Genomic DNA, 72089 nt, shown 5'->3' with positions numbered 1-72089 from the left:
ACACTATCATGTTGAGAAACCCAAGGTGATCAGTACCTCTGAGGTAACTATTAAGAGAGGACCCAGAAAGTGGGTACCTAAGGATAAGATTATCTATGTTGCAGATATCCTTGATAGCTCCACTGAAACACCAATCATGGTATGTGGACAGTGGATGCTCGCGTCACATGACGGGAGAAAGGCGTATGTTCCAAGAGCTAAAACTTAAGCCTGGAGGCGAAGTTGGCTTTGGTGGAAATGAGAAGGGTAAAATTGTTGGTACTGGTACTATTTGTGTAGATAGTAGTCCATGCATTGATACTGTTTTGTTGGTAGATGGCTTAACTCACAACCTATTGTCTATAAGTCAATTAGCTGACAAGGGTTATGATATTATTTTCAATCAAAAGTCTTGCAGGACTGTAAGTCAGATCGATGGCTCTGTTCTGTTTAACAGCAAGAGGAAAAACAACATTTATAAGATCAGATTATCTGAGTTGGAATCTCAGAATGTGAAGTGCCTTCTTTCTGTTAATGAGGAGCAATGAGTATGGCATAGACGGTTAGGGCATGCCAGTATGAGAAAGATTTCTCAACTGAGTAAGCTCAACCTTGTCAGGGGCTTACCCGCTCTGAAGTTCTCTTCAGATGCTCTTTGTGAAGCATGTCAGAAAGGCAAATTCACAAAAGTCCCATTTAAGGCAAAGAATGTTGTCTCAACCTCAAGGCCGTTGGAACTTCTGCATATCGACCTGTTTGGACTAGTGAAAACTGAGTCTATAGGTGGCAAAAGATATGGGATGGTCATTGTTGACGACTATAGCCGCTGGACATGGGTAAAATTTCTATCCCGCAAGGATGAGTCTTATTCTGTGTTCTCTACCTTCATTGCCCAAGTGCAAAACGAGAAGGCTTGTAGGATTGTGCGTGTCAGAAGTGACCATGGTGGAGAGTTTGAGATTGACAAGTTTGAGAGTCTGTTTGATTCCTATGGAATTGCACATGATTTCTCTTGTCCCAGAACTCCTCAACAAAATGGTGTTGTTGAGTGGAAGAACATAACTCTTCAAGAGATGGCTAGAACCATGCTCCAAGAAACTGGCATGGCTAAGCACTTTTGGGCAGAGGCAGTAAACACAGCATGTTACATTCAGAACAGAATCTCTGTGAGACCAATTCTGAATAAGACTCCTTATGAATTGTGAAAGAAAATAAAACCCAACATTTCTTACTTTTATCCTTTTGGTTGTGTTTGTTATGTTCTTAACACTAAGGATAAATTGCATAAGTTTGATGCTAAGTCTTCTAAATGTCTATTACTGGGCTACTCTGATCAATCTAAAGGTTTCAGATTTTATAATACTGCTGCTAAAACAATTGAAGAATCTATTCATGTTAGATTTGATGATAAGCTTGACTCTGATCAGTCAAAGCTAGTTGAGAAGTTTGCAGATTTAAGTATAAATGTTCCTGACAAAGGCAAAGCTCCAGAGGAAGATGAGCCAGAGGAAGATGAACCAGAAGAAGCTGGTCCCTCTGATTCACAATCTCAGAAGAAGAGCAGAATCACTGCGTCTCATCCTAAGGAATTGATTCTGGGTAACAAAGATGAACCAGTCAGAACCAGATCAGCCTTCAGACCCTCTGAAGAGACATTGCTCAGTCTGAAAGGATTGGTGTCCTTAATTGAACCCAAGTCAATTGATGAAGCTCTACAAGACAAGGACTGGATTCTGGCTATGGAAGAAGAACTGAATCAATTTTCCAAGAAGGATGTTTGGAGCCTAGTGAATAAACCTCAAAGCGTTCATGTGATTGGAACCAAATGGGTTTTCAGAAACAAGCTGAATGAGAAAGGAGATGTAGTCAGAAACAAGGCAAGGCTAGTTGCTCAAGGCTACAGTCAGCAGGAAGGAATGGACTATACTGAAACGTTTGCTCCGGTAGCAAGACTGGAAGCAATCAGACTGCTGATATCTTTCTCAGTGAATCACAACATAATTCTTCATTAGATGGATGTTAAGAGTGCCTTCCTAAATGGTTACATCTCAGAGGAAGTCTATGTTCATCAACCCCCAGACTTTGAAGATGAGAAGAACCCTGACCATGTTTTCAAATTGAAGAAATCTCTCTATTGTCTGAAGCAAGCTCCCAGAGCATGGTATGAGAGACTCAGCTCATTCCTTCTGGAGAATGAGTTTGTAAAGGGTAAAGTAGATACAACTCTCTTCTGCAAAACTTACAAAGATGATATCTTAATTGTGCAAATTTATGTTGATGATATTATATTTGGATCTGCTAATCAATCTCTATGCAAAGAATTTTCTGAGATGATGCAGACTGAATTTGAAATGAGCATGATGGGAGAACTCAAGTACTTTCTGGGTATACAAGTTGATCAAACACCAGAAGGAACATACATCTATCAGAGCAAGTACACTAAAGAACTTCTGAAGAAGTTCAACATGACAGAATCTACAATTTCTAAGACTCCAATGCATCCTACATGCATCATGGAGAAAGAAGATGCAAGTGGTAAAGTGTGTCAGAAGCTCTATCGTGGTATGATAGGATCACTTATATACTTAACTGCATCTAGCCCAGATATTCTGTTTAGTGTTCATCTATGTGCTCGTTTCCAATCAGATCCTAGGGAAACTCACTTAACTGCTGTTAAGAGGATCCTGAGATATCTGAAAGGTACCACTAACCTTGGCTTGATGTATAAGAAAACATCAGAGTATAAGCTTTCAGGTTACTGTGATGCTGATTATGCTGTAGATAGAACAGAGAGAAAAAGCACTTCTGGAAATTGTCAATTTTTGAGAAGTAACTTAGTCTCATGGGCAAGTAAGAGGCAATCAACCATTGCATTATCCACTGCAGAGGCAGAATATATCTCAGCAGCCATTTGCAGCACTCAGATGCTCTGGATGAAACATCAGCTGGAGGATTATCAAATCCTTGAGAGCAACATCCCAATCTATTGTGATAACACTGCTGCAATCTCACTGAGTAAGAATCCTATCTTACACTCAAGGGCAAAACACATTGAGGTAAAGTATCATTTTATTAGAGATTATGTTCAGAAGGGCGTACTTCTTCTGAAGTTTGTTGATACTGACCATCAATGGGCAGATATCTTTACAAAGCCCTTAGCAGATGATAGATTTAATTTCATTCTGAAAAATCTGAATATGGACTTCTGTCCAGCATGAAGATGGATCAGAACCTCTGACTATGATGCTTCTTTATCAGAAGATGTCTAGTTCAGAAGGTAACTCCATCAAAAGTTAAGTACCCATTGGTGCTTACTTTGAAGCTGAGACAATAAATGTGTGTCAGTAGCTATGATACATCGTTCCTTGTGCCCGTGCTGACAATCAGTCGTAATGAGTGTAGATGTGCTGCTCTCCACCATGTGATATGTGTATTAACTGTTTGTAATTATGTTTTTAATTTTTAACCGTTGATTTTACTTTGCTTTTTAATCAACAACGGTTATTTTCAAAAACCACTACGCACACACGTTCTCCAGCACTTATTGTTTTACTCTCTCTCTCTCTCTCTCTCCTGTTTGCAAAACCCTTTATCCCCACGATCTCTCTCTCTCTCTCTCTCTCTCTCTCCTTTCATCCTCTCCTTCTACCCAAACCTTCAACCGCTTCAGAAATGGTGAAATCCACCAAAGGTGAAACTGTTGAAGGAAGGAGATTTCCTGTCATGGTGGTGGGTCAGGCTACCGGTCAATCGAGCTCTGCCACTCAGCGAAATCAACCAGAAATTCAAGCTGCAGGTCAGATGATTCCTCTCGCACAAAGGGGTTGTGCTGTAACTTGTGTCTACTCTCCTGATGAACTCCAGGTTCTTGCTGAATGGAGATTTGATCTTGACAACATTGCTGCCAACGGGTTTGATCTTCGTCCTAAAGTAAAAGCTCAAGGCTGGGAAGAATACTTCAACAGGCTTCGTGGTCCAGTCTACATCAAATTGGTAAAGGAATTCTGGAAGCATGCCGACTGTGATGACAATCAAGTAGTCTCCTACATTGCTGGCAGAAGAATTATCATCACGGAGAAATCAATCGTTGATCTTCTGGGTGAAAATACCGGTACATGCTACAGATTCCAACTGATGGAATCAAAGGTGAAACCCAAGACCAAAGAAGCTGTTAACCAAGCTCTCTACACAAACTGGAAGCCAGGCAAGACTGACTGCAAAGTGGTAGAACTTCATCCTAAGTGGCACAAGATACTTCTACATTGCATCAATCAAAGGCCAAAGGGAAGCTCTCCAGACTACATCAATTTCTGTCAGAAAGTTATGCTTTTCTTCATTCAGGACCGCAAGAAAATCTGTCTTCCCTTCTTCTTGTTCTCTTATCTCAAAAGAGTGCATCAAGAAGTCCAGAACAAATGCTTCTCCAAAGTCTGCAATCAGATACATTCCTTTTGGAAGATTGCTCTCAGACCTCTTTCTGGAAAACAAATTGATAGAAGATCTGACTAAAGCAGGCTGCACAGAGGATCTGACGACTGTTGTTGGTGATGTCTTCACTTCCACATCCATGAAGAAGATGGGATTGATTAAAACAAAGGTTGCACCTGCTCATGAAGACACCTCTGATGAAATCCGACAGAGAAGAGTCCATCTGAACGATTACCCTCTATGGTCCAAAGTTGATGACCCAGTTGTAAGATCAAGATTTGGTCATGTGGTACAACTCTATGTTTTGATGATAACAAGTATTTATTTGTGGATGAACAACTATGATACTCTAATGTTTGTCTTGAGTGTTTTGACAAACAGGTTCTGATTCTGACACCAGAAGATATATTCGTCAGAAGTTCTGAAGATCAGAAGATCTGAAGATCAGAGGATCTGAGGATCAGAGGTTCTGAAGATCAGAAGATCTGAAGATCAGAGGATCTGAGGATCAGAGGATCTGAAGATCAGAAGATCTGAAGATCAGAGGATCTGAGGATCAGAGGATCAGAAGCTCTGAGGGACCAGAGGCTCTGAAGGTCCAGAAGCTCTGAAGGTCCAGAAGCAGAAGTTACGAAAGTCAGAGGATCCAAGCATCCCTCTGACTCTGATCACCAAGCTTCACAAGTTCCAACACGAAGCATTCCTCTGATCAGAAGTCATTGGTTAAAGGCAAATGTCTCTATCAAGAAGTACAAGAGCAGTGTACTATTCTGAAATGCCTACCTACCAAGGTTCAGCCACAGCAGGTTCTGGAAGTTCCAGAAATGCCCTCCAACGGTCATATTCTCTCAACAGAAATATCCTTTGCACCTTGGACTATAAAAGGCTGAAGAAAAGAAGAAAGCAATAGAGAGAAATCAAGAGCTGCAATACAAGAAAAGATTCAAGCCTCTACTTTCTTCATCTATTCTTATGTAGTTTACACTCAGCTTATTTAGAAGCAAACCTTTGTAAACACCAACCTCAAACAGTTGTTTGATTTTCCTTAAGGGACCGGGTAGGTCAGTATCCTTAAGAAGACTAAGAGAGTGAATCTTAGTGGTGATTCCTTTAGGAGATCAAGGTTGATCGGATCCTAGAGAAGACTAAGAGAGTGAATCTTAGTGTGAGCTAAGTCGGTGTATTGTTAGTCACTTGTAGGTTTCAAGTGCAGTTGTAACAATTATCTGATTAGTGGATTGCCTTCATTCTAAGAAGGAAGAAATCACCTTAACGGGTGGACTGGATTAGCTTGAGGGATTTATCAAGTGAACCAGGATAAAATACTTGTGTGCTTCTCTCTTCTCTCTATCTTTATCCGCTGCACCATCTATCTTAGAGAAACCGAAAAGATTTACTTTAAATCTTAAGGGGAAAGTTTTTATATTGAAAACGCTATTCAACCCCCCCCCTTCTAGTCGTTTTTCACACCTTCAATTGGTATCAGAGCGCAAGTTCTGATTACCACACTTAACAGTGTTCAGTAGATCCGGGCCAGTGTGAAAAACTCATGGATTCCACCACTACTACAAGCAAATATCAATACAGTGCAAGACCACCTATCTTTGATGGTCAGAGATTTGATTTCTGGAAAGACAGAATCAAAAGCTTCTTTCTTGGCTTTGATCCTGATCTTTGGGATTTTGTTGTTGATGGCTACACCCCTCCTGTTGATGTACATGGTGTAAAGATCCCAAGGAAGAAGATGAGTAAAGATCAAAAGAAGGAATTCAGAGATCATCACCGATCAAGAGCTATTCTGCAAAGTGCCATTTCATATGAAGAATATGAGAAAATTACTGATCGTGATTCCGCCAAGGGCATCTTTGAATCCTTGAAGATGTCTCATGAAGGAAACAAGAAAGTGAAAGAATCAAAGGCACTGTCTTTGATCCAGAAATATGAATCCTTCCAAATGGAACCTGACGAATCCATTGAGGATATGTTTTCCAGATTCCAGTTGATTATTGCTGGAATAAGACCCCTCAGCAATAGCTACACCACTGTGGATCATGTCATGAGGATCCTTAGAGGTCTTCCTGAAAGCTGGATGCCTTTGATAACTTCCTTGGAGCTAACTAGAGATGTTGAGCAGATGAGTTTGGAAGAACTCATAAGCATACTGAAGTGTCATGAACTAAAGCGTGCTGAACATCAGGATCAGAAGAAGAAGTCTATAGCCTTGAAATCCAAATCTGAAAAGGCTAAGGCTCTCCAAGCAGAAGCAGAAGAATCCGAAGAAGCCTCTGAAGATTCTGATGAAGATGAGCTGACTCTTATATCCAGAAAGCTCAACTGCATCTGGAAGCACAGGCAGAGCAAGTTCAAAGGCTCATCAAAGGACAAAAAGTCAAAGAATCATTTCAAGACCAAGAAGAGTCTGATGGTGACTTTTGATGAATCAGAGTCAGAGGATGTTGACTCTGATGGTGAAGTCCAAGGACTCATGGCTATTGTCAAAGACAAAGAAGCAGAGTCAAAGGATGTTGTTGACTCTGACTCAGAATCAGAAGGAGATCCAGACTCCAGACTCTGATGATGAAAATGAGGTATTTGATTCCTTCTCTGCTGCCTCTGGAACCTCTGTTGAACATGAGAAAATTATTTCTGATTTGAAAAATGATAATCATGCTTTGGTAAATTCTAACTCTGTGCTTAAGAACCAGATTGCTAAGTTAGAAGAAATAGTTGCTTGTGATGCCTCTGATTATAGAAATGAATCTATGTATGAAAAGTCTTTTCAAAGATTCCTGGCTAAAAGCGTAGACAGAAGCTTAATGGTTTCAATGATCTATGGCGTAAGCAGAAATGGAATATATGGCATTGGTCATTCTAAACCTTCTGCAGTTGCTCCATCATCTCTTAAGAAAGGAACTTTCTCAATGTCAAAATATCATGCTCAAATTCCTTTATATTATCCTGTTGAAAGACCCAAAGTTGTCAGAACTTCTGGGCTAACTAACAAGAAAGGACCCAGAAAGTGGGTACCTAGGGATAAGATTATATATGTTGCAGATATCTTCAATAGGTCCATCGAAACTCCAACCATGGAACCTGGACAGTGGATGCAGGCAACACATGACGGGAGAAAGGCATATGTCCCAAGATCCAAAACTTGAACCTGAAGGTGAAGTTGATCTTGGAGGCATCAGTAGAGTAAGATTTGGTCAAGTCAAAGCTAGCTGAAAAAGCTTGCAGAGATGAGCATGACTGTTTCAGAAAGAAACAAAGACTCAGAACTTGACGAACCAGAAGCAACAACATCAGAAGATGCTACTACAACTTCTGACTTGCGTCATCAGAAGAAGAGTTGGTTTCTAGCTTCTCATTCTGAAGTATCTGAAGATGAAATTTTGTCCAGAACGGAGATGTCACCAGAACCACACTTCTGCTCTCATCAGAAGATACACTAATCAGCAGCCAAGTATCCCTTGGTGTTCCTTCTGAGGGGGAGTATTTCGTCTTATGCTCTTACTATTTTTTCCCACCTTCATTCTTTTTGCTTATGACAAAAAGGGGGAGAACTTATAGTATCTTGACAACTCCTATATTATTTAGCTCAGAATCTAGATATTACTAACGTTGATATTAAGTATTAGATTCAGGGGGAGCTTAGCTCAGAATCAAGCACGAGTCTTGGATTCAGAAGGAGCAAGAAAAACTATACACATCAGGATAAGTTTTAACTCTGATACCTTATACTCTGAGTGTATTCAGTTTATTTGTTTAGAGTTGTTCATCACAATACATGGTTTTGTCATCATCAAAAAGGGGGAGATTGTAAGATCAAGATTTGGTCATGTGGTACAACTCTATGTTTTGATGATAACAAGTATTTATTTGTGGATGAACAACTATGATACTCTAATGTTTGTCTTGAGTGTTTTGACAAACAGGTTCTGATTCTGACACCAGAAGATATATTCGTCAGAAGTTCTGAAGATCAGAAGATCTGAAGATCAGAGGATCTGAGGATCAGAGGTTCTGAAGATCAGAAGATCTGAAGATCAGAGGATCTGAGGATCAGAGGATCTGAAGATCAGAAGATCTGAAGATCAGAGGATCTGAGGATCAGAGGATCAGAAGCTCTGAGGGACCAGAGGCTCTGAAGGTCCAGAAGCTCTGAAGGTCCAGAAGCAGAAGTTACGAAAGTCAGAGGATCCAAGCATCCCTCTGACTCTGATCACCAAGCTTCACAAGTTCCAACACGAAGCATTCCTCTGATCAGAAGTCATTGGTTAAAGGCAAATGTCTCTATCAAGAAGTACAAGAGCAGTGTACTATTCTGAAATGCCTACCTACCAAGGTTCAGCCACAGCAGGTTCTGGAAGTTCCAGAAATGCCCTCCAACGGTCATATTCTCTGAACAGAAATATCCTTTGCACCTTGGACTATAAAAGGCTGAAGAAAAGAAGAAAGAAATAGAGAGAAATCAAGAGCTGCAATACAAGAAAAGATTCAAGCCTCTACTTTCTTCATCTATTCTTATGTAGTTTACACTCAGCTTATTTAGAAGCAAACCTTTGTAAACACCAACCTCAAACAGTTGTTTGATTTTCCTTAAGGGACCGGGTAGGTCAGTATCCTTAAGAAGACTAAGAGAGTGAATCTTAGTGGTGATTCCTTTAGGAGATCAAGGTTGATCGGATCCTAGAGAAGACTAAGAGAGTGAATCTTAGTGTGAGCTAAGTCGGTGTATTGTTAGTCACTTGTAGGTTTCAAGTGCAGTTGTAACAATTATCTGATTAGTGGATTTCCTTCATTCTAAGAAGGAAGAAATCACCTTAACGGGTGGACTGGATTAGCTTGAGGGATTTATCAAGTGAACCAGGATAAAATACTTGTGTGCTTCTCTCTTCTCTCTATCTTTATCCGCTGCACCATCTATCTTAGAGAAACCGAAAAGATTTACTTTAAATCTTATGGGGAAAGTTTTTATATTGAAAACGCTATTCAACCCCCCCCTTCTAGTCGTTTTTCACACCTTCACCAGTTGCTATCTTGCACTATCTAGCTGATATGAGGGAACAAGGTTATGAAATAGATGTGGATGAGTTTTTCAGAACCCTGCCACCAGCTCCAGAATTTGATTCTCCTCCAAAGAAGAAGAAGAAGAGAAGAATAATTGTAGAGGAATCCTCTGAAGAGACTGATCCCTATGATGGTGTTGATCAGAAGAAGAAGAATGAAAAGCCTAAGAGGAAGCATGAGGAACCCTCTAAGCCAGATGCTCCATCTGATGGTGATGATGATGATGCTCCTCCACCAAAGAAGTTGAAGAACCAAGTGAGAATTGTGGTGAAGCCAACTCGTATGGAACCAGCTGTTGAGGTAACCAGAACTAAGGCTCTTGCCAGGGTTACTCGGTCTGCAGTGAAATCATCAAGTAAGTTTTCTATTTCATTTAATGATGATGATTTAAACTCATTTGATGCACTACCTATTTCTGCCCTTCTAAATCGCACTGCTACCCCACTCTCTCCCATTCAAGAGTCTCAACCAGCTGACCAAAACACCTCTCCAACTACCTCACCCAGATCTTCATTCGTTCAACCCTCTGATGAAGAAGCACCTCTTTAGAATATGCTTCAAACTCTCAAACCCTCTAAACCTACCTCACCTATAACCATTCAATATAATCCACAAGCCTCTGAACCCATTATTTCTGACCAGTCTCACCATGAACTCAGAACCTCTGATCACTCTGTCCGCAGAGTATCTGATATTCATGCTCGCAGAACAACTGATACAGACAATACTGCTCCTTGTCCCTCTGTATCCTTTCCCACAAATGTTGCCGACTCCTCACCCTCAAATAATTCTGAGTCCATTCGCCAATTTGATCAAATTGCGAAACAGAAAGAGTCTGCTATCCCTGACCACTATAAGACCATTCCTAGCCCAAGGAAATATCCTGGACCTAGACCAGAACGTCTAGTTGACCCAGATCATCCTATTCCAGTGGTCCCTCTGAATGCAGCATCTCCTTTATCTCTTCCTGTACAACCAACACTTGCTTCATGTAAGGCCCTAGACCTTATTTTTGTAATGCTTTGATGATGGATTGAATAAAATGAGATTTTGGTTAAGTTTGAGTTTTGACAGATTTTAACTGTCAACTTGTGTGAATTTTTGGAGGGTCTTAACGACCTCATTTGGGAAAACTTCCTTCAGGAGAGTTGTAGCCCTTTAAGTGTAGAAAATTCTCGAAGTGGAATCCGGTCATTCCGACCTCTATAACTCGAGATATTCAAATTTTACCAAGCATGGTTCTGGCTGTTAAGAACATGTGTTTAGGAGATGCTGTGAGTTATATGCTGTTAAGCTTGATTTCATGAGCCTTGATGCTTGCCTTGTGGTGCTGCTGTGACATAATATGCATGTTTTTATGTATATGGCTATTGTTAAATGATTTCACACTGTTTAATTGGTTATTTGTACAAAAGGGTCGCTCACCTAGCCGTAATTCCCTTTTGTGCACTGTGAATGTTGTGTTGCTATCTTTAGTGTTGTGAAGAGAATAAAAGACTTTAGGAAGACTTGACTTAGAGCCTCAATATAAGAGAAAGCGAAATAACTCGCTTGCAAGTAAAAAGTGAAAATGTGATTAACGGAACATAGGCCGGTGTAGACTATGGTCCATGAGAACGATGGGCTTGCACGCGAGGGAGAATTTTGTGGATCATGTCCACGTGATTTGGTTGACTGCGGTCACCATGAGATTTTGTGAAGTATTGTAGCTTCACGTGATTGTACATCTGCGGATGTATGTAATTGGCCAAGGAAGGTTTGGTGGGTTGTGTGATGTGAGATTTCGTTAGTAACTGACTAACTGACTTTATTCCCATAAAAGACATATAACGTACTTATATTGTGTACTGTCGATTTTGTTATAATTATTTCTGTCGACCTGACCCTTGCGCTACTTGTTTATTTGTTATATGTTGTGGGGGGGGGGGTAGATGATCGTGAAGATCACGACGACGACCCATTCTTGGGAGCCGATACTCTGTGACGAGCCACTACCAGATGACGACTACACTTCAGATAAAGAGGAAGAAGATAAAGAGAAAGAGGCCAAGGATTTGGGTTGGGTTGGGAGACATCCATTTTCTTTTGGGATTGAGAGTACCGAGTTTTGGAAGCATTGAACTATTACTTTATTTTTAGTTGGGATAGTTTAACTTGATGTAATTTACTTTGAAGTTTTCTTTCGGATATTTATTTCATACTCTTTTCAATGATTAAATAAAGTTTGGGGTTTACGTTGATGATTATTTCCGCGAGTTTGAAATGGTTAAGTTTCAAGAATATCGTAAAATTGAACTTTTGTCACTAATTGAAGATTAATTAATTAAACGACGAAAATTCACGACGTTTTGGTTACTGTGTGACACTCGAGAAATCGGGGCGTTACACTTCACAACCAGAAAATGTCCAACCAGAAAACTCGGTCTCAAATCATTCCTCGGTTAAATCTCCAAACCCTGAGGTTGAGACCTCTCAGCCTAACCTTGAGATCAACACTTCAAACATCCAAACTCTAGATGTTGGTTCACCTCAAGGTGCCTCTGAAGCAAATAGCAGTAATCATCCCACTTCTCCTGAAACTAATCTCTCCATTGTTCCCTATACATATCTCAAACCCAACTCCCTTCTTGAGTGCATCAGTGTGTTTAATTATGAAGCATCATTAAGAGTTCGCAATGTGCAAGGTCACACTGACCTTCATGAGAACCCTGACTCTGTTGCTGAAGAATGGAATCATCTGTGTGATTGGATGATTGCTCAAGTTCCTATCTTGATGAGTCATCTCACACCTGAAAGGGATCAGAGGATTGAAGCTGCTAGGCAGCGTTTCAACAGAAGAGTGGCTATGCATGAACAACAACTAAGGGTTGAGTTACTTGATGCTATTGAGGAAGCTAGAAAGAAGAAAGAACAAGAAGATGAGGCTGCACGTCTAGAAGCTGAACTACTTGAGAATGCAAGGTTAGAAGCTCTGAAAGAAGCTGAGAGGCTACAGGCTGAAAATGAAGCTCTCCGAGGTCAAGTTCTTGCTCCAGTGCCTTTCACAAGTGCTGCTTCACACACCACTCAAGCTCCTCACTCTGCTCAAGACAATCTTCAGGATATTCCATCCAGTTCTACTCAGCCAAGACCTTCCAGACTTGCTATTTTGGAACAACGTCTCAATTCTCGTGAGACTCTTTTATTCACCATGAATGAAGCTATTCAAGAACTCCTTCGTCGCACTGAAAAACCTTAGTTTTAGGATCTCTCTCGTTTTCTTCTTTGTTTGATAAACCTTTAGTTATTTGCTTCTATGTTTTAAGTCTCATTATTGCGTTATGTGATTACTTACTCAGTTTTTTTTTCTTCTTGCATTTAACTCAACATATATCTGAAAAATAATTTATAAATAACTCAACATTACACATTACATATTACATCATCACTCATCTGCATTACTCTAGAATGGAGGATCCTTCCTCATTCTTCTACACTCCTGGCGCTGCTCTACTCTTTCCTTCTCCAGATGATCGAGTATGTACTATATGTTGCAGAGCCTGTTGCTCAGCTCATTCCTCTCCAGACTCTCCTCCATCGTCTCCAGATCCTTCTCCGCTACTTCCTTCTCTTCCAGCAGATTCAGCTCCAGCTTGCAAAGCTCCTGAATCTCCTCCACGAAGCAGAGCAACTTCTTCAGATCTTTCTCCAATTCTGGACTAAGATCCTTCTCAAGCAGCTTTGTAGTCAGCTCATGTATGGTTATCGAACCCTCTGGGTGCCTAACATTGATGAAAAGATCTTCATCAAAAGCCTTCCTTCTGAGCTCCTCTAATGCAACGATGTATGATGCCATTTGTTATTCGGAAGTAGTCTTGTTGTGAAGCCTACTTTGTTCCTAATCGCTTTATATAAGCATCCCTCTCTCTCCAGAAGTTATTGCTCTTGCAGTTTCTCGAGGATAAGTTATTGGTAACTGAAGATTCTCTTTACTCCCGTGGCCGGTGGTAAACGTTCTGCATATGCATTAACTCCATTCATTAATTCGCTAATTTCTTTTTCATCATTAATTCCTTCTCCATCTTTTTGAAACTTAGACCTTCTATAAGGGGGAATACCTCTTACTTCAAGCTAAGTTTTTCACACCCCAAGCTTTTTGCTTATGACAAAAAAGGGGAGTATAACCCAGTTTTTGATGTGTAAGCTGTGTTAGTGTGATTTCTTTTTCTTTTGGAGAAATTAAGAGTTCCACTTTTATGACCATAGATGTGTCACTGGGAAAATACAAGGAATACATTTCACTTCTTCTGAAGTGATATTGGTTGACTCTGATACCTTACTCTACTAATGACTCTGAATACTTATGCGCTCTGATTATTTCATTTCATCTATGTCATGCGTTTTCACTCTGAACTCTTCTATTATTTAGCTCAGAATCTAGATATCACTAATGTTTTCATTAAGTCTTAGATTCAGGGGGAGCTAAGCTCAGAATCAAGCTGTGACTTGGATTCAGAATGAGCAAAATAAACCATTCACATCAGGATAAGTCTAATTCTATTTCTCTAAACTCTGAGTGAATTCAGTTTATTGTTTAAGAATTGTTCATCAAAATACTTGGTTTTGTCATCATCAAAAAGGGGGAGATTGTAAGATCAAGTTTTGATCGTGTAGTACAACTCTATGTTTTGATGATAACAAGTTAACGTTTTAGTATGAACAATTATGGTACTCTAACGTATTTTCTGAGTGTGCTCTTAACAGGCTCTGACCTTGACATAATCTCACACAAATCAGAAGCACTTTGCTTAAAGAGTAACCCTAGAACCGCTTTCGCTATCTCTATGTTCAATCTGAACAGTAGAAAAGCTTCAGAAGATCTGAAGTTAATCAAGCTCTGATGTGGACTCAACTCACTTGAAGTTCTGAAGATCCAGACGTTCTGATAACCCAGACACTCTAAAGGTTCAGAAGCTCTGATGGTTTAGAAGACTCTGAAGATTCAGAAGCTGAAAAGTGGAGACTCTGAAGTCCAGAAGCAAACTGGCTATGAAGACCAAGTACTTCTCCTCTGAGTTCAGAATCAGAAGGTACAACGGTCAGAGGATCCATGCTTCCCTCTGATTCTGATCAACAAGCTTCACAAGTTCCAACACGAAGCATTCCTCTGATCAGAAGTCAACAAGGTTAAAGGTCACGTCACTATCCAAAGTACAAAAGCAAGTGTACTATCCTGACGACCTAACCTAACATTCTCAGCCACAGAAGAAGCTGGAAATCCCAGATCTGCCCTCCAACGGTAGCATTCCCATGCAATGTTCAAACCCTAATCCTTGGAGTATATATAGAGGCTGAAGACTGAAAGATGCGGTGGGAAGAAACTTATACGCGCAAGCAATATTCAAATCTTCAAAGCAATCTTTCTTCATCGAATTCATTGTGTTTACTATAAGCTTTTCAGAAGCAATCTCTTTGTAAACAATATCTTTTAAACAGTTGTTTAGTTTACCTTTAGGAGATCAAGGTTGATCGGATCCTAGAGAAGACTAAGAGAGTGAATCTTAGTGTGAGTTAAGTCAGTGTATTGTTAGTCACTTGTAGGTTTCAAGTGCAGTTGTAACAAATCTCGGATTAGTGAATTGCCTTCATTCTAAGAAGGAAGAAATCACCTTCACGGGTGGACTGGACTAGCTTGAGTGATACATCAAGAGAACCAGGATAAAATCCTTGTGTGCTTTTCTCATCTCTTATCTTAAGCACTTTACTTGTGTTTCGAAAGATTTGTTAAAATCTTAAGTGGGAAGTTTTTATTCTGAAAACGCTATTCAAACCCCCCCTTTCTATCGTTTTTCATACCTTCACGGTTGATCGAGGAGGAGGAGGAAGTGGAGCCTTCACCACCAGAGGCCAAGCCGGGAGTCTGTGCACAGCGTATCCCAGAGCGTCCAAAGTGCTTTAGAGTGGGACCTCGGAAGAGCGTGATAAAGCTGGAGCAGGCTAAGAAGAGAGCGCGTGGAGCGGGATCTGGTTTAGCGTATTTCTTTCTGTGGGGCTGAGAGTTCGTGTCGAACTATTTATTTTTCTTATTTCATTTTCCTTCGATGTACTTTGATGTAGGGCTTAAGCCCAAGGGTTATTTATGTACTTTGAGATTATGATTTCTTTGATTACGAGTATTGTATTCGGAATTGCACGTCTTTTATTCTGCAAATTCGTTCATAAGTTTCAAGAGTTTTCGATAAAATGAATATCTGTCATTAATGTTGGTTAATAATTGAACGACGAAAATTCCCAGTGAAAATACACGTGTTTGGTTTACTGTGTGACACTCGAGAAATCGGGGCGTTACATAGCTCCCCCTGAATCTAGGACTTAATGAAAATATTAGTAATATCTAGATTCTGAGCTAAATAGTAAAAGAGTTCAGAGTGAGAATATATGACATAGACAAAGTGAAATAATCAGAGCGCATAAGTATTTAGAGTCATGAGCAGAGTAAAGGTATCAGAGTCAACTAATATCACTTCTGAGGAAGTGAAAATGTATTCCTTGTATTTGCCCAGTGACACATCTATGGTCATAAAAGTGGAACTCTTAAATTCTCCAAAAGAAAAAAAGAATACACTAGCACAGCTTACACATAAAAAACTGGGTTATACTCCCCCTTTTTGTCATAAGCAAAAAGCATGGGGTGTGAAAAACTTAGCTTGAAGTACAAGGTACTCCCCCTTAGAGAAGGTCTAAGTTTAAAAAGATGGAGAAAATAAAAATTAAGGAAAACGTATTTAGTTAATGAATATGTAGAAGATTAAGTGAAAGAGTTGAACGTTTACCACCGGCCATGGAGTTAAGGTCAACTTATGTTACCAATAAATAATCTCGAGAAACTGCTTCAACATTAACTTCAGTAGTCTGAATTGAGCTTATAAATAACGGTTAAACCATATCAGTCTTCACATCTCATTTCCTCTTGATCTTAAAATTGCAATGGCATCCTTCATAGCATGCATCGAGCAGTTGAGGAAGAGAGCCTTTGATGAAGATCTCTTCGTCAATGTACGTCATCCAGAGGAACCGAGCGTTTATACCCAGACAAACCGCCTCTTAGGCATGAGCCTTAGTCCAGAAATGGACAACATCCTCAGACGCTTCCTCAGATTCATGGAAGAAATGCAATTTTGCTTCCAGAAGGAGCTAGAACTATATGAGGAAATCAGAGCAACAGAGGCGGCTCTAGAGACGGTGGCGGAGGGTCATGAGAGGCAGGAGCTGCGCCAGAGCTTAGTTCTTTTAGAGCAAAGGTAGCATCGTCAGGAGCTTGAGAAGGCAGCGATGCGTAGGCAGTGTAGAGAAATGAGGAAAAATCCTCCCTTTTAATGTAGCAGTGCTTTGTATGAAATGTCTTATTAATAAAAAAAATGGTTTGTTGGTTAATGAGCATGCGTGAAGATAACTTTATGATGAACAAGTATTATGCACCATATAATGAACATGATAGTAGAATAACACAAAAATAGATAAAGAAACATAGTTCAAAACAAATAAACGAGGAAAAGAAAAACATAAGTCAAGAAGAAAGTAAATCAACACAGATAAAAACAGAAGAGAAGAGAGTTCCTAAAACTAGGGTTTAGGTGTCCTCCGAAGCAGCTCTGTGCATATTTCTTTCAAACTCTGAAGAAGAGCTTCATGAGAGTCAAGCCTTTGTTCAATGATATCAATACTTGAATCTGACTGAGGTTGAGCAGACGCTGAAGCTTGATCAGAGTGAGGAACTTGAGCAGATGTGGAGGCAACATCAGTAACTGGAACAATTCTAAGTGTTTGATTCCTTAGTGCCTCAGCTTCAGCTTGTAACTTAGCAGCTTGTTCCAAAGCTTGCAACCGTGCAGCTTCACATTGTTCTGCTTCAATTCTTGTAGCTTCTTCTTCTTGTTCTTTCTTCTTTCTGGCCTCTTCAATAGCAGCATGCAGTTGATTTCTCATCTTTTGTTCATTTATTGCTTCTCTTCTTCTGAGTCGTTGACTGGCAGCTTCAGCACACTTATTCTTTTCACATTAAGAAACCCCACCATCACTGGAACTTGGTCAACCATCCTAACACACAGATGATCCCATTCCTCAACAACCATGTCTGGATTCTCACTGAGATCAGTGCGACCATGCACATTGCGAACCCTTAAATATGCTTCATGATTAAATGAGTTGATGCAATCAAGGAGGGTGTTTGGTCCAGAGTAGGTGTAGGGAACAATAGAGAGGTTTGGTTCAGGTGATGAAGACTGATTGCTACTTGCAACCTCAGAGGGAGAACCAATCTGCAGAGTCTGATGTGCAGATATGTTGGTCTCAGGGTTTGGTGATTTGTCTGAAGAATGGTTTGAGACTGACTCATTATTCTCTGGAAGAGGAGAATGAGGAGGTGGAGGTGGAGGAGGCATTGAAGCCAGAGGGACCGCTTGGATTGGGAAATCCGGAGCACCTGGGCAATGCTCGCCTCGCCCTAGTGAGTAGGTTTAGAAGGGTCGCCCGCACCAATTCGGGCGGGAGTGCCAGAGGCGGTGCCCTCCTCGCCAGGGACGGTTGACGAAGCGAGAGGTGACTTCATCTCTTCAAGTTTTCTCTTCTTAGAAGCACCGTCGCCCGATGACGAGCTTTGTTTTTTCTCCCCGGCATGAGCAGAGGGAGGGGTTTTAACGCCCCCAGAGAGGAAAGCCTTCAACAGTTTGTCGGAAGAGAAATTCATTTTTCCTGAAAAGAAAAAGAGAAAGCAGCCGTTAGAAATAAAAGACGTATAAAACGAAGGGTGCGACAAAGGAACAAGAAAAAGGACCTAGTCGGGGAAGCAATTTAGATCCTGGGGGGACATCAAGCAGTTCAATGCAACTAAAAAGTGAAAGTCGGGATAAGACCTCAACGGCGAAGTTTTCTCTGGGGGGAAAAAGATATTTTTGGGAGGCTGGATAAGGATCTGGGGGACAATGTCCAGTAAAGAGGGAAAAAGGACCTTCCCGTCCTTCTGTGTAAATGAGGAAGGGTAAGCAGGGTGGACGATGACCTTGAAGTACCGGCGAGCCAAGTAAGATTCCGGGCCCACTTGATAAGGGGGAAATCGTTCTCGTCCTGGCCGGGGCACCAGAGAGACCCAGCCGCGAGATCCTCGGGTTTGAGAATCTGTTTCAAAGAAGAAGGAAAAAAGGGCATCAGAGGGCGTTACGTCAACGCTATGGCAAAGAATCTCAAAACACCGCAGATAGGCCCAGGAGTGGGGATGGAGTTGACAAGGCAAAACGTTCTTATTGCGCAACATTTGAGTAAGAAAGGGGGAGAAAGGAAGCTTAATGCTCAGATCAAGAAATAGGTATTCGTAAACGAAGAAAAAGTGGGAATATTTAGGGTCATTAAGTCCACGATGCTGCCAGGGGCGGTCTTGTCCCCGACATCCGGTGGTTCGGAGAAGGCCCTCTAATAATGGAGAATGGCAGAGCCCACCGACCTTGCGAGCAAGGTCAGAGATAGATTCGCTAGTTGACAGTTCTGATGGTTGATCAAGAACTCCTTGATCAGGGACTTCTGAAGTAGGGGAAGGCAGAGTGGCGAAGGTCGTCAAGCGATGGGCTTTGATCTCCTCAACAGAAGACAAGGCCCCTGTTGACGACATCAAAGAAAGTAAAGAGAGAAAGGGGAGAAGGAAAGGATGAAGACTTACCAGGAGGGGAACCGTGAGGAGAAGAGCAAGAGTCGGAGTGGGGATTCGTGAGATCAGCAAAGGAGACTGGAGCGAGAGTCGGGGTCGAATATGGGAGCAGTTAATAGAAGATGATGGATGATGTGAGGGAAGAGAACTCAGATGTTGGGTGTGATAAAGACTAGAAAATCGTGCCTCATTGCGGTAAATCATCATGGTAAAGGGGGGCCCACACACAAAAGTGTGACGTGGGTTCCGGAGAGTAGGGGCAGCGCATTAAGTGGAAAGCCGTGACGGTTGAAGCTGGTTGGTTCAAGTTTAAAAGTGACAAGATGTTGACATAATTTGAAAAAGCGTTTTAAAGGTGGCGGTTGAGGTTCTGTGGATTTACTAATCCGAACATTGTTTCAAGGCGCGACATGTGGAAAGGATGCAACATGTGACAAAACGTCGCGATTTGGGGCATGTGCATGGCTATGCCGAGTCAGGCGGACCAGAAGACGTCGCCACAAGCCTGCTTGTGGACTTGGGTCGCCCAGAAGAAGAGGACGTGGCTGGAGATCCAAAGTGTTGATTACAAAGGCTTATTTATCATGCCATGTTGGCCATTGTTTTTTCACTTTTAGATTTTAAGTTTTTAGGTCTTGATCAGTATCCTTGGGGATCTCGCCTTATTTATTACTTAAAGACACACTTAGCTCTCATCCTTCGAGCTCGGTGTCTTGTGGACTTGTGGATTGGGCGAGACTCTTGGGTCCCTCGCCTAGGAAACTTGACCTTGGGCGGAGGACACACCATGACCTTGGGCCTCCCTTCCCGAGGCCCAACTAGCCCATCTGAATAGGAAGGAGGCGCCAAAGTCCAACTCCACCTCTATAAATAGGAGGGAAATACCAATTGTAAAGGACTCTTAACTCATTTGAATAATAATAGCATGGAAATTCAGTTACATTCTCTCTCTCTAAGTGGTTAGAACTTCTCTCTCTAAGCATTCTCATCACCTTCCTCATACTTTGGGTACTACCTTCCCTCTCTATGTTCTAGCACGGAACACTGTGTGACCTACTATTATATATATATACCTATATTCTGGAAGTTGACCATTGCGCGCCATTGTATATATTGTTTGTGTTTGGGCAACTGGCGACTACCAGGTGATGGGCGACGACTTGATCAAGTACCATGCTTTCGGGGAAGACACTGTGATGTTGCCGATGAGGAGGACCTATGATGACAAGATGAAGTGTCATGCCTTTGTATCAGTTCGGTGAAGTGCACCGTTAGTTGTTTGTGGGATTGACTACATGTCTGCTGATGCTAGAACCCTGTTGTAGATCTTATCAGAAATCGATGGTTCGACCGTCTAGAAGAATCCCTCAGAGGAGGAGTATAGTCTTTTGTAAGGCTAGAGCCTTTTCGGTAGAGAGCTCACTGTTGTTGGTGGAAGCTTGCAGACTGATCATATGAGTTTGTATTCTTTTGGTTTTTAGATGAAGGTTAGGTTTCGATATTTTCCTATTTTGTGTTCTACCCGGTGTGGAGATCACAAGGAGCTTTTCGGGCATAAGAAGTCTTTTGAAGACTTATTTGTTAGCATATTTATGGATATAAAGTTATCTATTATTGGGTAATTATATGCATTTGCTAGAGCATGTTTTGGAAAAATATATACGCGCATTTTTGGTCTCTGAAAGTTTAGTCAGCATATTTAATTCGTGTAAAGGTTACTAAAGTGACCCTCGAGAAATTGGGGTGTTACAGATTATATGGCTAAGCTTGGGAGAGACAGTTCTGTGGAGGTATGCAGTGTTGTCGATGGTGGGGTTTAAGCCTTAAGGGAAGGGCGTGTGCGTAGTGGAATGCGGGGTGTTTCTAGGGGGTTGCGGTGGATAGGGATGGCTGAAGTGTGAATTGAGGAAACGGGGTTTCAAATGGTTTGACTTTCAATTAGTTTTGTCAAAACAGATGGATGTTGATATGTGATGCGTTGCTAGATGTTGTTTGTTTTGCGATATTTTTCTTGAGTTGGTCACATGAAGTCTGGCTTTTCTATGGTTGTGTTGGGTTTTGCAGGTTTATTTTTAGTTTTTCTAGCTTTCAATTTGAATCCTATGGAATATGATATAAGGGTATGTGTTATTTGTCGAACTGTGATGTTCTGGCAGGGTTGATCTGGTTTGGTGGTTATTTGGCCTTCATGATTTTTTGGTTGATTGTGTGTAATGTTTGGTGGAAGATTTTGCTGGTGTGTGGAGTTATGAGGCCATGGATTTGTGCTATGGGCAACTTTGTTGTGAGGATAGGCTTAATTTTGCTGTGTGGGAATGTGCTGTTGGCAGAAATTTGGCCTGGTTCATTTGATGTGGTCTGATTTGTTTTTAGGTTCGGCTATTTAGGATTTGGTATGTTTGTTATGTGCAGGCTGATAAATGTGCTTGTTGGCAGAAATGATGCTCTGGCTTGTATTGTGTGTGTGGTATCATGGTGCTTAGTAATTTAGATTTAGACTTGGTGGATGGTTTTATATGATGGCATTGTGGATTATGTAGGGGTGAAAGTCATGATGTCTTGTGGTACAAGTAGAATGATTGAAATATGCATACTGGTTGATGCTAGCGTGGGGTTTTTTCTTTTTATTTTTGTACAGGGTGGTTTTGGGAGGTGCTGGATCATGGGCCCTCTTAGGAAATGATGTAATATTTTTTCCTTCTCTAGGATTTTATCCCATATAGGTTTTTCTTATGAATGTGTTAATGAGGCACATCTCGTAATTCTATTTGGGTCTATGGGTTGTGGTGTTTTTTCTTATCTTCTATTTCATGAGACTATTGTTCTCATGTACCTTTATCAATCAATAAATCATTTTGCGGTCAAAAATTGAAATAATTTAATTTGGGGTTAAGAAACAGAAAAATTATAAAAAACTGTTATCATATCCTGTTTGTTTATCCTTACCACCAATTTGGCCCTAAAAACATAGCAAGAGCTGCAAATGTATTTTCATGGAATACAAATCAATACGTCTATCACAAGATGTGTTTTTACCTACTTTATTTCAAAGAAAAACAACAGTAACAAAACCAATGGATGGCTACAATTGATTCTCAATTCAATAAATAACACAATTACATAAATAACCATGGAAAAGTATTCATCTATGTATACTGATTAATTGAATTGGGGTTTTACCCTCCTTGCGGCAAAAAATTCTTTATTTTATATATAGATATATTTTGATAGAAAATATAGATAAATAAATTATAACTAGTGCATATTTTGACCACCCATTATAGATGTGTATGCTACAATTACATAAAATTCTTATTTAAATCTTAATTTCTCTGTATGATTTATGTATTTAAATCCTTAGGGCCATGACAGCAACATTCACTAATTGGTTCAAAGGAGCCATCACAATCTCCCCCATACTTGTAACCCTTGGCCACACATTGTGAGTAGCATTGGTTACGATCTCCACAAGCCCCAAGACATTCTGCTATCCATGGTGGTTTATAATCAATCTCTGCACAAATCGCAAGTCCTACAACAAGCACAAAGTTAATTAAAAATTTTTGCACTTCAAATTCATTGCATATCTTCTAAAAAATTTAAATATTAGTTATTTAGATATATATATATATATATAAACCATCCAATATTACATCTAAAAGGAAGAAATTATTTTTTACTTTGGGATCTGCATGCTGGTATATGTGTTAAGATTTATCAACATAAAAAATCCTTTTTGGATCAAGATCATCTAAGAACACAAAGTTTAATTTTTTTTAATCAATAGATTAGAACATCAATACACTATATCAAATTCTACTTTGAATTTGTAAATTGGTTATTTGAAAGCTACAATGAATAAAACAAACCTTACCTGAAGCCAAAATTAAAGTAAGGCATAAAATCATGAGATGAGATGAATAGTTTTGCAAAACCATTCCGAAGGATTTCAACTTTTATTGATTTCTCGCAAGATAGAATTGAATAAGTTTTTCTTATTGTATATAATGGGTCATATATAAGATGGCTTCTAGTTATAAGAGATGAAATGAGTAAAATAAAATAAAATAATATTATTTTATATTATATTATATTATATTGGGTAAATAAAGATATTATCATCTAATATATTACTATATGATTAAAATATATTAAGATATTTAGAATACTATAATGTATTTTTATACTGAATCTAATATATTTCTATATTAGAAAACTATAATAATATTAATAATATAAAAGTATTTTTTCATATTTAGTATTATTTTTATTAAATTTCTCATTTTATTTTTAAAAAGTTGTTGATATTTTAGCTTATTCTTCTCCTTATCTGGGTGGATTTTCTTTTTATGAATAAATTTTTCTCTTTTGTTGTCAAAAGAAAAAATGAGAAGGTAGGAATTATTATTTTTGGTAATGGTACTGTTTTTGGTAATAAATTCTTCTCTGGGTGGGAGCTCGACCCACGGTGGTTCCGTCAACGGCAGCAGTCGGAGTTGAATGCGAGGAATGAAGCGAATTACCGGGGGAACCATCATCATTGGCAACGTCTCAGCAGGGCTTAAGGAGGGATTATCGAATCTATGGCCAAGGTGGAGCTGTTCCTTCACGCCATTTTCAAAGATCCAGCTTGCGGTACACCGGCGAGAGTTCAACTTCTCGCGGCCAGGGGGAGGTTTTCGCCAACAGAGCTAGAAACAACATCACAGAACAAAGTTGTCAAATTTTGTACAACAAAAACAAGGTCAGGCGCATCATGATCAGAGGTATGCGGATCAACATTCCAAGGTGCAGGTGGAGTCTTTCTCAGTTTTTGTTGATGGTTTGGGTGATCGGATCACCTTGATGAAATTAAGGGCAATTTTTGGGAAAGCAGGACGGGTGCGTGACGACTTCATTCAGTTTAAACAGAAATTTCAATGGTTATGGTCCCTTTCAGAACGACGAGGAGGCTTGGAAAGCGATACGAATGTTCGATGAGATGCGTTTATTTGGAAATTACCTAGTTGTGAAAAAAGCAAACAACAAGCAAGCTTTTGGGACTTCGACAGTAGCGAAAACAGTACGTCAAAAAACCCAGGAAAATAAAACTAAGATATGGAGTCCAAAAGCACAGCAAAATCAACAAATCAAGTCAAAAAATAATGGCGTGCAATCAAAAAACTCTCCCGCTCAGGCTTAGGAGGAGATACAAAATTCTACAGTTTGTGAATTGCATCTTTCTGTTTCTGATTTGGATGAGCATTGGTTTCAACGATGTGCTCCTGCTCGAACACTTGAAGCAAAGCCCGTGGAGGATTTACAGGAGGAGTTCGCTCAAATTGGCTTGTTTAATTTCCGACTCATTCCGCTTGGAGCGAATGAGGTCGCTCTAGAGTTTGAAAACAAGGAAGATATGGAGGAAACAATTTCAGAGTGCAGATTTTTTCTGGATCAGAAGTTTGCAGAAATTCGACCGTGTACTTTGCTCACCTATGGCGTTGCACATTTTGTTTGGGTCTGTTTGTGGCAAGTCGCGATGGGGATTTGGTCGGAATCTTTCATTACTGCTGAGGGGAATAGACTGGGGGGCTTTGTTAAGATGGACAGTGCAATTGAACTGTGTCATCGGGTTGATTTTACCCGTATATTAATTCGCATGAACCATCCTCTACTCCATTGCTTTACTATGGCAGTTGATGTGAATGGAACCTCCTGCATAATTTTGGTGGAGAAGGATAACTCAACATACGACTACGGTAAGGTCGAAGCCATGTCGTCTACGCCGGTAAAGATTTATAATTCTGAGAACGATCTCCAGTCAGAGGATGATTTTGATAATAAGGACGATATAGCTAGAGCAGAAACTTTCGAGAAGGATCATGAATCTGCTATTGACGTTGAATTCGAGGAAGAGGATGAGGTTTACATGGATGGTAATTTAGAAGGGCTTCAAGTGATACAATTGGAGAATCTGCCCACGGTGGAAGTTAGCGCTGCAAAACCCTTACATGACGGAGGTTTAGCTCCAGGCAAGGTTTCGGCGAATTCGGTGGCGGTGGCTGGTTGTCCGGTGCAGGCGGAGAAGATCATTTCAAATTCAAATGTCATCCTGAAGGACATTAACGCAGGAGAGGAACTAAAGGAGCAGTTACAATATTTGCTTGAGTCAGGCTACACGTTGGAGGAGATTGAGGGATGGAAGAATAATTTAAATGCTGAAGGAATCACAATTAAATTTCCATCAAATCTGTTATAAAGAAATTCAAAATCATGTTATTAATTTTGATAACAAATTTTCTGTTACAGATTATTCTTTTAACACACAAGATTTGATTCAAAATTACTCTTGGTCTACTTATTGGAACCCACGAAAATCACTTCAGCAGCAAGAGCCAAAGACGTGTTTGCCTGTCAACTTAAAGAATCAAAATGACTTATTGAGTTTTGCGACAACTTCGCTAACTTCTGGTTCACAAGAAAAGAAACCCGTGCAACGTCAACTTTTTATTCGCACATCACCTCATCAAATTGTGCGACAAAATCCTCCTTCTGTATCTGTTCTCCCTTCTGTGCGTGAAGAGAAAACTCCTCTCACGCCTCATACAGCTCCGGCGTCTCCCGTTGTCAAGCCTGCAACAAATTCGACTCCAACACAGAAAAGTTCACAGCGGGGTCGTCCGAAAGGGTGTAAGAACAAGCCTAAGGCTCTTCCTGTGCACAAAGAACTTGGTTGATTGGGAAGAAGTTAGGTCTCAAACCACGCAGATCAGAAGCTTTGATGCTAAGAGGCTTAGAAGCTCAAATCCGTGAAAACCATCCTCATCTCAATTGACATGTCTGGACCATGGCTCACCTGGAATGTGCGTGGGCTTGGAGCTACAACGAAGAGGAAAGTAGTGAAGAAAGCAATTGGAATGCAGATGAGTCATGTCGGTTTCATTCCGTAGGGACGGAAAGTGGTCTCATGTGTTTGTGGAAGGAGAACAACATTCGTGTTTTGTCTGTGGTGAAGGACACATGCTTTATTTTCTTGACTCTTCAAATACCAAATTGTGATAATCCGGTTTTTGTGGGGAATGTTTATGGACGGCATACATTGACGGAGCGCAACCAACTTTTTGAGGCCTTGAAAGTACATGTTTTGGGTCATGACGGAATGCTGTTTCTTGGTGGTGATTTTAATGCGGTGCTTTTGGGATCAGAACGGTCTTTAGGTGGAGCTCTTGATGCAGGAAATACGGTTTTTCAGCAGTTTGTTCAGGATTATTTACATGGATAAAGGCTTGGTGGAAGGAGTGCCCTTATGGGGTGGATCAATTTTCAAGAGGCTTTACAAAGATTGATGTTGATGGTAAGGATGGTGCTCGCCCAGTTGTGACTTGGAAACCGCCACAGGGTATGAGTTTAAATTTTAATGTTGATAGTTTTTTTCAATCTGGTTGTGGTGGCATTGGTGGGATTTTTTGAAATAGTATGGGAGAGGTTTTAGGGAAATTTTCCAGGAGGGTAGAGGTGAGTAGAGCTGATGAGGCAGAAGTTTTGACCATCTCGTATGCTCTTTTATTTTGTCATCAACTTATGTTATCTGCAGTGGAGGTTGAGAGTGATTCCACTCTAGCAGTTGGGTGGGTGAAAGGGGGAAAAATGAGACCATAGAAGTTACTTAATGAGCTGAACATGAATGCTTATTTGATGCCTTTGGTGGACTGTAAGGGGGTAAAGCATATTTTGAAAGAAGACAATGCGGATGCGGATGAGTTGGCGAAACAAGGTTGCTTTTGTGTGGAATCGATTTGGTTTTTGATAGGGCATTAGACACATGGTGTTTGTCTTGGTCTTGTTTTATTTTCCTTGCAGGCATAAAGTTATTTCTGTTTGGTGGCTGCTTTTGATGAGGATTCAGAGTTTTTTGCTGTTGCTGTTGGGAAATTTGGTTGTTTTATCGCTGGTTCTGTTTCTGGTTACATTTGCTGCTTGCTAGTTCAAGTTTGCTGCTTGCTGTTTCAAGTTTGCTGCTGCTGTTGCTTTCGCTGTTTCTGTTGCTGTTTGCTGTTTACTGTTGCTGTTTACTGTTGCTGTTTGCTGTTGATGTTTGCTGATGATGTTGTTGTTGTTGATGTTGATGTTGCTGTTTTTTAATAATGGACGAATTTGGAGAGCAAAGCTGGTCATTTTCTTTAATATTTGAGATTAGAGGATTTTAACTGAACTGGCTCAGGCTTTATATCAATAATATTTCCTTCTTTTTCAAAAAAATCAAAGAAGAAGACCTTGTCAAGTGTATTTAAACTATTATGCCAGAGATATGATTGATCCTAACTTCATTTCACATAAGTTGGCAATTAATTAACTCGGGGGCAAAACCTATGGTTCAAGTGCCAAGAAGGATGGGTGAGGAAAAACACAAGAGGTGGTGCATATAGAAACTAAAAAGTTGTTAGAAGGGTATTTCATTCAAGAAATTCAATATCCAATATGGCTAGCAAATGTTGCAATGGTAAAAAAGGTCAATGGAAAGTGGAGAATGTGCACGGATTACACCAATTTAAACAAGGTGTGTCCAAAGGACTCATATCCCTTACCTAACATTGAACAATTAGTAGATGGAGCTCCAGGGCATGAAATGTTGAGTCTTTTGGATGCCTACTCAGAATATTGTCAAATCATGATGCATCACCCTGATGAGGAGAAAATTTCCTTCATGACCAATCAGACAAACTATTGTTATTGTATCATGCCCTTTGGTTTGAAAAAAGTAGGGGCGACTTACCAACGCTTGATGTATATGTTTACGACATTATCGTTAAGTCGAACTTGGAAGACGGGCACTTTGAAGGTTTAAGTGAAGCAGTCGCTCAGTTATCTTGACCATGGAAACAACAACAACAACAACAACAACAACAACAACAACAACAACAACAACAACAACAACAACAACAACAACAACAACAACAAGAAGAAGAAGAAGAAGAAGAAGAAGAAGAAGAAGAAGAAGAAGAAGAAGAAGAAGAAGAAGAAGAAGAAGAAGAAGAAGAAGAAGAAGAAGAAGAAGAAGAAGAAGAAGAAGATCTGGAAAGTAGTACTGGATAAATATTAAAACTAGTATATTATTAAAATTAATATTTTATATTTATCAATTAACATTATTGTAAATTAAATAAAATATAAATTTAGAAATAATTTAATTTAGGGTTACGATACGGAAAAATATTAGAAAACCGTTATCATTTTCTGTCAGGATAAGTTCCAACCCAATTCCCCGTTTGGTGATCAGGACAGGATAGGATATAATAGGATACTAATTATATCTTGTTGTTATCTGTTGTTTTATATATAAATAGATATAGATAGAAAATATAGATAAATAAAATTATAACTAGTGCATATTTTGACCACCCATCATTATAGATGTGTATGCTACAATTGCATAAAATTCTTATTTAGATCTAAATTTCTTTGTATGCTTTATGTTTTTAAGTTCTTAGGGCCATGACAACAACATTCAATAATTGGTTCAAATGAGCCATCACAATCTCCCCCATGCTTATAACCCTTGGCCACACACTGTGAGTAGCATTGGTTACGATTTCCACAAGCCCCGAGGCATTCTGCTATCCATGGTGGTTTATAATCAATCTCTGCGCAAATCGCTAGTCCTACATCAAGCACAAAGTTAATTAAAAAGTTTTGCACTTAAACTTCATTGCATATCTTCTAAAAAATTCAAAATATTAGTTATTTGGATACATATATATTAACCATCCAATATTACTTCTAAAAGGAAGAAATTGTTTTGGGTTAAATATGTTTGGGGTCCCTGAACTATAGCGAGAAGTTGGTATTCGTCCCTTCATTAAATTTTCGTTGCTTTCCATCTTGTAACTTATAAAATCGTTTGGCTTACATCCCTTTATCGGTTTCCCTGCTTACTTGACATGCAAACTTGCAGGTCAAGTGATGACATGCCCGTTTTTTCATATTCAAGCTTTCCAGATATTTGGAGGTAAAAAAAACTTTTTGAGTGAGTTTCTATGAAATGGAGAAAACCCAAGATAAAATAAAGGAATAGGTAGAAGATGAAGTGAATTGAAGATAAAGCGAGTTAAGAAAAATGATTTTTAAAAACTTACATAAAAAAATGAAAAAGCTAACATGGCATCACTTGACCTGCAAGTTGGCATTCCAAGTAAGCAAGAAAACGGATAAAGGGATGAAAGCCAAGCGATTTTATAAGTTAAAGGATGGAAAACAACGAAAAATTTAGTTGAGGGACAAATACCAATTTTACTTTGGGATCCGCACACTAGTATATGTTGTTAAGGTTTATCAACATAAAAAATTCTTTTTGAATCAAGATCATCTAAGAACACAAGGTTTAATTTTTTTAATCAATAGATTAGAACATTAACACACTATAAATATCATATTCTGCTTTGAATTTGTAAATTGGTTATTTGAAAGCTACAATAAATAAAACAAACCTTACCTGAAACCAAAATCAAAGTAAGGCATAAAATCATGACATGAGATGAATAGTTTTGCAAAACCATTATGAAGGATTTCAACTTTTATTGATTTCTCGCAAAATAGAGTCTAATAAGTTTTTCTTTTTATATATAATGGGTCATATATAAGATGGCTTCTAGTTCTTGTAAGAAAAGCTATGCTAGAGGCGTGATTAATATTTATTAGTTTAGCTTTGGCGAAGCATTGCTAGTGGGTTTTTTGAGATGGGTAGATTGACATTACAGGTAGATTGGCATTTAGTGCAATCATTATTGGCAGGGTGATGGATTCTCTCTTTGCTGTGAGGCATGGTCCAAGGGTGGTAAAGAAGACTTGGAAGGAGATTTCTGTCATAGGCAGCAGATTGGTTAGTCCTTATTTGGGTTTGCTCTAGCTTTTTGCTAATGTAGGTCATATGGTGTGAGTCCATAGTTTCGTTTAGTGACTACTTTTAGTGTTGGCTTTTGTGTAAGTACTCTTTTTTCCTCTTGGGGTTTTCCCGCTGGGTTTTTCCTAAGGGGGTTTTAATGAGGCTCTGCATAAGCTGTTTCACCAAAATAGTCCGGTTTGGCAAAGCTTTTGCTTTGTTCGTTTGGGCGGGGATGAATGTATTTTCTTGATTTTCTTTCTATCATCCAATCTACATGAGAGGATTGTTCTCATGATTTTTCTCTTTTATCAATATAATCCATTTGTTCTAAAAAAAATATTTAATAGTTTCTTCAATTATTTTTTTGTCTATTATTTTAATTACAATTTAGTTAAAATTATCAATAATATCACTAACGCAAAGTCAAAAGTCAAAGTTAATACAAATTTGTCATCTCTCTCTATATCTCTCTCTTAAACCAATATCAATAAATATTTACATAAGTAGAATTGACTTGATATATAAATTAATAAAAATATTAATTAACTATTAATACCCTTTATTTTATTCATTATTTTAATTAGTAACTATAATCTTTTCGATTTCTCATATTTAACAGCAACATTATTATTACTTAAATTTTAATTATTAATTCCAATTTGAGAAAATAAATAAAAATAGTAGTAATAATTTAATAATAAGAAAATTTGACTTGACCTTCAAATTAATAAAAATATTGATTAATGAATAATAAAATTTTATATATTTTTTTATACTTTACAATATTTGAAACTTAGAATTAAATATTAATATTATTTTAATTCTAATTATAAATCACAATTTGAGGAAAAAGTTTGAATAATAATAATAATAGTAATAATAATAATTATGATAATGATGACGATGAGGAGTAAACTTTAACTTTCACGATAATTAGATGTTAATAATTTTTTTCTTTTTTTTTACAAAAGGAAGGCAATAATATGTTTTTACTAATTATTATTTGTAACATTCCAAAAAAAATTATTAGTTGTAAGGCTTTTCAATTTCGAATATATCAAAATTAAGATTAATATAATTTTCTTTTTAATTATAAATCAACGTTGAGGAATTTTAAAAAATAATAAAATAAATATGATTACTATTTCTCATATATAACAAATATGTCATCTAAGTATATCATCTGTTTTTTAGAAAGAGGAAATATATTCAAAATTATATGAGTAAATATGCAGGATACATCACCCTCTTCAAAAGGATCAAAAAATTAGCACAAGCAGAGAATAAAGACCCCAAAGCCTAAAAAAGACTACCAAAGAAACAACAAAACACGTGCAATCAGAAAAGACAAACTGAGAAGGAACAATAACAAAAACAACTCAGCACAATTAAAAATGCCCCATAAAAGTGAAGTTTAAACCATAGTAGCACAAGAAAGAAGGGTTTGAATTGTGCACACCCAAATCTTAGTTTTTCCTAACGATAGAGTGATATGCAGTGTTTGTCGATATCGTTTGGTTCAGAGGAAATGTACAAACATGGAAGTAGACGATACACACCAATAAATTTATTATGGTTCGCCCCCAGAACGATAGGGCTACATCTAGTCATCGGCAACACCGAGATTTCACTATGAAGTATTAAGGACTTTCCCTTACAAATATTCGACATGGCTTCTCCCAACGAGTATTAGACAAGACTCCTCCCAATAAGTATTAGACAAGACTTCTCCCAACGAGTATTAGACAGGATCCTCCAAGTATTAGACAGGAGTTCTCCCAACGAGTATTAGACAGGACTCCTCCAAGTATTCTTTCAAATGCCTCTTCAAGCACAACAAGTATTGCCTCTCCAGGTATTGAGTATTGGTCAAGACTCCTCCAAGTATTCTTTCATTTCCTCTTTTGGCACAGAGTATTATCCAAGACTCCTCCAAGCATTCTTTCACTGCCACTTCAGGCATTGAGTATTAGACAAGACTTCTCCCAAAAAGTATTCTACGGGACTCCTCCCACTAAGTAATTGAAGGACTCCTCCTTTACAAGTTTTAAACAGGACTTCTCCCAAACAATATTTTTCAAGATCATTTCATCTACAAATAGTCTCTTCTAATAAGAGTGATGGTAGACACATTTAAGTTCAAGAACAATAAAGCATTTAGGATATTTTCAACTCTAGACAAATGCTTTATGTTCGATTACATGATAGAGATAGAAAAATATTTGACTCTAAGGAATATTTACTCTACATGTTGAAGAAGATGATGATAAATGATATGATCATTGAAGTTTATCATCGATGTCTAAGGTTGAGCTCTAAGGCTTCTTTTCATGCTTAAGTGATTTGAGCATAAAGCTCAATCCATGTGATCTTAAGCGCTACCTCTTCAAGTCTTCACATCTTCCTTTTATACTTCTGAATATTTTGTGAGTGAAATATAGCCGTTGCGGCCTGTTGGAGCGTGGAGTTCACAGAGCTTCTAGTCGTTGGATTAAACATCACAAAATGCACTCGCGTTAGAGCGTAGTACTGTTTGATGGAGACCCTATGCCGTAAAGATGTAATCTGTCATGTACTAGGTAGAATAGGTCTGAGTTTCTATCCGTTGGTGTAGAGATATGAAAATCTGACAGTGACACCACAAAACTCTTCTTCATCATAGCGTTTGTGCCAGACACGTGATTTCATCTTGATACTTATGCACAAGGCTTTCTCGGCTTTATCTTCAATGAGAAGTTTTTCTTGATTTGACTTTGTAGCTTGCTTGAGTGAGACCTTGACTCCTTAGATGATCTTCTGCTTTTGCTGTCTTCGTTCTGCTTCAGACGATCGTTCTTTAGTTCTTTAAATTAGACGATGAGTGTGAATCTTCTTTTGCTCAGATGTTCTAGCTCATGGACTCTTGTCTTTTTTTCTTCTTCCTGGTACAACAGTCTTCATACGATGACAAATGTTGGTTGTCTTTGAGGATCTTCTTACCACGTTCATCTCAGACGATGCTCTTACTTCAGCCATTCTTCCTTAAGAAAATTCATCAGTTTGGCGTATGCTCCATTCCTTTCGTCTGTTGGCCATTCAGTCGATGAGGCTTTCATCTTTGACCAAAATCTTCATGCTTCTTCAGAAATGGATTGTCTAGTTTGCCTGAATTGGATAGATGAGAGTAGGCGTAGACAATAAGCTTTGCTCTATCTTCATTCCTCAATAATGTCAGAGATATTTCCATTTGAATATGACGCTTTTTTCTCTAGACATTGCTTCCTTTGATCAGCCTTGAGATAGACGTTGACCTGTAGACATTGCATGCAGTCTTCTCAGACGATTCAGTACCTTGACTCGTTCTTGCATAGTTTGTCCTTGAAGATCTTAATCTTCTTTTGTAGATGAGCTTTGAAGCTTTGATTGATCTTGCATAGTTGCTTCTGAAGCCTTGATTGCTCTTGCCGATATGTGCTTGAAGCTTTGAGCTTTTCCTTGTGAAGATAGTCTAGATGATTTGACTCTTTATGTATCTTGATCTCTTCTTCTTCTTCTTCTTCATCTTGCTTTCTTCAGATATACGATCTAGCGGATGTATCTTTCTTTTGCTAGTCGTGTTGCGTTGTAACTCTGAACACACTTATTCTTCTTCTTCTGGTCAAACGATCTGGTGGATGATACTTTTCTTCACTTGACTGGCCTTGCAGATGTCGCACTTCCTTTTGTTGATTCAAGATGCCTTAATGCTTTGAATCTTCTTCTGATCCTTCTAGCTAAGCCATTCAACATTCCTTTGATTTTTCTATTTGCCTTGCAGCTTTGAGCTTTGACCAATCTCTTCTGTGTTGTTGTTTAGACGATCCTTGTGGATATTACTTCCTTTCTCTCTGTCGTCTGCCTTTGCTTCTTCGTACTTTCTTGCGCTTGACTGGGTTGACCTTTGACTTGTCTTTTGCTCTTCATGTTGATCTTTCTCCTTTTAGGTGAGATGTCTTCTTGTCATCTTCATGCGTTGCTCCTTTAGATGATATGACCTGAGGGGTATAAGAGTAATTTTTGGAATACATTATAATTAGTTAGTTCATTTGCACTCTTGAACGTTTCACTCTTGAAAATTGTTATCATTCAAAATAAGATAGATGATGCATTCAGCGTTTTGAACTTAGCAAAACCATAACGGACCAAGACCCTAAAGATTCGCTAAGGATTGCCATAGAGCCTTGGACTATTAGCAACGAGATGGTCGGCTAAGCCTTGGATGGCTTCCTTATCAGAACCAACGAGGACACTAAATTAGTTATAGTGTCGAATCTTGGCTTGTTTCCGTCAATTTTTCTTTGGTATCTAGATACCAGTATAATTTGAATCCAGGACTTGAAAATTTTTAATCCATCAAGTACCATTTAGGTTATCCATACTAGTTGTTTGGGTCAATTTTAAGTCCATGCTAGTGATCGCTTTTATTGTTGTGAACAATCTTCTCAGTTTTTATGATGAAAACTCTTATGCTCTTTGATACTTCAAAGAAATCATAAGTAGAGAGGGAAGATAAATAGAAGGTTTTTTTAGACAAGCGAGATAAATACAGTGTTCTGAAAACCGGACCGGACCGGCCGGTTCGACCGGGAACCGGACACAGTCACGGTCCGGAACACTACAATAACCGGCTACATAGCAAACCGGAGTTGAACCGGTAAAACCGACGTTGAACCGGCCAAACCGGTCAAAACCGCGGGTTACCCGGTTTTCCCCGGTTCTGTTAAACAGGTTAAAATCACGTCGTTTTTTGCTGAAATTCACAGGACCTGGTAACAGAACCTGCAATCTGCTGAACTGACATCGTTTGGTTGTTTAAAAAAACAAAACTAAAAAATTGAAAGAGGGAAAAGAAGCCGAACGAGAACGAAGATAACAGACCCCAATTTAATAATCTTTGAGGTGTTGTGCGATTTTGGTGATCATGTAGAAAGAAGGCTGCGTTTTTTTTTTTTTGATAGACAGAAAGAAGGCTGCGTGAATAGAAGGAAAAGAGGAGGCTGCCAATCATGCTAATGAGAAGGAGGGAGGCTGCATGAAACATAAGCAATAAAACACTAGAAACCCTAAGTGGGATTATGTGGGTAAAAAGGCTTGTGTTTTTCGTGGGCCTTGAAATGGTTATATCATGCTAAAGCCTTTTACCATACAATTTGGTTTATTACAACTTTGATCTGATACCCCAAAAAAAAAAACCAAACGTTACCTTGCAGAGTTTGAAACTTTGGATAATAAAAAGCACTGGTAGCAAATATGTCATTGTGCCTCTTAAATAGTAAAAGGATAATAGGTATGACCAAATAAAAACATATCATACATTCAATAAAAAACATATCATTACAGATATTATTCATAAATAAATAAATAATAGGATAGTGTATAACTTTTAAAAATATTAATTAATTAACTACTACCGGTTCAACCTCGGTTCGACCTCGGTCGAACCATTAAATCTTGAACCAGTGCCTTGACCGGTTCAATGGCCGGTCCGGTTTTCAGAACATTGGATAAATATAAGTGAGAGATAGGATGTGATGAGAAAATAACATAAAAATATGAATAAAATGTGAGTGAAAATGAGAAGGAAGAGAAAATCATTCACTTTCATTTTCTCAGATTATTTTCCAATTCTCTCACTCCGACACCTGCTACGGCGGCATCCGTCGCTTCTCGGACGATGAACCAACCTCAACATTCGTGTGTCGTTTCTCTCTCCATCGGTTTTGCATTTCGCTTTTGCAAGAGATTTGGCAGAATTGAAGATATTGTATATCTGCGTCGAAGCGAAACACGCTTCTGGATTGCATGCAGCTTTTCATTTGGTAAGTAAAACCTTAAACACTTATAGTTCGATTGAGCTATTTCATGTTCTTAATTATAAGCCTTATAGTTAGTCAATAGGTTCATGTTCACTGTTTATTTGGCCATGGATATCTTGAATCATGATGCTGACTCTCTTTTGTAATTGTAGTAAGTGGTTTAAATATTTAGTTTTAGTGAATGTGATGATAGTCGGTTCGCGAATCGTCAGTAAGATTCAAATTGGATAGCCTTCCTAAATTACCTGATTCGTCGAACTGAAGAAGTGTACTAAGGCACAATGAAAGGACAATGGGATGTGGTAACATTGGGCTCTAATGGATGCATTGCTAAACCAGGGAAGGAGGTGAGTTAAGTCTTTCCTGTGATTTTTAAACTAAGATGATTTAGCTTGATGAGCATTGCTTTCATTATCTAATCCTGGTTAACACATGGAGAGAGGGAGACAGAAGAAAGAAATAAAGTACATTAGTGCTTCCTAAGAAGAATAGAAAGCATACACCAAATGTAAGGGAAAAAATACATTCATTTCTTATAACAAATGTAAGGGGCAATCCTGCAAAACATATATGTCCCCAATTACACCACATCTGCATAATGGATGCATATGCTGCTTAAGTGCTTATGGGTCACCAACTTTCACCTTTTTGTGTAACAAATGTAAGGGAAAACCCTGTGGAATACTGGTATTCTTGTCTCTAAATAGACCATAGAACATAATGTGAGTCTTGGATTTTCTTCATGTGAGGAAGTTCCTTATTTGTTTTGATTTATTGACTTTTCCTTTGCAGATGTTCTGCTGTGGCTGTAAGAATGATACCAGAGGAGGCAATTCTTTCCCTTCAATGTTTATTCTCATTCCGTATCCAATCCACTTCTTCAACTTCGGCCTGTATCAGCTGCCCATGTTTTTGTTTTAAAAAGTTAGTTTCTCATTTAGTAGTTCACTCCTATTACCGATGAATATTCTGATCTTTGACTATATTTTGGGTGACACACACACACACACACAGAGGTTGTAGCTTCACCCATCTAAGTGACATATTCTACATTAATGGCAACCATCTCTAAAATACCTTAACTGTATACCTTGTCTTATCTCTCTACGCTTCCCAGCTGTGGCTTATGGGTTTTTCTGCATTCACTCTCTGTTAGGATTGAGCATGGACCGAGTCAGTTCGCATTTAATGCAGTATGTGATTTTGTTCACAACTTCATCTGTGAGGAATGCCGACAGCATTTTTACAATATGTGTTCAAGGTAAATGAATTTGGAATTGCTAATGTCTATCATTCAAGCTACTTTTTGATCCCCTTCTAATTTTCGATTCAATGTTCAGGGTTTCTAGTCCTTTCACCAAAGCCTGTGACTTTGTCCTCTTGTTGTGGAGTTCCCTTAATAAGGTAAATGGAAGGCCGATGAAAGAAGAAGCATCTCCAGGTACTGTATTGGTTGCCATGGCAAAGAAAGAATCCTTTTCCTTGTTTGATGATTTCCTTGCTAACTGAAAATCCTGTATTGGTTGACTTGTATGCAACTTGGGTGTAACTTTCTCCCTCTCTGTTTCCTCCTTTGCTGTTGAGCTAGGTTTTATTAACTGATAATATTTGAGGTGAAAAATGTTTTTTTTTTTAACTATTTATGTCATAACATCTGATACCAGGTTTGCAGATATGGCACTGTCAATTCCTGTTTCCCATACTCAATGAAGTAAGCACTCTACTTAAAGATAAGATATAGGTAGTAAAGATTGATCCTGAGAAGTATTATGCCATTGCTGACACATACATAATTGAGGCATTGCCAACTTTCGTCATGTTAAAGGATGGAAATCCCTATGATCGCTTGTACACATTTTGCTTTTTCTGTGCCATAGAAACCCTAATTCTGCTTTCCCTTTGGTGGCCTATGCAATTGATCTCTGTGAAAACTTTTATTTAACTTTAGTGTCACCGTTCTTGGCTTTTAGTTTATTTTAGAATGCAAATTATACCTGTCCAACAGTTAAGTCATGTGATCATTCGAATCAAATATTAGATAAATTTGATATTCACAAGTGTTCTGGGAATGAACATTGAGGAAAGGTATAGTACCTAAGGGTAGAGAGATTGCGCTAGAGAGAGAGAGTAAGAGAGAGAATGCTGAATTTCATGTGTTATTTCATCAAATGAGCCAAAAGTCCCTTACACTTGATAACTACCTCCTATTTATAGAGCTTGGGTACTACCTATTGGGCCAATTGGGCCTCCGAGGTCAAGGCCCATCTGAAGAACAGGGCCCCGCCTCAGGGCGGGATACATGCTGGGCGTTGCCCCTCTAGGGGCTCGCCCAGTCCACTAGTCCACAAGACACCGAGCTCGAGGTATGAGAGCTAAGTGTGTCTTTTAAATGCTTTTACATATGTCTTACAGTACACCGGAATCTGCACTGCCAACATGGCTTGAGAAAAGAGAGGTAAACTATATCGCCAACATGGCATGAGCAAAAGGAAACTAGCATTTTCAATTACCCAGTCCACTGTCTTGACGAGCAACCCGAGCTGGCAAGTCCACAAGTCCACAAGCGGCGAGAACGATTACTTCGTATTGGCAATAAGTTGGAGCAAGTGTATGATCGTTCGCCGGCGGGAAAGGTGGCAGGCATGGGTCATGTCCTGATCATTCGATCATTGACTGGCGGTAACCCCGGCGAGCGACTGAACTTTGTTGTTGGCGTCCCATGTCAGGCGATGGTGTTTGATCTTTAAAGTGGCGAGGCTTTTCGCGCTTTCCCTTATTTCAAAACCCTTTCAAATCCCTATCTGCCCCACGTGACTGCCCCACGTGACGCGTTGGTTACATCAATTTCCCTCTTTCTCCGGAACCGTCACCTCACTTTTCATAACCATCCCATCGTGCGCAGTAACTCCCCATTACACGCGACCCACCTTCCCAAAACCATCATGACTTCCAACTTTCCACACGCGTCCAACACGCGTCACCCTTCCAGACTCCCTCCTTTCCCTATAAAAACCCTTCTTCCCTACAACCATCCCTTTCCGAAACCCCTCTTCACCTCCCTAATCGCTTACCAGACTCCTTCTGCCAACTTCCGTTCCGGGGCCATCGCTTATCACCCCTTCCGCTACCCACTCTTCACATCTTACCCTGGTGAGTCCCACTGTCCTTATCTCTGCATCATACACATACTCATCTTTTCCTTTCTTTCACTTCGCTGCCCTCTAAAAATGGCTTCAAACCCTACCTCCCCTAATCACTCCTCTTCCTCCTCCGAAAGCGACCCTGACTCCACCGCTGCCGGCGGCCTCCGTTTAGAGGTTCCGGAGATCCCAGCTCACCGACTAAAAACCTACGCCACTCTGCCCCTTCCAGTCCAAGTAGCCCCCAAACACGAGGCTATAGATCAACCCTCCATCTTCCAAGATAGCGATCCCATTGTGCAATTCGTGAACTCCCTGGGTGGCTTGTCCAATGACGATGAGTTTAACGCCAAACTCAGGATCTGGATTTGCAGTCCCGGGGATCGCCCCTGGCTTCATAAGCCAGACGGCGACGTAAAGAGATCCCATTTTTTCTTTGCGTACGAATACATGTTTAGCAAGCTTGGAATCAGGCTTCCTTTCTCGCCCTTTGTCCAAACCGTCCTCCGCGACATCAACGCGGCTCCCTGTCAACTCCACCCTAACGCCTGGGCCTTCATTCGGTGTTTCGAAATCTTAAGCGCCGCTGTCGGCATCGCCCCATCCCCCACCAGTTTCTTCTACCTCTACGACGTCGACCCCAAGTCCATCAAAAACAAAGGATGGATTTCCTTGAAGGCCCGAGCCGGCCGGAAGTGTTTGCATCCTCACAAAAGTAACGCGAAGTCCTCCTTCGCACGAAAGTACTTCCGTGTGGCGGTTCATCCCGCCTACCCAGAGGCATTCACCCTCAGAGACGGGACCGCCCTCTTTCCTCTTTACTGGACGGAGAAGCCCAACGGGATCACCGATCCTTCAGAGGAATCCTTGTCCGCCAACGACAAAGCCTTTCTTAATCTCCTTGCCCCACTTCCCATCCTTGACTGCACAACAGTCCTTGAGGGCGCTGACCTCTCAAGAACTCCCAAATACTTAGGTTGCCCATAGCTCACTTTTATTATCGACATTTCCTTTCTCGACTCCTATGTTGTCACTGATCGTGTTTTGTGTTTTTTTTTATTGTTACAGAAGATATGAATTTCACGAACGCCGAGCTCCTGAAGGCCCGCGAGAGGAGAATGACTCGCTTTTCCCCAAAATTCAACACTGAGGGCGACGTGAAAAAACGGGGCGGTGCTGAGAACCAAGCCGAGAGCACCAAAGCTCCCAAAAGGAGAAGATTGGTCAAAGCCTCCCCCGGCGCCGGCACATCCAACCCTGGCGCTCAGCCCACCACTGCTGCTGCGCCTAAAGGCAAAAATGTCACTGAAGCCTCCGTCGCCGCGGCTATCGAGCCAACCACCGTACCAGCTTCTACTCCTGCCACCGCCGGTGCGACCGCTGCTGTTGCCGCTGAGTCCTCTGTTGGCGCCACAGCCGCCTCCGTTGGTGCCACAACCACCAACATTTCTCAATCCTCAGCTGCCGAGGAACTCACCGGCGTCAACGCCACAAAAGCTGTTGCGTCTTCCGACACTCCTATTGGGGAGAAGGAAAAAGAAAATGAAACCTCGAAGTCTCCCTCTCGCCGAGATGCGCCTCCTAGCCCGCCCTCAACACATGATGCGGGCTCCATGCCTTCCCCGCCTCATCAAGGGGAAAAATCCTGTCCTGGCGCTGCCACTACCTCTGAAGCGGCTCAAATTGAACAAGCCCCTGCTCCCGAGGTCGGTTCTTCAAGCTATTATAATATGCTCCCCCACGCCATTGAACCCTCAGAATTCTTACTTGCTGGTCTTAACCGTGACTTCATAGAAAAAGAAGTTTTGAGTCGGGGCCTTAATGACACCAAGGAGGAGACTCTTGCTTGCCTCCTACGCGCTGGGTGCATCTTTGCCCACGCGTTTGAGAAGTTCAATGCCGCCACCGTTGAAGCTGAGCGGTTGAAGGCCGAAAGTGCTAAGCATCAAGAAGCCGCCGCTGCTTGGGAAAAGCGTTTCGACAAACTGGCGACGCAGGCAGGAAAAGACAAAGTCTATGCCGACAAGATGATTGGCACGGCGGGGATTAAAATCGGCGAGTTGGAGGATCAGCTGGCGCTGATGAAGGAAGAAGCAGATGAGCTTGATGCAAGCCTTCAAGCTTGCAGAAAGGAAAAAGAGCAAGCCGAGAAGGACTTGATCGCCCGAGGCGAGGCGCTGATTTCTAAGGAGTCAGAGCTTGCCATACTGCGCGCTGAGCTGGAGTTAGCGAAAAAGGCGTTGACGGAGCAAGAGAAAAGGGCAAGGTCTGACATGGAGGCGGTGATGCAGGCTACATCCGAGGAGATCAAGAAAGCGACCGGAACTCATGCCGAGGCCCTCGCCACGAAAGATGCTGAGATTGCTTCCCAACTGGCAAAGATCAAAATACTAGAGGACGAGCTGGCGATGGAGAAGGCCAAATCCACTGAGGCGAGGGAACAAGCCGCTGACATCGCCCTTGACAACCGCGAGCGCGGTTTCTACCTCGCCAAAGACCAGGCCCAACATTTGTACCCGAACTTTGACTTTAGCGCCATGGGAGTAATGAAAGAGATAACCGCCGCAGGACTGGTTGGTCCCGACGATCCTCCCCTGATTGACCAAAACCTCTGGACAGCGACTGAAGAAGAAGAGGAAGAAGAAGAACAGGAGAAAGAAAACAATGAATAATGTAATTTTAACATTACTTTTATCTTTTACTGTCACCTTGTAGTGTACTTTTCCGCCATTCGTCTATGTTTAAGCAACCCTTCGCCATAGCTTTTTATCTCGCCGTTGGATATTTTGTATGTCATGTTGGAATGCTTCCGCCGTATACTTTTTAGTCGCCGCCTTCTTATGGCTTAAAAAATTTAAGAATAAGTTTCATAGTTTAACCCCTCAACACGCCAGAGTAGTAAAATATTCAACATCCTGAGTGACCGAGCACTCGCCTTCCACCTTATTCATTCGCCGACCTTATATCTTGCGCTATTTTTCACGCGTCATATGATTGAATTACGCCTAACGATTTCGTGCCTTAATTTTAACTAGGACTTGTTGCTTGGTATTCCACCACCAAGACTTTAGACGTTTTTCCCCAATAGGAAGAAACGGCCTCCATTCTCGAGGACTTCGCCCGGGGCTTTGCCCGCTCGGGGCTTACAATGCTTGGATCCCAATGGCCATTTGGGGGTCCCAAGACTTTTGCCTAGTTAACGGCGCTCGTCGTATTCTGGCGAGTCTTACCCAGCACATCGTTTACGGGACCGGCGATCACGTCAGACTTTTTGGAGGGTGATTCCCAGGCGTCAAAGGCCATTTGTGGAATCGCCACAACCTTCAGGGTTCCAGCAAGCCCCTTTGGGGATCAAGCTTGTCCCACTTAGTGATCACCGTAATTCTTTATGTCGATCGGCAATTCCGATCGTCAGGGAATCCCTGGAATTTTTGGACACGAGTTTCGTGAATTTTCGTTTTATTTTATTGATGGAGCGCCTCATTAAAAAACTCCTTTTGGAGAAAAAGAGCACGCCTTGTTATTGCAATACATTGGAGAATTTGAAAACACTTCGGAAAATCTTAAAGATATCTGGCTCCGGCGATTCCGCCTTGTTCACTTTCTCGCCTGTGATCAACTATAAAAGTAGCGCAAGCTCAAACCATTGAACGATCGAGGTAACCGCCTTCCATCAAGCTCTTCTAAGTGATAGGCCCCATTACCAAGAACTTTAATAATGCGGTAGGGCCCTTCCCAGTTAGGAGTAAGCTTGTTCCCCGGGGCTCCCGATCGCCACTTAAGGACCAGGTTGCCGACCTGCATATCTCGGACGCGAACCCTGCTGTTGAACTTTGCCGCCACGCGCTGCTTCATCGCTGTTTCCCGAATGTGCGCCTCGTCGCGCGTTTCCGACAAAAGGTCCAGCTCCACCGCCATGTTGGCCTGATTTTCCCCTTCAAAACCTGGTCGAGTCCGCCATGTAAAGTTGTCAATCTCCACCGGCAACATGGCATCTACCCCGTAGGTCATTCTAAAGGGGGTTTCCCTTGTAGTAGATTGCTCGGTGGTGTTGTACGACCACAGCACCGCCGGAAGTTCATCCAACCAAGCTCCCTTAGCCTCCGCAAGCCGTCGTCTTAGTCCTCGTAGGATTACCCTGTTTGCAGATTCCACCTGCCCGTTCGTCTGCGGATGCTCAACAGAGGCGAACCAATCTGTATGCCCATTTCCCTGCAGAACTCCCTTGTTTGGCTGCTTGAAAACTGGGTCCCGTTGTCAGATACGATCGCCCTTGGGATCCCGAACCTGCAAACAATACGCTTCCAGTAGAAATTGACTATCTTTGCAGAAGTAATCTTGGCCAAGGGTTCAGCCTCAATCCACTTAGTGAAGTAGTCCACCGCCACCAATATAAACTTCATTTGTGCCCTGGCGGTCGGAAAAGGTCCGACTAAGTCCACACCCCACATGGCGAAAGGCCACGGGGCGCTCATCGTTACCAACTCTTTTGGCGGTGCCTTAGACAAATCCGCGAACACTTGACATTCCTTGCACTGCTTCACGAAGTCCATACAATCTTTCCTGAGGGTGGACCAGTAGAAACCCGCCCTCAACACTTTGCAAGCCAAAGACCTTCCCCCGATGTGGCTCGCGCACACTCCTTCATGTACCTCAGACATTATCGCTTCGTACTTCTCTGGCGGTACGCATTTCAACAATGGCGTTGAGAAACCACGGCGATACAAGTGTCCGTCAATGAGAGTATAGTGACTCGCCTCCCGCTGCTGTTCCTTCGTGCATTGCTCCACTTCTGCCGGGTCCCCCGCCAAGATAGATATTATGGGATCCATCCATGTTCCCCCTTTGTTCACGCAGGCCATGAGCTCGCCTTCGATGCTCGGGTACGCCAGCGTTTCCTGAATCACACTTTTGTTATTGCCGGGCTTCCGCGTGCTTGCCAGTTTGGCTAGCGCGTCCGCCCGCTGATTTTCTGCCCGAGGAACGTACTCCACCACGACCTCTTTAAAAAGTGTCATCAAATACCGTACCCGCTCAAGGTACTTGATCAGATTAGGATCTTTGACCTGGAAAGTTCCCTTCACTTGATTCTCTACCAATTGTGAGTCCGTTCTTATCAACAAACTCCCGATCTTCACTTCCCGCGCCAACTTCAATCTGGCGACGAGAGCTTCATATTCTGCTTGGTTGTTCGTTGCTTTGAACTCGAATTTCAGGGATTGCTCCAACACTAGTTCCCCCGGCCCCTCTAACGTTACTCCCGCGCCGCTGCCACTACTATTGGAGGATCCGTCCACAAAGAGAGTCCACTGAGTGTCCACTCTTTCAAACCGATCTGGAGTCAACTCGACCACAAAGTCAGCTAGTGACTGCGCACCAACCGTGCCCCGCTTATCGTATTGCAAACCATACTCTGACAATTCAACCGACCAGGCGACCAATCTACCTGATAAATCCGGTTTTTGTAATACTTGTCTCAAGGGCAAATCCGTCCGCACCTTCACGGGAAAACTCTGAAAATAAGGTCTCAACCGCCGGGCGGTGACGAGGACCGCCAGCGCCGCCTTCTCAATTTTCTGATATCTGACCTCCGCGCCCTGGAGAGTGTGACTAACAAAATAAACAATTCGATGCTCGCCATCTATCTCCTGCAACATCACAGAACTCAGAGCACTATCGCTCACAGCAAAATACAAATGCAACGGGTGTCCCTGTATTGGTTTCGACAAGATTGGCGGTGACGATAGGAGTTCCTTGAGGCGAACAAAAGCTTCCTCACACTCCGCCGTCCACTCGAATGCGACATTCTTGCGAAGACACTTGAAAAAAGGAAAAGATCTGTCACCAGACTTGGGAAGAAACCGAGATAAAGCTGCTATTCGCCCCGTCAAACGTTGGACCTCTTTCACATTGGAAGGGCTTTTCATCTGCTGAATCGCCTTGCATTTTTCTGGGTTTATCTCGATTCCTCTGGATGTGATCATGAATCCCAAAAACTTGCCCCCCTGAACACCAAAAGAGCATTTCTCCGGGTTGAGGCGCATATTGTGCTTCCTTATTTCGCCAAATGCTTCCTCCAGATCTTGATGATGGTCTAAACCACGTACTGATTTAACAATCATGTCATCAACGTAAACCTCCATGTTTCTTCCCACCTGCCCAGCAAAAACCCTATCCATCAATCTTTGGTAGGTCGCCCCAGCGTTCTTTAGTCCAAACGGCATGGTGCGATAGCAATAATTGACTCTGGCGGTCATAAAACCCGTTTTGTCCTCATCTGCCGGGTGCATGCGGATTTGATGATAGCCAGAATAAGCATCCATCAAGCTAAGCAGTTCGTTGCCCGAGGCACCATCAACAAGGCTATCGATGCTGGGAAGGGGATACGAATCTTTTGGACATGCTTTGTTTAAGTCTGTGTAATCTACACACATTCGCCATTTCCCGTTCGCCTTCTTCACCATTACGACGTTCGCCAACCACGTCGGATACTTCACTTCCCTGATGAACTCCGCCGCCAGCAACTTATTGACTTCCTGTTGCACCGCCTTCCCTTTGTCGCCACCCAAGCGCCTCCTGAGTTGTGAAACTGGCTTGACACTTGGATTCAATGCTAACCGATGGCATATGAAGTTTGGATCAATTCCAGGCATATCTTTGCAGCTCCAAGCGAACAAGTCTAAGTTCTCCCCAAGCAGTTTTGTCAGGCGCGTCTCCTGCTCTTCCGTCAGTCTGGTCCCAATCTTCAAAGTGCGATCGCCAAACTTTAGCGCCTTCGTTTCCTCAATTGGCGTGGGCCTATTTACTCGCCCCTCGCCACGTGGGTCAAGATTTTCATCCGAAGCTTCGATTTCATAACATCTATGACCAACCAACGCACTCTTCTTGCCGTACAAGTTAAGGCAATTATTGTAACACTCCCTCGCCATCTTCTGGTCCACCTTCAGCTTTCCCACCTTTCCACTGCTTAGCGGATACTTGACCGCCAAATGGGCTGTTGAAATTACAGCACAAAGGCGATTCAATGTATTTCGCCCAATGATGACATTGTAAGATGCCACCACCTGGAGAACCAGATACCTTACCTTCAAAACCCTGGCACACTCATCTTCCCCAAATATTGTGTCTAGATCAATGTATCCCCGCACCATTACTTGTTCCCCCGCGAAACCTACCAAGGTTCCCGCATATGGAGTCAGATCATTGTCAGTTAGTCCCAACTTGTCAAATGCATCACCATAGATAATATCAGCCGAACTACCCTGATCCAGGAGTACCCTTCTAACGTTGAAACTGTTTATCCTTAACTGCACCACAATCGGGTCGTCCTTATGAGGCTTTATCCCCTCAAAGTCCGCCATCGAGATTGTTATGTCAGGGTGTACGAATCCAAAAGCGACCTAATGAACGGAATTAACGGCACGAACATGGCGCTTACGCGCCGCATGAGTGTCGCCACCGCCGCCAAATCCCCTGGCGATGGTGTTGATGGTCCCGACGGGCGGGCCTGAGTGTTGAGCGAACGTGTCATCAGCCCCTTTTGTGGCGATAGCCGCTGATTCTTGCTTTTTCTTGCCCTTAGTGTCCGCTCGCTCCTCCTCCCGCTTGTGCGCTTTGTTTTGATCGCCACCGTTGCGCCACTGGCCTTGACGATTTCCTTGATATCCCGCCCGAATCAACTTATCAATCTCTCGCTGCAAAGTCCAACAGTCATCCGTATCATGCCCGGCGGACCGGTGGAACTCACACCACTTCTTGGGATAGGCGTCCCGTGGCTGATACTTTGGGGCCTCCGGTTCATCCACTAGATTTGCGTCCCTCGCCCCTTGGAGCATATCAGATAAATCTGTGTTCATCACCATATCAGTTTCCTCCCGCTGGCGATGAGACTTAGATTGCCAAGGCCGACGTTGTTCATAATCATCGCGCCGTGGATACAACTGTTCCTTGGTCGGTTTGAATACCGACTTCCCCTTACCTGGTCTCTACTGCTTGCCATCCCCCTTATCTTCGCCGCTCCTATCTTTTTTCACGCCCTTGGGCGATGTGTCGCCCTTTTCCAACTTCGCGCGCTTTCTTTTGAAAGCGTCGTCCTCCTCGTCGAGAATATAAGTGCTGGCACGAGCACGCATCTCTTCCATCGAGCGCGCCGGCTTACGTGTCAATTTGCTGTTCAACCCTCCCGGCAGCAAACCGTTTTTAAATGCTAAAGCGCAAGCTCGAGGCTCCTCGTCCTCTACCTTAACCGACGCCGCGCTATACCTTGCCATGTACTCTTTCAGTGACTCCCCTTCCCGCTGGCGAATATTGTATAGGTCATTGATCGTCACCGGCTGATTCTTATTTGCCGAGAATTGCACTAGAAACTTGGATGAGAAGTCTCTGAAATTTGAAATCGATCCACGCGGCAAAGTTGTGAACCACGCCATCGCCGTCGATTTGAACGTCGATGGAAACATCCTGCACTTCACCGCATCTGACGCCGCAATTATCACCATTTTCGTATTAAAATACAGAAGATGATCTTTCGGATCGGAATCTCCGCTGTAAGAATCCAGAACTAACGTTTTCATGTTATCCGGAATCGCCACACTCTCGACGTCTTCCGAGAACGGACGGAACTCAGCCACGGAATCTGCTTCTCTGCTTCCATCATCTCGCTGCTCGCGACGGTAGAAATCTAACTGAGCCTGTAGATGCTCATTCCGCTGCTGGATGTTGCCAATGCTGCGCATCAAATGGCGCCATTGCTCCTGTGTCACCGCCGGTTGTTGTTCCGGAGCAGGTGAATTCTCTGGTGAGCGCTCCAGAGATCCCACCTGTGAAGGCGATGGAGGAGGTGGTGGTGATGGAGGAGGAGAAGGCGACTGTACTCCTGCCGTTCGTACCGGAGAATCCAGGACTACACGATGAGGCCGTCGAGGCGGCGAAATCCGCTGTCGCATTGGTGAATGATGCTGCCTCCTGCGTCGAGTCTCCATCCAAACCAGAAATGATGCAAACTCGATCGGAAAACCAACACTAGTCACAGAATCAAAATCAGAAAACCAGAGAATTGCCTATTCACAACCAGAGGTAACTTCATGCACAATCAATCCACGTGAATGGGAGTAGAAAGTTTACGGTCCCCACAGACGGCGCCAAATGTTCTGGGAATGAACATTGAGGAAAGGTATAGTACCTAAGGGTAGAGAGATTGCGCTAGAGAGAGAGAGTAAGAGAGAGAATGCTGAATTTCATGTGTTATTTCATCAAATGAGCCAAAAGTCCCTTACACTTGATAACTACCTCCTATTTATAGAGCTTGAGTACTACCTATTGGGCCAATTGGGCCTCCGAGGTCAAGGCCCATCTGAAGAACAGGACCCCGCCTCAGGGCGGGATACATGCTGGGCGTTGCCCCTCTAGGGGCTCGCCCAGTCCAACAAGTATATAGCCTAATGGTTGACATTATTTCGTGAAATATTATGATCTTGATCTGAGAGTCTAGAAAAGTTATTTAATGAACGAAGTTAAAAGGTTTTGTATATATGTATAAGAAGCATGGAAGTTGGAACTTATATGATTGATTCTTTTTGTATTTTGATTGTTATCTAAACTCCTTCAGAGTGTGAAGAAACACATACTCTTCCAAATTCTGTTTAGTTTCTCAATCTACAAATATAGACTTATGCTTCTGCCCATTTTTGAGAAAAAAATATCTCATTTCAATTTTAGAATGTATTTATCAATGTTTACTTATTGAGTTTGCATTCGTTTTTTAGGTGGTAAAAAAATAGTTTGATGGAATCAAAAACAGAAATGCTCATGTTTTGGTTGATTTTCAAGGCACGAGAAGTTCATCCATAGGGAAGGTTTGTATTCATGCTTGGCGATATCTCTCAATTAATTTTGGCCTACCTTGGTATTGCACAAAAACATAAGCTAGTTATAAGTATTTATACTACTGATGAGGGTTGAGAGTGACAGGTGAGCTCCTGATTTAGTTGTAGGCTGTGTTGTAGCTTGCTTGTCCACTTAGTTGTTTGCATTTAATAATTAATCATATGTTCAAGAACTTCACCAATTAAACTTACTTTTCTTGCATATATGTATTGTACTATAATCTAACATGCCTTATTTGATATGTTCTGATGGTTTTTGGGTGAATTATTTGCGTTATGAGCATGCTCTTAATACTTTTGGCACATAAATTATTAAATATTGTTTTGTTATCATTTCTATTATACACGAGTGTACATATCTATTACCCCTGTCATCAATTGTAAGAATTGGTGGTTTGTGTGTTTTCCTGTTCTACTATGCCCTCCATTTAAATTGTAACTTATAAAGTAGGTTTTGACCCTCTACTATAAAACAACCATTGAAGAGGTCAAAACCCTCCACAATATAAACAAGATAAGGGAGGCTTGAAACCTCCATTAAAAACCTCTCCAATTAGAGGAGGTTGTACAAAACTGCAGTATAGTGTTTGTGACTAACGTGACTTTGGCGTTTTTTAATAAAACCCAGGAAATGTATAGCGGAGTTAACCTCCGCTAATTGCAAAGAATAACCACTGCTAAACAACCAACGGAGGTTGACTCCTCCATCCCTACCAAATTATGGATTGACACGTCTGGAGAAAGCAGAAATGTCAGATATCTGGCGTCGAGGACATGGCTGCTTCTATTGCTGGAGCTGATGTTGTTGCTTTTAGTGGTCATGGTTCTAACTCTCCGTATCTTACTTACGAACAGAACTATGAGGATGATGATGATGTGTAGTTTGCTTCTATTTTATATTTTATTTACATTTTTTGTAATTTTTTTTTTAAATATAAAGTTAGCGATGGCCTTACCTTTTGAAAGGACTGAGTTTTGTTGGAAAATAAATTCATGGCAATAAGGAGAGGAAAAATGTAGACTTTTTGTTATTTTAGATAAAAATTATATTTTAACGGTGTGTTTGTAAGTTGAGTTTTGGAGATAAGGGAAGGGAACAGGGAGGCTTATGAGAAGCCCTCCTCTTGTTTGAGAGTTTTTTAAGAATGAGGTAAGAGGTTGAGAAATTTTTGAAATTCCTCCAAGAGCCTCTAGTTATTTTGTGGAGTTTCCTCAAATTGGGGATTTTTGTTGAATTTTGAGTTTTCAAACTAGGGGAGGACTAACCCTCCCTTCCCCTAAAAGCCTTCCCATTCCCTCCCTCAAAAACTCCCAAACACACCCTAAAGGTATTCCTATCCATACAAAGACACTTACCAATTCCTGATTGAGAAGAAAACAGATAGTACGGATCAATACATTTTCTATCAATTTCAAGCTCGCAAACAAAAGGAAGTAGATGGCTTCTTGTGGACCCTCTGAATTTTCAATGATGAACTTTCAAACTGTGCGGCCATCAAAGCTTATGAGTACGTATAGAAAAAAACAAAATAAAATAAATAGAGGGACAAAAAATAGTATTTCAGGTGGGGCAAAAGATCTTATCAACATCGACGATTTTGTCCAGCATAATCTATACCATGTTCTTTTGTAGGACCCTTTAAAGATTTGATGTCACGTAAAATCTCTATATAACATCACCTGCATCCCCCTCCTTAAGTCCACTTTCTCAACTTTCTGCTTTCTTCCTTTTTCAAGCTCCATTAGCTACCCACCTTGACCTATTTCTTATTGGAAGATCCTGCCATTTTCCTACTTTTTTTTCTGATCAAGTTTTTGAAAATTTAACATTTTGAAGGAGATGAAGGAGGGTGGCAGAAAACAAGTTCCAATGTCGCCATGCGCGGCATGCAAGCTTCTTAGAAGGAGATGCGCAAAGGATTGTGTGTTTGCTCCTTATTTCCCTGCAGATGAACCCCAGAAGTTTGGCAGTGTGCACAGGGTTTTTGGAGCTAGCAATGTGAACAAAATGTTACAGGTTCAATTCTCATGCACCTCTTTGTCTCCCTTTCATTTATATACCTTTATTCAATCACTTTCATGTTTGTAGAATACTCTTTGGCTTTTGTCTAATCATAATAAGGTTAAATAACCTCATACCAAGATGCACTGATAGTGTTTAGGATATGTGAATTGGAAATTGCACTAATTTGTACATGAATTTTTGTAAAGAATGTTATTGGTGCACCTATAATTGAGTTATAACCCTAAAAAGTAAGTTAAACAACTCTCTAAATGTAATCATTATAAATAGATCACTTAATAAGTTATATGTAGTGTGCCAAGACACAACCTATGTGTGCTGTATTATATTGTGCTGTATTATATTGTATCTTTCAGGACCTAGTCAACTTTGTTTAGAACTTCTGTTAAATACATCAAATGTTATGAAGACATGTATACATAAATAGTATATAATTGGACAATTATATGTAAGGGAGAATCATTATATTTTTATTGAAAATGTTGGGAGAAAAAGAAGTTTGCTAATTTCTTTCACACTGTATTCTGAATCTGTTTTATTTGTTGAGCTTAAGAGTCATGAACAAACTATTGCAGACATATTTTTGTGCAACTGCTATTTGAGTATAAAGTGCAAAATTACAGATAATGAACAAACTCAGCTAATTTGTGCTGAAAACTTTTAGGTGTATCTGGAAACTTTAAAAAATAGGATATCTATGTGTATAGAGAAAATTAGTTACCTGCATGTGCTTCTACTTTCATTAGCCGTAGAGGTACTGGTAATTAAGAACATCTGATTTGGCAGATTTTGAGTCAACTATCATAGGATATTACTCTATTTTCAAATTAAAAGCAGTTAATTGTTAAATCATATAACACTATTTTTCAAAGTGTAAAGGCTGTAGATTTCTTTTGTTTTCTCCCATATATACTTCAGTTATAGTTGTTATTTACAGTTGATGCTGGCCCCACAGTCCCCACTTTTAATGAACTGTGTTTGATTTCTCATTCTTCTCTGTTAAAGCAAGGTACTAGACTACTAGTAATACACCAGATGATTCCTTAGCACATATAAAGAGGACCAAGGATCAGGTGTATATAAATTAGCTTTACTGCTCAGTGTGTGAAGTGGATAAAGTAAAATGATGTTAGCTGCATCATTACTGGTGGTTATATGCATCCCAACTTGTTCAACATCTTCTCTTTATGACCACTGCTTCTTGTCTTTGATAGTCTCTTGGGTATGATATTTCAGGATAAAAGAAAGTTTTGGCATGCTCACTTTTTCCTTTTGTCTTGAAAATTAGGGTTATACTGATAGAGACCCCTTGTTAATATGTCCAAAAGTGATGTTGATTTCCCCGATAAATTAGTTTTATATAAAAATAAAACATGGTAAGCATGACACATATATGATGACATATTTTGATTCTTTATCTTTTTATATTTATACATGATAATTAGATACCAGCATGGACAAGTATGTGTTGTCAAGAATAATGTTTGGATTTCAGCTATGTGTTGTCAATAGAGATTTTAGTACCAATGGGTGCTTGGTTCAAGTGGTACATGCTTAATTCCACTTAAGTAAGGTATTGTATTCAAATCTTGTGGATAGAAAAAACTCCAATTTGCACCGTGATGTATAACCTACTCAAGCATGCCCCTTTTTCTTTTTTGTCAACTTGAGCATGCATGCACCTTATCATCTCCTTTTTGACTAAGCATAGGGTCTGTTAGTATATAAATATAACCTCCTGGCCCCGTTTTACATCACAGCCGTCATCTTGGCCAGCAATCTTTTTGAGAAGTTTTTCCTTACACATTTAAACAACCAGCATAATAAAATACTAATATAACTTATTTTAATGAACTGACCTCAACATGAGCAAGCAATTATTACCCTAAAGTAACTATCAAGATATTAATTGTGGATTTTAATATCTAAAGGTAGAAATAGGTTAAATTGTTCTTAAGGATTTATTTTTTTTTCGTTCCATCGGAAAATTACACGAAGGAAAAAAGACTAAGGGATGCCTAGTGCATCCTTCAACAGAATGGTTTCCAGTTCATGGGGGGGAACCACATGGAACTGTCTCCCAGGCAGCAAGCAAGAAGCTCCAAGTTTAGCTAGGTAGTCAGCAGCACCATTCGAGTTCCGAGGAATTTTCTCCAAGCGAATGTCCCAACTTCGACCCAGCATATTCCGAATATTTTCCAGCAGAGACACAAATTGCAGACTTTGAGCATCTTCTAGTGAGCTAATAAGCTCAGCACAATCAACCTCTACTACAACTTTTCGGTAGCCTCGCGCCCATGCTACTTCAAGTCCTGCCAGTAAACCATGAACCTCAACCATAAACGCGTTTCCATCCGAGGCCCCCTTTGAAACACCACAGATCCAAGTCGCTTGTTCATCTCTGAGAATCGCTCCCCATCCCATGGTGTTCCCCTTATAACTACCATATGTATTAACTTTTATATAACCTGGTTTTGGTGCTTTCCAAACCTCTGCCATGCCAAACTGGTTGACTATGGAATCACCATTAGAGCCAATATGAATAAATGCATCATGCTCACAGCAAATTCTACGCCATACCTCGTCAAGGTTCCAGGGATGCATTTCAAAGATCATGTTGTTGCGCCACTTCCAAATGCCTCATAAGCCAACTATGAATCTTATGCCATTTGCACCACCACGCGCATGCATTCAAATCCAATCATGCAGAGCCAGCGTCTGAAACTGAGGCCAAGAGTACGCTCCCAGGCGGCCAGATCTCGCGGGAGTGAGGACGCTCTCTAAGACAATGAATCCCGTCCTCTACCGCTGCTGAACATCTCGAACAAGAAGGAGTCACCGCCAGCTTGCAGGAGAACCGCTTTTCATTTGTTTGGAGACCATTATGAAGGATGCGCCAAAGGAATACCCGCACTTGCTCTGGAATTTTTAACTTCCACAACCAGTTCCACTCGTCTTGGCTTCTAGTAGGTCTGTTTTGCTCGAGCAGCCAGGCATAAGCATCGCTAACCTTATACATCCCTTAACTGTTATTTTCCCAAATCCAGGTATCCCTCTGGTTTGGCACCACTTGAGGTTTAGTATCGGAAAACAGATCCCGAACCTCCAGCGACATAGGAGTGCTAAGACGCTGCAAAGCCCAGTTACTATCTTGGATCAAGTCACACAATTTCAAATGAGAATCCGATATATGAACATACGGGACCTTCAGCGCAAGAGGACCCTCCCCAAGTACTGATCTTTCGTAAAAGTTAAATTAATTAAAAGACTAGATTATAACAAATTAAAAAGTCTTTTAAACTTAACAGTACAATATACAATTTTGGCAGAACAAGACTAATTGGCCGGTCTCTCCAAGAACAGAGGCCTTGGTTGAGAATCAGTAAGAACCGATCCAAAACGGATAAAATTGGTCAAATTAAATACTCCAAGCCATTTAAATAAATATCTGTGAACACATATCTACGAGTACCTAAAGATACGTATGAATATTATGAAATTCATTTAAAACATAGTGAGTAGATATCCATATGGGTACGGATTGGTTATGAGTACATATTTTCATTATCCATGTTCGACATCCCTAATCACATGATGTGATATTAATTTGTCTTAAATGCAGGAGTTACCGGAACACCAACGGAGTGATGCGGTTAGTTCGATGGTATATGAAGCCAATGCAAGGGTGAGGGATCCGGTGTATGGATGCGTGGGAACCATTTCCTCTTTGCAGCAACAAGTTGATGTGCTTCAAACCCAATTGGTACTAGCACAAGCTGAGGTTGTGCAAATGAGAATGCGCCAATTCTCAACCTCATCATCAGATCAGCACCAACCTCCAACACTCTCCAATTCATCCTCACTGAACTTATACCAATCAGGCAGGTCCCTTTTAGGCACAGACATGGGTCAATCCTTGTGGTCATACTAACTCAATTAGCTTATATATGGTGTGCTTATGTATAGTATATATAGATATAAACTAATCAGAAGTTTAAGACCTATTGGAATTGTAATAGAAAAATGACATTAAGGCTCATGTTTTAAGTTATTTTAATGATATCTTGAGCTTTTAATTGGTTATGGTGATGATTATTGATTAGTTTGCCTTTATGTAAGTTAATGTCTAAACTTGTAACTAAAAGTAGTCATACTATCATTGGTGTTAAGTTCACTATACTTTTTAGGCGGAGTCTATTGTACGTTTGTCACATAGAAAAGTGTTGCATCTTATACCAGAAAATAGTAGAGGGCAATATATATAGGATTTTTGCCGACATTTAGAGGTTTCCAAAATTTAAAATTAGACCCTCAATTATGAAGTATTTACGCATTTTTGTTATCTCCGGAATCTCTTCCAGCCACTGCATCTCTGTCATGACCACCTCAATGCCCAAAAGCCCAAGTTCTTGCCGCCTCTTTTGCCGGCAACCCCCTTTTCCAGGAGGGGATCCTTTAATTGGTTTCTCTCTATATTTCCTCCAAGAATGATCATCTGATGGAATATCAGCCATCTTGCAAGCTTAAGAAATCATGGAAACAAAAGCTACCCTAAAGCTACTTTTACTATTGCAAGCTTATAGTCAACATGGAAACAATTTCTCAGCCCAACACAACACTGTAGATATAGGAATCCTTCACTTATTATTCAGTCGTTTACCATAATCTACATAAACTACAAAAGGACATGATTTAAGATTAAGGTGTAAATAGAGGTTTCAGTACCCGTATCCACAAGAAATATATATGTAATTTGGAATACATTCTGCAAGTTAAAAATTATCAGTTATTAGTTACCAAACATTAAAAACTCAAAATAACAAAAATATCTTAGCTAGTAATGGTTAAGCACTTAAACTACGAGGTTTAATTTGTTTGGCAGCAGATCCAACAAAATATCTTAACTAGTATAAAGATGACTTAAAACATTGTAAACTCAAGCCACCGAATCATTTATTTTCTTGTAAGCTATAAATTTAAAATAAAAAAAAAAATCCATGATTCTGCAGAAGAGATTTCATGGTAAAAAATATGTCATTTTTTGCATCCTGGAGATTCACAGGCACAGCCATGAGAAAAAGTTTCCTGCTCCCATGCTTTCCGTCCTCGAATCTGCAGAAAAAGAAATTTTGGTATCGCCTACTAAGTTACTACTAACTCTTGACTCATAATAGGGCAAAAGGAATATTGTGCTCCTCATTGACAGACCAAAATATAAACATATAGATAAACAGGACCAGAAGGATCACTACATGGAGTATTACACTCTATACCAGAAATTGCATATTTCAAAAATGACAGAATTGATCAATACAGCTCCAAGAAGTTTTCACCTCAGAGAAATTACATATTTCACAATGACAATCTGTTTGCTATTTTGATATTTTGATATATATACTATAGTATCAAATGAACACACTAAAAAACCACATAACGATAAGAAAAGTATATAGAAATGTCATCATTTACCCAGAAAAAATTATGGATCATACACCCTTGTGGGAGAGAATGAGAAATCTTTCTTACAGCTCATTTGACCAGAGTGAGTCAACTAATGATCTGAATTAAATACAAGAACATCAACTCCCCTCCAAAACCTTGCATTGTCTTCAATCAAATCCAAATGTATGACTCTCTTATTTTCAGTCCTTTCTTCAGTTCCACCAGAAGTGGTGGCCAGAAGAACTCAATTGGGATCTCAAAATCCTGAAAGTGAACAATATGAAGTCAATCACTTTTAGGAGGAAAGGGAGAACATGGTTGAACAGTGTCCTACCATAGCATGGAAAGCCAGTGAAGGAGCATTGTAATTCTCAAGTGAACTACACACCAGTAGGAAAAAGAAAAGAACAAGGGAAGTACATAAGATGAGATGAAAGAAAAACTTGAAAGCCTTTTCACTTACTTTGTATCTTTTTGCATTGATTCTCAAGCTTTGTTATGTATAATGTATGCTTGCCATGCCAGTGTATGAACCTAGAAGCTTCCTTAGTGTATACATTACTTTCATTGTCTAGTCTGTCATAAAAGTGAGTCAACATAACAGAATGAAAACCTGTTTTCACATCACATATTCACCAGCATAAAAACATCTGCACATCCAAATTAAGCAATTCCAGCAATCTTTCTATCAATTACCTGGTAAATTTCAAATGCTGCTAATTATGATTAATAACACTATTGATTACTGTATTATGACATGATGCTGCATGTGTATTATATGTTATTCTGGGAAGTTGACCCTTGCATGCCTTGTTTGTATGTTTGTGTTTGGGCGGTCGGCAAACCATGGAGAATTGGTGGTTAGGGATTTTGTAAGACCTAATTATATTTTAGTATTTAATTATTATTTAATAATAATATTATTAATTTATTAAGATAATAATTATGTGAATGTTGACTTTTATGTTCTATTGACTTGCTTGGTTGGCTTTGACTCATGGTTGTCTTGAGTGTTATTTTAATTTTGAAATGATAATTAATGCATGAACATATTATTATTATTAGATGAATATATTTTCATAAATGAAGATAATTATGATTATTTTTTTGATTATGGAAAGAAAAATAATTATTTGAATTATTTTGGATTCATGTAAAAATTGGTGTTCCCTTATCTTATAGAGAGAGAAAATAGAATAAAATTTATTTTTGGTTAAAATAATTTAAAATCCTAATTTTTTTTTGAAAATGTGATTAGGAGAATTTTTTCAATGCTTACAGGTATCCTCCTTCGTAGACAATCATGTTCGAGCCGGGGGTATTTTCCATCCACAAGACTCGAACCCTTTGGAATCTATTTTATAATTTTTGGAATTTATTATGAGATGCCAGTTTTAAATAATTAAATTTAGTTTATGAGCAGATAAAATTGTTTTATTTGAAAATTAGGAGATAAAGGTTGAAAATTAGAGTAGAGTTACATTTTGAATATATTTAGAGATAATAGCTGTTGATATTCTATAAAAGATAATTATATATTTTTTTTGAAAGTAAAGATAATTATATTTATCTTAGTTATTTTTTGATTTATTGGGAGAAAATTAACATGATTATCTCTTATTTTGGTTAAGATATAAGAATAGAGATAAATATATTTTTAATTAAAATTAAATATATTTAATTTCAAAAATTATCTTGAAAATATGGATTCAGAATATTATTTTGAAATTTAGGAATTAATCTAGAATTATTTTGATTAATTTTAGAGGTGTCAGTTTCTAACTCAGATTTTGACAAGATATGATTTTAAATTGAGAGATATGATTGGATTTGATTGAGGAAAAAAAATTCTGAATATTAGTGGTAATATTTATAATTTAGTAATATTTGAATTATTTTTAGTGATATCAACCTTTAGCTTGCAATGCATTTTAAATTAGGAGATATTGATAGAAAATTGTCTGAGATCAAACAGTTAGATTTTTAGTTGAATTGAGGGGGGTGCACGAAATTTTTGAGGGGTTATGTGATCTTTTTATTATTTTCTCACTCAATGCTATACATAGATACCTTTAGTTGCGGGAAATCTCATTCACCTTGAGCTGCTTCTCACCCTCACCTAAAAATGCACTTAAGGAATCATCAAACTTCAAGCTCCCTTTTCCTCCCTTTGGCTGAAAGCTCTCCCTCCCTCCTTGAAGTTGTTTTCTTTGTTTGGTGGATTTTTCGTTTTCTTGGAGCAAGGAGGCTTGGATCGAATCTTTAGGAGTTCCTGGCGTTTGTTTGCTTGTTCGTGATTTTCCCTTACATTCTTCAAGAGGACTTTAATCTTCTACGAAAGATTTCTTTTGTAAACTTGTGTTTCGAGATTAATAAATAGGTCAAGGTAAGGGTAACTCATGCCTAGAGCGCCATCGAGTCTTGTGTGCTCTTTCATTCTCTCTCTCTCTTGCATGATACTTGACCTGAAGGTGTTTTATTGAGTTCTTGTTTTGTGGTATGATTTACGTTTTTAATTGCTTGCGGAAAATTTAATGTTAAAATATCTTTTTGTTGTTGATTGATGAGGTTTATGACATGATTAACTTATTTTATGCTTGCTGAAAATTTAGTGTAAATTGCTAAACTTGAATTGTAGGAAAGATTTGCGTGTTTCTTGGAATTTTTTGCAAGATATTGAGAATTTGTATGAGTTGATGCCATAATCGTAGTTGACATTTTGATGAGGTGGCAATGTGACGGTTGGTTGTTACGTGTGATTGTCTCACCATGCGAGGTGATATTAATTGGTTGGTTTTGGTTGTTTCATATGGATTTTCATCTTGATCGATTAAGGGGATGGACCTTAATCGTGTTTGATTTTTCAATTGTTGTTGATTAATGATTGTGGATAACATGGTTATTATCTTGCTCTGATTATTTTGTTTATATTGATTTGTTTGAGTTAACCCTTTCATTTTGCTACTTGGGTTCTTCTTTGATGCGAAGGCTATGAAGAAACCTTAGTTCTATTGTCTCGTTATCTACTCTTTTGAATTTAAGTTTTCTCTTGATTTTGTTGAAGCACATGATTGTTAAGATATTATTTTTGAATTTGAGATTATATTTAATATATATTGGGTATTTTACTTATTGCTTCATGATAAGATTTTTCATTACCTAAAATTGAATTGTTTTTATCAAGCGAGGGCTAAAGGTAAGCTTATTTGAATTCAATTAAGACGTCTTGGGTTGTTTTGTCTAAGGAAAGTTGGTTTTTAATCAAAGCATTGTGTTGGATCTCACTTTCCTAGAAACTTCTTAGATTTATTGCTTGGGCGATAATGGGTCTTCTCGAAATTAATATCACCTTTTTGGAAAAAATTCTTAGCTAGTCCCTAAACTTTGTTGGCTTACTAATATGATCCCTAATTTAGAAATTGGGGGGTTACAGATTCGCCATGTGGGGCGAATTCTCTATGAGTTTATAGACTGAGACGAGTTTGATTCCTGGATGGTAGACCACGCCACCAGGAGGGCGACCTACACATGTAGAGTGGTCGAGGACATTAACAATGTGCACAAATACCTAGAAGAAGGACAACTTAATCGTATGACCGTGATCGTCAACCTTCCACCGTTCTTCATGGGCACCAGGGGAGGAGCACCCCCTCCCACACAGACTAACACCGTAGAGGAGGATCCTTCTGAGGAGTCTTCTGCTCTTCCGATGGCACTCCAGGTGCCTACACCTGCACCAAGACACGACCCTATTTCCATTCAGTCTATCACTGGACGAGTTATGGTTAAGAGGGATCCCTTGCGTCACCCCATTCACCATACTATACCCCACTTCACCTCGTTGTTACCTTGTCAATCACTTAGTACTGTGGCTGTTGTGGGCGTTGATACTGGTGACGTTTGGATGGAGGAGCATGCCGATCAGAGGGAGATTATTGATGTAGATGTTGAGGTGATCATGATCTAGGACTCTGATGACGAGTTAGACTGCTGGAGCGACCTGGAGCCGTTGGTATAGCAAAGTGTGGTAGTTGTACATAAGATGATAGGAGGGTAGTGCCTACGTGTTGTAAGGCGATAGTTTCACTAGCTAGTGTCTGTATGTTTGGGGCATGGTAGGTCCCCGACATGTTACTCTTTGTGTGGTTCTCCTTATTGGGAATCACAGGAGTAGTCAGACGCAGAGGTCTAGAGGAAACCACTTTAGGCTGACTATTCCTTGAGCATTGTAATATATGTACTTGCTGATGTTGCTGACAACTTTATTACTCTTGCATTCGGGTTGGTGGGCTAATAGTTATGTATGGTCTTATGCATTGCCTGTTGAGAACATTTTTCCATCTGAAAAAGAAAATAAAATCTGCGTTTTTATAAACATTGTTGCATATTTTGTTCGTGAAGTATTACTATTGTGACCCTCAAAAGTCAGGACGTTACACAAGTAATAACAAATATTGATTCTAGGTTTTGTGTTTCAACCCAAGAAATTTGAATTTGAAGAATAAATCAAATAAAATTTTAAATGATGCCATAAATTCATACAAAAGTTAAATAATCGAGGATCCCTCCAGAACAAAAACTTAATTTATCCAAAAATAATTATTCACACATTGAAATTTAAATTTGAAAATTAATATTAATGATGCTATAAATTCATAAAAAAGGACATAATAATCAATAATAATGTAAAAATTTAATATTGTGAAAAAATAATAATTTTTATTATGTTTCAAGAGAAAAATACTAATCAACTATTTGTTTCTTATCTTTTATATATATATATATATATATCTATCTATATCTATATATATTAGAAAAGAACAACTTCTAGCATGACGTGTCGCTCTCACATGCCAAGTTAGTGACGTGTCGCTCCTAGATTAATTCTCACCTAATATTTTATATGTAAGCTCTTTCTCCTTGGCCCCACTTGCCACATGTGCCCTGATTTTTCCTTACCTTATTTCTCCTTAATAAAAAAAATACATTTTTAAATTTTAGATTTGATTAGGATTTAGGTTTTTTATTTCTTGATTTTATCTTAATTTATTTTTGATTTATTTTTAGAGTATTAATTAATTTTTATGGTATTTTTATTGAATTTTCGGATTTTTAATTAATTCCGGATTTTATGAGTTTTTATTGTGATTTGCTAGCTTTTGATAGTTTTTATCTATATTTATTTAGTACATTTTTAAATTTTAGATTTGATTAGGATTTATGTTGTTTAGTTCTGGATTTTATCTTAATTTATATTATTATTTATTTTTAGAGTATTAATTAATTTTTATGGTATTTTTATTGAATTTTCGGATTTTTAGTTAATTCCGGATTTTATGAGTTTTTATTGTCATTTGCTAGATTTTGATAGTTTTTATCTATATTTATTTAGTACATTTTTAAATTTTAGATTTGATTCGGATTTATGTTGTTTATTTCATGATTTTATCTTAATATAAAATCTGTGATAAGTGATTTAAATTCCACGTGTCATTTTCAGGTTAATTCTCATAAAAAAAATACATTTTCAAATTTTAGATTTGATTAGAATTTAGGTTGTTTATTTCTTGATTTTATCTTGATTTATTTTTGATTTATTTTTAGAGTAAGGATTTATTTTATATACTAAATAAATATAGATAAAAACTATCAAAATCTACTAAATCACAATAAAAACTCATAAAATCTTGAATTATAATTGATAATTGGTTGCAACTACATTGTAACAAAATTTATTCATGGGTTGGAGTAACTTGCCTTGAATTTGCTTTTAAGTTTAAATTTCTCTTTTGATTGGGATGTATCTTTGTTTTGTTACATGATGCACGCAAGTAGTTTTTTACTTGGAAAAGAGAAGGAGGTGGATTGCTAGAGATTAATTGTTAAATATTTGAGGAATGATTGTGATAATAACTTAATGATCTAATAGGAAAAATCTTTATCTACACTACCGAACAATAAACAGGGTATTTTCAAGCCATCGTTGTGCCATTAAGTTCTGTCACATGGACACTTGACACAAGCAATCCAAGTAAGCCTAACCACCTGCAAAATTAAACTAACTAAATAAATTCCAAGTTAGCTTTTTTAGTAATACAAGAATGTAACAAGTTGTTAAATTTATTTGTGCAGATTCTATATAAGAAAGGGGTAGAAATTTAGGTTTTCTAAGTTTGTCTCCTTTGGATGCTTGCCAGCTCTTAGAGCATTGAACCAGGAAGCTGACAATAGTGGTTGTTTTGAAGCAGCTTCTCGACTTGCTCTAGCACATAATAATGCTTTGAGCAGTATTCTCACAAGCCTTGACCACATACTTAAAGGGTTTAAGTACTGTCATTCTAATTTCTATGATTGGCTTCAAGATAGAATAAACAACCCTGCAAATTATGGTATGTATTGCAATTTGCTAACCACTCATTTCCCAACCATACCAAGACAACCAAATAGTTTAGACACTCAACTGAAATCTCATTTTTCACTCGGGATGTCTGCTAGGTGTCTTCTGTGTGCGGATCTCCATGAATCATTACTCTCAATTTCCCTACTGCCACTGTATTTTAATCATAATGTATGTGACCAATTCAATTTTGATTTTCGTTGAAGGTTTTAAGGAAGGAATTAATGCTTGCTGTGGGATTGACCCATATGAGGGCATTTTTACTTGTGGGGGCACCAAGAAAGTTAAAGAGTATGATTTATGTGACAATAGTGGCGAGTATGTACGGTTGGATTCTTTCCACCCAACAGAGAAGATCATGAGCAAAGGAGAAAAATTACATGTGACAAAAAAAAATTTTAAAGCATAAATTTTATTAAATAGAATGGTTGATTGTACAAACAAAACTCAACAAAGTGAGCATAAACCCCTCCAATGTTCCCCAAGAACACCTAAAAATCACATTAAACAGTTCCAAACCCGGATCAAGCACTAATCGACCAATGAGAAAGAGAAAATGTCGGGGACCTAGATGTGGTAAAAAAAAACCACATAACCTAACAAAAACAAAGCTCGCTATTGGAGGGGACGCGAAACAACACACGACAGCAACCGGAAAGCAAAGGCAAAAAAACCTAAAGGGAACAACACCCGAAAACGACCCTAAACAGCACACGCCGGCCCGAAATTTCACCACCTTCACTGTTGACCTGGAGCAGCACTCCGGCAACCCAGAACCATAGCGCCCAAAACAAGAACCATAACGCCCCAAAACGATCTATGTCAAAGAACATCTCCGCACCGGTTGCACCGTGCCTTCGCCCATAACTCCACTTGCAACACCTCACGAACAGAGCTGGAAGAATCATCAGATCTGTCGTTAACACCAAAGTTGCAAAAAGGCAGAGGGGAAAAACAACATTTACCACTCCAAAGCATCAATCTGAACAAAAACATGGCGCAAGAAGTATCAAACTAGCTTCATAAAGGACCCTTTGTTGACAAATCCAGAACACAGACCAGCCATAAAATTAGGAACCTGAATCCTACGTGTCAATTTGTTAGATAGCTATATAACTTTTTTACAATCTATTTAATATTTGATTGGTTTTAAAAGGTGTATGATGATCAAATAAATATTGATTTTTTTAGTTAACAACATCATTATTATTTTTTTATTTTTAAAATTTTTAAATTTTCTAAATCAAATAGATATTGATTTTTTAAAAAATTTACAGCATCAATATTTTTTTTTTGATTTTCCCGAAAAAAAAGATTTATTGTATATATTTGATGTAATTCACATTTTAATTCGAAAAAATTAAAATCTTAAAATTAATATTCTATATAATTTTTATAACAATATAAAAAGCACAAAATTATATAAATTTCGAAATATATACAAAATAAAAACGAAATAGGAAAGAAAAACACAATAATTATTTTTTTTAAGGAAAAAAGACATTAATTATCTCTCTAGCCAATTAAGGATAAAGAGAATAAATAATATGTTCAGTTCAAAAAATAATCAATAATATGTCAAGATAATATCAAGCTTATTTTAGAAGATGATATCAAGCTTGAATAAAATGAGCTACTAATTATATCTAATATGCAGACAGAAAATGACTTTCAGCGTCAATATTGACTCAAACTTGGATGACTTGGAATAAACACAATAATGTCATACTTTATGATTTATCTTTCACAATTCTTATTTGTGCTACTATCACATTCATTTTTTTTAAGATTAATATGTTGGTAATTCCTTATATTTGTGATTTGTGATATTGTCTTGATATTCACGAAGAATGTGAAACGAGTTCCTGTTGATCTCAATCAGACTTAGAAGATAAGTCTTTATGTCCACTTTGCTTAGCATTTCTGACTCTTCTATTTCATCCTTTGTTTAATTTTTAATAATCAAGGTATTAATTTACGTATCAAATACAATAGACATATTCCCCGTGCAACGCGCGGGTAAAAGAACACTAGTATATTTGATTTTCTTAACCTATTAACCTTTAATAACCTTAAAAAACTATTAATGAGCAAATATCGATTTTAACTTAAATCTATATTTATTTGAAAAATACTAATGTAAAATCTTTCTTTTGAAAAATATTATCTATTAACTTAAATAAAAATAAAAAATCAAAACATATTTCTCAGAAAAATCAGAATAAAAAAAATTAGTGATGTTTTAAATTTGTACAAAAACTAGCAGCCGACTTTGAAAAATTCCTTTGGTGGTCGAGAAAAGGAGAGGTGCTTCCGGAATCTGGGAGATGGAGAAACCGAAGATGAGACACGGTTTCCAGAAAAAAAATTGCACCCACTGACAGTGGGTGTATATATCGGGAAAACATGGATATGTTCCACCACTCAAACTTACTGCGCAATTGGATTTGCGAAGGATCAAACATGCTCTTGATACTATGTAAAGAGAAACAATATAGAAAAAGAAGGAAGAAGAGGAGAGAAAAAAATGCACACTCGAGTTTACATTGTGAATACTGGTTTATTAAGAAATAAAATACTTACTCATATTTATAGTAATGGGTAGACTCCAAATCCCTTAAACAAGAAAATAAGGAAACAAATTAGTTTAAAAAATAATCCAAATTACATAAAATAAGATAAGGTACTCTATGATAAATATATTTAAGATATATTTTTTATACTCTCAGGATTTATATATATATATATATATATATTATTTAATGCAATATTAGAAACTGCATTATTTTATGACGCATATTACTACAAGTATGTAATATTATTTCAAACATTATTTATATTATGATAAGTATTATTTTAAAAAAAAGTTAGATGAAAAGGATAACATCTTGACATTTAGTTTTTTTTTTTTATATTTAATTATTTCCTAAGTATGTGTCTGATTGCTTTTGAAATGCATATCTTAAATTATTATATCGAAAAGGCTTAAATATGTTTTTGGTCCCTTTAAAATTAGAGTCTTTTGGTTTAGACCCCTCTAATTTTTTTTTGTATATGCCCTTATTTTGAAAATAATATGGAGGGATAAGCTCCTGCTGTTACCTTTACCTAACGGAAGCTGCCGTGACATATTTTAGACGATCTAAACCAAGGAACCATGCTTTTAGAGGGACCTAAATCAAAGAACCATGATTTTAGAGGACCTAAAGTTCATTATTTATCATGTCTTAGGTCCATCTAAAATTATGGTTCTTTAGTTTAGGTCACTCTAAACGACGTAAAGTGATGGCAGAGGCTGAAACCTCATTATTATTTTGCATTTATGGGTGTATACCAAAATAAAATATTTAGAGGGGCCTAAACAAAATACCCTAATTTTAGAGGGACCAAAAACATATTCAAGCCTATAAGAAAATGTAATTCATATGAAAATAATATTGGATTAAATTCCTGGTCACATTAATGCAGAAACAAATTATGTAGCACAAGTTGTTTCTTGGACTAAGGATCTCAGACATATATATCTTCCAAGTGTAAAAGAAAAATAAAAATGAGCTCAAACATTTTTTAACATAAAAAGTGATGCAAAATTTTCTTTGACTTTAGCTCATTATTTTGACCATTATTTGTAGATATTTTGTTAGTTGATATTTTTTAAGCAATTCGTTAATATGAGTTAATTGTCTGCTGAAATCACAAATTAAACTAAACAATCTTTTTTTTTCTCTAACATATGTCATTAATACACAAGCCGTGAGTGAGGTCCACCCTTTGTTCACACTCTTCCGTTTTATGCAAACTAGTTTATGACCCGTGCCTTGCACGGGGGAATTTAATTTTGAATATAAGTTTAAAATTTGTTGATTAAATATTGATAATTTTATTGGGTAATCAGAGTGACGTGGTTTGGTTTTGTTGTTTTTTTTTGCACATTTGTTTTTGTTTCGTTTTGATTGAAGTTTAAAGTGTTTTGAGCAAATAAATAGAACATTGTAGGCGTAGTTGTTGCTGCAAAGCACGGTGTTTCAGAGGCAAATAAATGAGATTGATATGCGAAAATAGATCAAAATGGAAATTAAACTGACAAAACTTTCGAATAATGGTAAATGTTCGATTGTGGTGTTAGGTTCTTGTAGCCAAAAAAACGTGAGATTACACTTAAAAAGTGAAAAAAACTCATTATTGTTAAATGACATCATTTGAGCATTAGGCTTTATAGCTCCCAACGGCAAGTTCTAAGTCCGGCAGTGTTCACAATAAAAATATATGATTATAATGTCATGTAATATTTGTTGATAAATTCATAAGTGTAGTTACAAACAACCATGATTTAGGAATTAGAGTATGAAATTTAACCTTTGATTTGAACTTTGAAATTATGTCTGGAGCTATGCAAATTTTGAGGACGTTAAATGTTGATTTAAACTTTCTTTCGGAGTTGTCATTTCCTTCAACCTTGAACAGAATTTGCTTGTGTACCAAATCACTAACTTCTTTGGAGAGGGGTGTTCCATGCATCAGTTCTATATTAATTTAAAATAAAATGAAAAAAATTTAATATCTTATCAGTTGATTGTGAAATTAAAAAGTAGTGATATTTTCTCGTACATGTTCACCTTTTCCATTTTTTCTAGTATTTTTTTGCTTTTGTTATTTAGCAAAGCACAACCATCGCGATAACAAATCGTCAAAGTTGCAGATGCAGTATTATCGGAAGCATTAATTAACAGCATGTACCTATGTAAATATAAATAATTAAATAAATTGAATATGAATCAAATTAAGTCAATTATGGTAATTGGAGTTTACGATGTGATATGATTATGTGCATGTTACATGTCGAACAATAATAAAGTGCTCTGTTATAGAATGCTGCTCCGTGACATCTGCAGTCATGGTAAAACCAATCATCAGTGCTCATAATTTTATCAATCGCGACATACACAATGAATATCATTGTACGCTGTAATAATAAATATGAGTAATTGTATTAAATTATTTTCCATTCTTTATGTGAAATTTAAATCATTAATTGTTAAAAATAAATTGACGTAATTACATAATTGACTAAGTGGAAAGAATGAATATTTAACAATAAATTAACGTAATTAATGCATTCAATTTGTAATCATTAATTTTAAAAAATAAATATATGTAATATTTACTGAGTATTAATGGTATAATTAATTGAAATTTTGACTGAGCATTAATGTATAATAAATTTCTCATAATTTAATTCAAGTAAATGCTTTAATTTAATAAGTGATTATTGTTTTTAGATAGTAATTATGTAATTATTTAATTTGTGTATGGCAATTTATACTTCCATGGGGTATTTGTTTTTCGAAATTTCCTTTTGTATTTAATTTAAAAATGAAAAGAAAGATGAGATTTATATTAATTTATTTTGCAGTCATTATGTGAAATTTGAAATAATGAATTGTAAAAAATAAATGAACTTAATTAGGGAATTAAAACTAATTTGGAAGAATAAATTTAAAAAATAAATGAACGTAATTAATACATTTAATTTCGAATCATAAATAAAAAATTAAATGAATGGAAAATAAATGTATGCTTAATGATTCAATCAATGCTCTCACTAATTTTCCTATTATCAATTTCACAATTAAACATAATTAAAACTAATTAAAGTTTATAAGAGGCAATGCTCTAATTATTTGAAAATTTAACTGAATATTACTTTACAATGAATTTCTCATAATCCATTTCAAATTAATGCATTTTTAAAACCATTAAATGTGTGATTAGTAATTTTAATTACTGATTATTTAATTTTTTAATTTGTGCTTCGAAAATTATATCCTCATTAGTTATTTAAAAAAAAAAATGTTTTGTAGTGAAAAGAGGAATCATGCTCCGGTTTTCTAAAAATACTTAATGGTATAATTAAAATTTATTAAGGAATATAAGACTTAATGAAATTATTAATTGAAATTTTGAGTGAATATTAACTTTTGTTAAATTAAATAATAAGTGAGAAAAACATACTGATATGCACGCAACCAAATTTTCAATGTTTGTGCGTGGGAATAGCTTGATGAACTCATCTTCTTCAGTAACTTTTAAATTTTCAATCAGCACGTTCATTACTTGAGTAGAAACTGTGTCACACTCAAATAACCTGTAAAGAAATAATTTTTAGTTGAAATTGTCTTTAAAACTTTTTCAAACGATTATGAAATATTTTGTTGGTTCCGGTCTCTTTTGCTTATGATGCTGGTTCTTTGAGGTGTGATGGGCTTGCCCTTTATCGTCCATCACATTCTTTCTTTGAGGTTGGTGCTTGTTCTTTTGTTTGCTCCGATCCTATCAGGGGTGTTCAAGATTTTGTGGATGCTCGTTAAGTTTTTGTGAGGGAGGAAGATACCCTTGAGGTCGATGTTGTTGGCGCTGCTGATGATACCGCTCTTGATTTTTCAACTCCGAGGCCTCGTCGTCGCGATCGGCCTAAGAAAACTAAAGAGGTGAAGCGCAGCTTGGAGAGTTCTCGGCAGCCTAGGGGTCGCCCTCTTAAATTTGAGAGTGTGTCTCTCGCTATTGCCTCGACGCCGCCTAGTCCTCCGTCTCCATCGGGCCCTTATTTCACGTGAGCTAGGAAAGCTTGGTGTCTTGCTAAGTTTGCAGGAATGTCTTTCCCTGGAAGTGATGAAGATGTCGTTCGAGGGTTGGCCACAGTTATTAAAGAGAATTTTCCTTCTAGGTGTTAGGAAGGCTTTTCTTTCATTTTTTTGGTGTTTTTTTTTTTTTTTGCTTCTTGTTTGGCTTGGTGGTTTTTCTTTCTCCCATCTTTTTGGGTTGTTCCCTCTTTTGATTACTAATGAATCTCTCTTTGCTCTAAAAATAAAACGATTATGAAATGTTTTGTATGGGCAAACCTGTCTCTGTAGCACACTGCTCTAGAAATGTCAGGATTGAACATTACTGTAGTGCAATTTAACCCTGCAGTAAATTGATATGGCTGCAAAAAAAAATTAGTGGTCGGATGTTATTTACAAATTGAACATGTTGGTGTTTTATACAGAAGTTTATTTTAGAATTTAGATCAAAATTCTTTAATGTACCTTGATGCCTTGTTACTGCTCCCAGTAATATGAGAACTACAACATGTTTGTTATCTCCTGCACTTAGGATTGCTTGTAAATCGTTGACAAATTCGCCGTATAAAAACATTTAAATTTTTTCCTGCGAAATTAATCAATAAATGTCGCTTAATTTTATTTTCGCCAGTTAAAAATCTTTTTTTCCAGTTTATCATGATAAACGCTAACTTACACTTGAGATTCGATTTCAATGTCTCTGATATTGGTCGCCACTCCGTTCGGGTCATATCCTTGATAGTTTCCGACGTGCGTAATTTCGCCCATGACATTTGTTTTCATGTTAATGTAAATGCTTGCAAGTGATAACCTACGTGAAATTATTTAAATCAAGAGATTTACTTACCAATCAAGTATCTCTCATCGAAGTTAGGGTTAAAAACATCATGCACGTTGTCAAACTTCAGCTCACGCAAAAGAACCATACTTTCATTATACTTAAATCCCCTTGTTCTAGTCTGCAAGTGTATCTTATATTGGTGCCTAGATGCACTTAAACCTTCGATATTATGCCATACGGAAAAATCTTCAAAGCAGTATACTAATCATGCAAAAACACAGTTTGCCTAGTATATGATCTATGCCTTGCACGGGGGAATTGAAAATGTACTATAAATTACATTCTTTCTATTTTAAATATTTATATTTTTTCTTTATTCGAGTTGTATATTTGAGGTTGTTGTGTTTATTTTGTGTTTGTTGTAGTCACTGCTTCTAATAATCTCTTTATGTAAAGTAAAAAATTCTAAAATATTAAGTTTTTTGGACTAAAAAATAGAGGTAAATCTTTGTGAAGTTGATCTGGAATTGTACGACGATTCAAATACATCATGTCGGCGGTGTGGTTTTTACATCTTTTGTAAGCTATTCAACTTTTGTTTCGTAGATTGAATAAATGAAGAAAGATGCATTATAATAGACATTCATTTGTAATAATGAATCATTCTTAAAGTTTCGTCACGGTAAATTACTAAAGATTCAAAGGAAGTTAGAAACCAAAGATTCATTACAAAAAATTTGTAAACAACTTTGAAAATTTATCCTTCAAAGTCTTTTCCATTGATAAACGCCTTATAGTAAAGTAGCATCAAAGATCATGAGGTGTTAGAGCTCTCGTAGCCAAGTTCAAAAGCCTTCAATGGTCATATCAAATATAAATAATCACTAATTGTATGATTTAATCATAAACATAATCAATATTTTGCAAATTTTATGAATGTTAAACGCTGAATAAAATGTCCTTCCGAATTTGTTCTTCACTTCAACCATGAACATGAATTGTTTGTGAACTAAGTCACATATTTCTTTGAGAGTGTGTGTCATGGAACCATTCTATATTTTGTGGAATCAAACGAAGAAAATCATTATGTTATTAATTTATTAATAAATTTAAACGAAGTTTTGTTTACATGGATATGTTCAACTTTTCCATTTTTTCAAGAATTTCTTTGCTTTTTTGATTGAGAAGAGAACAACCATCTCAGTCAAAAATGACAAATGATGCAGAGCCAATATTATCAACTACTTTAATCTGCAGCTTATACCTACAATAAACATGAATGCAAAAACAAATTGAATATAAATCAAATTAATTGAAGTTTACCTTGTGGTAGGCTTGATGTGTTAATTGAAGTTTACCTTGTGGTAGGCTTGATGTGTTGTTCACAGTTTGGACAAAAAAAGAGTCATCCGTTAGAGTATGTAGCTGTGTGATAGTTGCGGTCATGGCAACCCAATCATCAGTGCTGACAATTTCCTCTACCTTGCCAAGCACAATGAATATAGTAAATTGTAAATAATAAATAGATGGATTAAAACACTTTCCAGAAAAAAATATAACAATTCAAAGTGAGAATAACATACTTATTTGCACTACAATAAATTTTTAATGTTTGTGTGTGGGAAAAGTATGAAAAATTCATCTTGTTCGCCAACATTTAAACGCTCAATTAACACATTCATTGTTTGAGTTAGAACTGCATCAGATTCAATCAACAATAAAGAAAATTAAACTCAAAGTTGTAATTATCATAATATTTAGGCCACTTGATTATGAAATACTTTTTTTCGAAAATAGATTATGAAATACTTATATGACACAAACCTGTCTTTGTAAGACACTGCTTCTGGAAAGTTCGGATTAATCTTAACTTTAGTGAAATTAAACCAAGCTTGTAGTTGATATTCACTTGGAGGTTTTTCTTTTGTAGTCGGGTTTATGTGTGTAAAATATATGT

At 38.5% G+C, this 72089-nt stretch overlaps 1 protein-coding gene across 1 annotated transcript; it reads left to right on the top strand.

Moving 5' to 3' along the window:
* Nucleotides 1-50437: 50437 nt before the first annotated feature.
* On the top strand, nt 50438-54975 carry LOC130748533 (LOB domain-containing protein 4-like). The gene is made up of 2 exons (XM_057601762.1): nt 50438-50886; nt 54515-54975. Exons 1-2 carry the CDS (start codon nt 50710-50712, stop codon nt 54821-54823), a joined length of 486 nt encoding a protein of 161 aa, XP_057457745.1. The 5' UTR covers nt 50438-50709; the 3' UTR covers nt 54824-54975.
* Nucleotides 54976-72089: the final 17114 nt, after the last annotated feature.

The sequence above is a fragment of the Lotus japonicus genome, chromosome 3, assembly GCF_012489685.1.
Source record: "Lotus japonicus ecotype B-129 chromosome 3, LjGifu_v1.2".
Taxonomy (NCBI): Eukaryota; Viridiplantae; Streptophyta; class Magnoliopsida; order Fabales; family Fabaceae; genus Lotus; species Lotus japonicus.
Note: the sequence above shows the minus strand (reverse complement) of the source record. Positions and strands in the feature narration are given on the sequence as shown.

Bases quoted from the DNA above. Each gene is read 5' to 3' on its own strand.
- LOC130748533 (XM_057601762.1), top strand. From the start codon at position 50,710: ATGAAGGAGGGTGGCAGAAAACAAGTTCCAATGTCGCCATGCGCGGCA. The intron at 50,887-54,514 runs GTTCAATTCTCA...TCTTAAATGCAG, and splicing joins ATGTGAACAAAATGTTACAG to GAGTTACCGGAACACCAACG.